The sequence below is a fragment of the Eurosta solidaginis genome, chromosome 4 (genome assembly GCF_040869045.1).
Source record: "Eurosta solidaginis isolate ZX-2024a chromosome 4, ASM4086904v1, whole genome shotgun sequence".
Classification (NCBI taxonomy): Eukaryota; Metazoa; Arthropoda; class Insecta; order Diptera; family Tephritidae; genus Eurosta; species Eurosta solidaginis.
The window spans coordinates 26,019,077-26,091,165 of NC_090322.1; the positions used below are offsets into that span (position 1 = coordinate 26,019,077).

The window sequence follows — 72,089 nt, forward strand, 5'->3', positions numbered from 1 at the left end:
AGACAAAAAAAAAAATTTAAAAAAAAAAAGTTTTATACTATCGAAATACAAAATTAAATTTAAATCTTACAAAAAAAAAAATCTATGAAAATAAAGATTTTACAAAAGAAATAATAGAACAAAACGAAAAGCGGAACGAAGAGAAATACTAATATTAACATATTAAGTGAACGAAAGAGGAACATAGAGAAATACTAATATTAATATATTAAGTGAACGAAAAGCGGAACTGAGAGAAATACTAATATTAACAATGGTATAAAAAGAAAAGGAACTAAATGCGAACGGAAATGTCAAAGAAACATAAAAATATTCAGTAAACAGTCGTGAGCGGAACAAAACGAAATTGGAAAGTGAAAATTAGTGGAAGAATTTTGGAAAAAGGAAGCTACTGAAATCAATAATGTCCCTCAACTAAACTGCAACAGGGTAGTCAACTATTGAATGGAACAAGTCAGCACTGAATATTAGCAATAATGAAACAATATATTACGAGCGGAAATCATACACTACTATAACAACAACAGCGGAACTAATAATGATTGCAGAATTGGGTATGGCGCACAGTGTACGAAACATGTAGTTTAGCAAATATAAAATAAATTTTTTTCTTGAACTAAAATTTTCTTAATTTATATTATTTACACTTTTGCACATTTATTATAGTACCACCACACACATGTACTCATTACATATTTACATACAAACTATTACTAATATAATTTATCTAAATATTTAACAATAAAAAAAATTAAAAAAAAAAGAAATAAAATTTAAATAATAATAATAATAATTAACATTTTACTAAACTTTATTTTAAATATATTAAAATATATTAACATATGTATGTACAAGTGTACGTGTTAATGACAGTGGGCTGGTGTTGATGAAAATTTTAAAATATTTCTTTTTGTTTTTATTTGTTTTTGAAGACAAAATTAAAACAAAATAATTGAAATAACTAATTGAATTCAAATTATTTAATTTTTCTTTTTGAAAATTTACTTTTGCCCTACTGTCCTATATTCACATGTGGTAAAATTTACTTTAATTTAATACAAGCTTTTTATATAAGGCAGTGTGTGCGTAAAATGAATATGTTACTTTTGAAATAAAGCGATACAATTTTCAAAGATGTGGCTTGAAAGCGATGCGTCAGTAATATAAAAAATTTATTTATATATAGTATTAAAATTTTAATGTCTCCGAAACAATGTTTTTTTTTCCCCAAATTTTGTAAGCTCAGCGGAAATTTCATTTTATTACGATAAATTACACGGGAATTCTTTTACTATTACATATTCAATATTCAATTTAGTTTGCTTTTGTTTTGTTTTTCTTTTACATGTGCGATTCTAATAGTCCACATACATTTTCAAATGCTAGAATAGAATTTAGTGCAGATATAGATTCTTTATTTGAAGACTTTTTAGGGTTTGATAACACAAATCATTCTACGCAAACTTCATCTTCTAGTTCGATTTCTAATTTTGACCTAACTTCAAATTCTAATTCTTATTTTACTTCTGATACTATTTCAAATTTTAACGATTTAAACATGGCTACTCTTGAGCAAAAGAGGTCATTCATTAGTACTTGTGCCTCGATTATTCGAGAAAACTATAGCGGTGATCCGTTATCACTTGCCTCGTTTATAGATAAAATTGATTTAATAGAAGATTTAACTGATGTATCTTTAACTACTACATTTATATCATTTTTAAAGTCGAAACTCGAAGGCAAAGCTCGCGAAGCTCTACCAACGCAAATAGATTCTATTAGTCAGATTAAAGATGCTTTACGTAGCAGAATTAGGCCAGATAACTCGAAGGTTGTTGCGGGTAAAATTGCGGCCTTAAGGGTAAACAATAATAATTTTACTGATTTTTCAAAACAAGTAGAAGATCTTTCTGATTCGCTAGAACGCTCTTTGATCATCGAAGGTATGACACAGGCAAAAGCTCATGAGATGGCGGTTGAGCAAACTGTTACTGTTTGTAGGTTGAACAGTCGTTCAGATATGGTGAAGTCTATCCTTGCATCAACAACTTTTAAGGATTCAAAGGATGTTGTTGCTAAAATGATTATTGAGCGTGAACAGGAGGTAAAAGAGCGGCAGGTGTTAGCGTATCGCTCACGTCCGATAAGATCTAATAGTTTTCGCGGGAATTTTAGAGGTAATAATAATTTCGGATACAATAACAATTTTAGATTCAATGGTAATGCAACTAGACCTAACAATAATTTACATTTTCGAAATACTAATTACAATGGAGGTAACAATAGGTATAATAATTACAACAACAATTACAATAGAAATAACAATCGGTCTGTAAATAACAGTAATTCAAATAATCAACGTTTAAATAACAGGAATTCAGTCAATGTTCGTTCTTTAAATGCCGAAGCCCCTCAGGAGCGAACACTGAGGGAGCAGGTGCTATTGGGTTAAATTCTTTTAAATCAATATATTGTCTAAATTTAAATTATTCTGACTTCATCGAAGTCAACTGTAGTGATTCTTATAAAATATGTTCTTTTCTTGTAGATTCTCAGGCAGATATTTCACTTATAAAAATTTCTAGTTTAGCAAGTGACGTAATAGTAGATAACAGTAATTTAATAAATATAACAGGTGTAACAACAGACACAGTAACAACTTTAGGCACAGTTAGTACGAACATAGTAGTTTCAAATATATTATTTCCTCTGACTATTCATGTTGTTGATGACAACTTTAATATTCCTTCGGATGGTATAATAGGAAAAGACTTTTTAAAAGCAAACAAATGTATAATCAAATATTCGAATGATACAATAACGATAGGACTAGGGAGAGAAAGAGTTAATATTTCAATTTTGCCTAGCACTTCAACAGATACTCTTGTAATTCCACCAAGATGTGAAGTTTTTCGTGTTTTTAGTTTGAATAAATCGGAAAATCCAGTTTTTGTCGATTCTCATGAACTTTTTAGTGGTGTTTTTACCGCAAAATGTGTCATTGATACGGAACATCCTATTTTAAAAATTATTAATACTACTGATGAAGTGAAGTATGTTAAAAACTTCAATATTCAAACTGAGGACATAGAAAATTTTGATATCTATCGCATAAATGAAACATCTGTTGATTCAAAACGCATAGAAGAGCTTAAGTCAGTTTTAGAAAAACAAATACCTTCGTATGCAAAAGATAAATTACTTGACTTATGTTTGAAATATTCAGATATTTTTGCTCTAAAAACAGACTTAATGACGATTAATAATTGTTGAAATTCTATTTCATTTGGCAACTCTGTTTTTCATTTGCAACTTGTAATCGCATTTTTTTGTCTTTGCGAATTCTTTCTTTGTATTCGCCATTTTAACTTACGAATAATTTCTTTTCTCTGTGTGTATCTAACCGACGTTGAAGTAAGTCGAAATAAACATTCTTTATTGTTCAGAAGAGCGGCTGTTTTTATTTTAAATTAGAGGACCTCCAACAGGTTATGGGCCCAGCCCCTACATAAAGTGCTAAGAAAAATGAACAATTCCTCGTTTTTTAATGTTGAGAAGTTGGATGAGTCCAACTATGACGCATGGTGCGTTCAAGTAAAAAGTATACTTGTATACAAGGAGCTCTGGGATGTGGTGTCAGGTGCACTTATGCAGCCAGCTACAGAAGCCGAAGACGCTGAACAAAAAGCATGGAAATCGAGTGATGAGAAGGCCATGGCAACAATTGTGTTAAGCCTAACGCCAATACAAATTGCCTATGTGAAAAAATGCAAAACAGCAAAAGAAGCATGGAGTGTGTTGCAGGATATACATCGACCAAAAGGCCCTGCGCGAAAGGTGTCTTTATTTAAGCAGCTACTTGATATGCGCATGGCAGAAAGTGATAAGGTACAACAATATCTAAGCAATTTTTCGAGTATAGTTGAGAAGCTAGCAGAAATTGGTATAGATCTGCAGGAGGAGTTATTTGTAATAATGCTCCTAGCTAGTCTTCCGAAGTCTTTCGAAAATTTAGTTGTCGCGTTAGAGTCACGCGATGAGCTTCCAAAGCTGAGTTTGTTAAAAATTAAATTGCTTGAGGAAGAGCAACGTCGAAAAATGAGTGTGTCGCCTATTGCAGAAAGTAGCGTGCAGTTTTTCATGGCACATGAAAAGGGTAAAAGCAGTGGCAGCAAGTCGTCGCAGCGAAGTAAATGTTCTAGAAATCGATCGAACTTAAAATGTTTTAGTTGTGGACGCACGGGTCATTTTGCTGCACAATGCAACAAAAGCAACAGAAACCAGGAACAGACAGATAAAACAAACGAGAAACCAAAAGCATTTACTCTGTTCTCAGCGTTTGAGTCAAACAACTTGCAGTCGAACGTATGGTGTATCGATAGCGGAGCCACGTCGCATATGTGTTGTGACAGAAACATGTTCGATGAGTTGAATGAATACAATGAAAACATTTTGTTAGCTGATAACAAATGTATAGAAGCAATGGGAAAGGGAACAGTTCGACTAAAAGCAGAAGGGAAAGAAATCCAGCTGATTGATGTACTTTATGTTCCTGTATTGCAATGCAATTTTATTTCAGTATCGAAAGCAGTGAAAAATAACCTTTGTGTTAAATTTGCAAAAGATTTTGTCACGGTATATGAAAACAACGGCAGCGTAATATTGCGTGGAAACAAAGTTGGTGGTATATTTTTGTTCACAGAAAATAAGAAAATGTTATTCTTTGCAGGCCAGCAGAATGAAGCAATGAAGTGGCATGCACGGTATGGTCATTTGAACTATGACAGCATGCGTATGCTTGTAAACAAAAATTTAGTGAACGGGCTTCAAGTAAATGTGCCAAAATCTATTCAGTGTGTTGTATGTATGCAGAGTAAATGTGTAACAAAACCATTTACATCAAGTTCAAATCGAGCAAGCGAATTACTTGAACTAGTACATACAGATGTATTTGGGCCAGTAAAAACATCGGCTGGTGGTTCGAAATACGTATTGACATTTGTAGATGACAAATCAAGATATGGTTTTGTTTATTTAATGAAGCACAAAAGCGAAGTTTTCAGTAAATTTAAAGAATTCAAGGTTTTCGCTGAACGTCAAACTGGGTGTCTAATTAAAGCCATTAGAAGTGACAATGGCACTGAATACACAAATAATTTGTTTCAGGAGTATGTAAAAGATTGTGGCATTTTGCATCAGTTCACGGTACCCTACACCCCGCAGCAGAATGGTGTAGCTGAACGCTATAACCGGACATTGGTAGAGATGGCACGGAGCATGCTAATTGGTGCGAACTTGAGTGATACATTATGGGCAGAAGCTGTAAATACTGCAGCCTACTTGCGAAATAGGTCACCAACAAAAGCAGTCGATGAAATGACGCCTTATGAGGCATGGTATAAAAGAAAACCAGTTGTGTCACATCTAAGAACATTTGGATCAGTGGCTTACGCCTTAGATAAAAAACCTAAAAGTAAATTTAATGCTAAGGGAAAAGCGTATGTAATGGTTGGTTACGGTAGTGCTACCAAGGGCTATCGCTTGTATGATTCTGCCACAAGAGGAATTATTTTAAGACGTGATGTATCATTTATAGAACCAACTATTCCGAAAGAAAATCTAAACGTTGATTTATATATTTTAAAGTCAAATCAAGATAAGCCAGAAGGTGAATGTGTAAGCACTGAAGACAAGCTAAAGAGTGAGTGGGTTAGCACTGAAGACAAGCTAGATAATGAACGTGTTAGTGCTGAAGACGACCCAGAGAGTGATTATAAATCTGCAAAAGAAGAAAGTGATGAAGAGCCTGCTACTAAACAAGTAGGACCTGGTCGGCCTAAGTTGGTGCGGTCAGGGAAACCAGGAAGGCCAAAGAAAGAATACCATTATGCAAATTTTCTCAATGATGTTGATATTCCGAATACAGTGGGTGAAGCCATGTCTAGTGACCATGCAAGTGAGTGGCGTAAAGCAATGTGTGCTGAATATCAAGCTCTTTTAGACAACGATACATGGGAGCTAGTAGATTTACCAAAAAATCAGAAAGTCATAAAGTGCAAATGGGTATTTTCGATCAAGAAAAACAAGAACGGTGAAATTGATCGATTTAAGGCAAGGCTAGTAGCCAAAGGGTGCAGCCAAGTATATGGGGTGAACTATACCGATACGTTTTCACCTGTGGTGCGGTATTCTACGATCCGTACAATTTTCGCGTTAGCTGCAGAGTACCAGCTATACCTACACCATGTTGACGTTTCATCTGCGTTTTTAAATGGTATCATAGATGACGAAATATATATGGTGCAGCCTGAAACATTTACAAACAGCGAGTATCCCAATAAAGTCTTAAAGTTAAAGAAAGCTTTATATGGTTTGAAACAGGCAGGACGTCAATGGAATATGAGGTTGCATGACATTTTAATTAATATTGGTTTTAAACAATGTGTAACAGAGCCTTGCGTATATACGAAGCATCACGACGGGCACATCAATTTGTTAGCAGTGTATGTAGATGATTTGCTAATAGCCAGCTCAAACAAGAAAGAGATGAGCTCTATTAAACACGAAATTTCGAAAAGACTGCAAGTGGTAGATAAGGGTCCTGTTCAATTATTTCTTAGTATGGAAGTCGAAAGAGAAGGTGAAAGGGGCGCAATAGCTATACGACAAAAAGGGCAAATCAAAGAATTGCTGCAACAACATGAAATGTTAGACTGTCGTCCTATAGCAACACCACTCGATCCTAAGCAACAAATATTATGCGCTGATTCTAGTTGCAAGCGCGTTGGCAAACAAGAGTACCAGTCGCTGATAGGCTCGTTGTTGTATCTGGCGTTGTGCACAAGGCCAGATATTATACATACAGTGTGCAAGCTTGCGCAGCATAATAATGAGCCACATAGCGAACACTTGGCAGCGGCAAAAAGGGTGTTAAGATATTTATGTTCTACGATTGATTTATCGCTCACGTACAGTAAGAAGGGAACGCCGATACAATGCTATGCTGATGCTGATTGGGGTGGAGAGTCACTCGAGCGCAAATCGTTCACTGGCTATGTATTTCTTTTAGCCGGTGGTGCGGTGTCTTGGGAGTCGAAGAAGCAATCAACAGTGGCCTTGAGCAGCACCGAAGCGGAATACATATCGTTGTCAACTGCCGCAAAAGAGGTTATGTTCATAAAACAATTTTTGGACGAAATAAATGTACATAGGCCTGACAAAATTGTTGTAAATGGTGATAATTTAAGCTCATTACATCTTATCAAAAATGCTGTATACCATACAAGATGTAAGCACATAGAAATTAAATATCATCATATAAGAGATATGTATCAGAAAAATTTAATTGAATTACAATATTGTTCAAGCTCAGATAATATTGCAGATGTATTTACGAAAAATCTAAGCAAGTTAAATCATAACAAGTTTGTAAAATTGTTAGGTTTAATCTAGTACATGTAAAATAACTTCAAAGTTTTTTTTGAGTTAAATTATTAATTTGTGACTGCAAATGAATACCAGATTTGAGGAGGAGTGTTGAAATTCTATTTCATGTGGCAACTCTGTTTTTCATTTGCAACTTGTAATCGCATTTTTTTGCTTTGCGAATTCTTTCTTTGTATTCGCCATTTTAACTTACGAATAATTTCTTTTCTCTGTGTGTATCTAACCGACGTTGAAGTAAGTCGAAATAAACATTCTTTATTGTTCAGAAGAGCGGCTGTTTTTATTTTAAATTAGAGGACCTCCAACAATAATTTTTACGAACAAAAATTAAGACTAACGGACAAGACACCAGTGTACATAAAAAATTATAGATTGCCATATTCACAGCGTGCTGAAATAAATAAACAGGTTGATAATTTGTTAGAAAATGATTTAATTGAAGGAAGTTGTTCAAATTATAACAGCCCATTGATTTTAGTACCGAAAAACGACCCAACTGGACAAAAAGCATATCGAATGTGTGTAGACTTTAGAGCAGTCAATAAAAAACTTGTTGCAGATAAATTTCCTTTGGCACGTGTTGATGATATTTTGGATAACCTTGGTCGAGCTAAATATTTTTCGACTTTGGATCTTTTTTCGGGTTTCCATCAAATTCCATTACATAAAGATTCGAGAGATATAACATCATTTAGTACAGATCGTGGATCTTTTCGTTGGAAAGTTTTACCATTTGGACTAAATGTTGCTCCTAACTCATTTTCAAGAATGATGTCAATTTCCGGTATTGCACCTAATCAAGCCTTTATGTATATAGACGATATTATAGTCATTGGATGTAGTGAGACCCATCATTTAAAAAATTTGGAGAAAGTTTTTGAGACATGCAGGAAGTTTAATTTGCGGCTTAATCCTAATAAATGTAATTTTCTTAGATCTGAGGTAACATTTTTGGGGCATAAATGTTCAGCAAAGGGTTTGTTACCTGATGATTCAAAAATAGAGGCAATTAAAAAGTATCCTAAGCCGCGTGACAAAGACGCAGTTAGAAGATTTGTTGCATTTGCAAACTATTATAGGAGATTTATACCTAATTTTGCTTGTTTAGCGGCACCTTTGAATCTTTTGAGTCGGAAAAATGTTGAATTTAATTGGGATACCTCGTGCGAGCTGGCATTTGAGAAACTAAGAAAAAGTTTAATGTCTCCAAAACTTTTGCAATATCCAGATTTCACCAAAGAATTTCTAATAACAGTTGATGCTTCGAAAATTGGGTGTGGTGCGATATTGAGTCAAGATCATAATGGTAACGATTTACCAATTTGTTTCGCTTCAAAAGCATTTAGCAAGTCTGAACAAAATAAAGCAATTATCGAATTAGAACTTTTGGCAATATATTTTGCAGTTAAGCAGTTTCGGCCATACGTTTATGGTACACACTTTATAGTGAGATCAGATCATCGGCCGTTAGTTTATTTATTTAATATGAAAGATCCTACGTCAAAACTGTCTAGAATACGTTTAGAGTTATCTGAGTATAATTTTACTATAGAGTATATAAAAGGTAAAGCGAATGTAGGTGCAGATGCTCTTTCTCGTATAACTATAGATGAGTTAAAAAATTCGACTAAACATATATTGGCAGTACAAACAAGGTCAATGACAAAGCAAAAAGAGGAAATACAGATACAAAACGATAACCGACAAATACAGACAGAAACATTACAAGTTTACGACAAATTTGCTTATAATTTTTCAAATAAAATCCCGAGAATAAAGTCGAATATAAATTATGATAAGAATGGTGATATTAGTAATATAGAAATATGTGCGCACTTACAACATAAAAAGCTCGAGCTACTTAATTTTGAGATTGTTAACAAAATAGTGAATTTAGATGAGCTACTTTTGAGGCTGGAACATAATGCCGGCAATCACAATATTAAGAATATTGAATGGCAGAAAGATGATAATATTTTTCATCATTTTACTATTGCAAATTTTAAAGAAACCGGGAATAAAATTTTAAAACATTTAATAATTATATTGACAGAGCCAGTAGAGACGGTAACTGATGAAGACACGAAATTAAAACTTATGACAGTTTATCATAATGATCCAATATCAGGTGGTCATTGTGGATATAAGAAGTTATACGCGAAAATACGTACAAAATATTTTTGGAAAAATATGACGCGCGATATTGCTAAATTTGTGAAAAATTGTGAAAAATGCCTGTTAAACAAAGTTAAGCCCAAAACAAAAGAAAATATGGTGCCAATACCTTGCAAGCCTTTTGATATAGTAGTTATAGACACGATAGGACCTTTGCCTGAGTCGAATAATGGGAATAAGTTCGCAGTTACCATTATGTGCGATTTGAGCAAATATTTAGTTACAATAGCTATTCCAGATAAGAGTGCAAAAACAGTTGCATCTGCAATTTTTGAAAGTTTTATTTTAATCTATGGAATAATGAAATCTATTAAATCAGATTTAGGTACATAATTTAAAAATGAAATTTTTGCGGAATTGACTAAACTTTTGAAAATTGAGCATAATTTTTCAACACCTTATCATCATGAAACTGTTGGTACTATTGAAAGGAATCATCGTGTATTTTACGAATATTTAAGAGCTTACCTTGACGATTCATTTCCCGAATGGGACGTTTATTTAAAATATTTTACATTTTTGCATAATACAACAACAAGTACTGTTTTTGATAATCTATTTACACCTTTTGAATTAGTATTTGGTAGAAAAGTTACTTTGCCAAATGAGTTAAAGAAGGAAAATATAGATCCAATTTATAATGTTGAAAATTATGCAAAAGAGGTAAAATATCGTATGCAAAAGTCACATCTACTTGCAAAAGAATTAATTAATAAACATAAAATTAGAAATAAAAATGTTTACGATAAAACAACAAAACCTTTGACTATTAATATAAATGATCGAGTTCTAATAAAAAAAGAACCTAGAGATAAACATGCAAACATATATCAGGGCCCCTACACTATAACAAAAATTGATGGAGTTAATGTAACAATTTTTGATAACAAAATTAAAAAGAAAAAATTAGTACATAAAAATAGAATACATACGATAAAATAAATATTCTTATATTTTAGTTTTAGCATAGACTAAAATTTAGTTGTTGGATTAATAAAAATTAAAAAACTAAAAAAAAAAAAAATAAATAAATTGTTTACTAATACAAATTGAATTTAATATTTGAATTATTAACATAATGTTTAGAATATAAGTTAGTAATTATTTGTAAATTGCTTAATGTAGTATTAACCTAATATAGTATTAACATAGTAGTAATAATAATAATTAATAAATAAGTTAGTCTGGTTGTTTTTTTTTTTTGTTTTAATACAAATTGTTCTGAATGATCGAATTTTAGGAAGGGAAGGTACCCCTAAATAATGCATATTCGTTCATTCAAAACAATTAATCTTGCAGCTGAATAAGCAAGAAGGACGTGACAAAACTGATCATTTTGTCACATCCTTCTTTTCGAAAGGAGGGTGATATAATACACTTCCACCTTGCGCACTTGTGTGTATTGAGCTTAGTATGCAATTGAAAATATTTGGATTTTTCAAATGCATAGTAGGCGAGGTGAAAAAATAATTTGTGGGGAGTTTTGGAATTTGAATTTGATGTGATCGAATGTAAAGAATCGTGTTCATCTGATATGTAAATTAATAACCAAATTTTAAAAACATATTTTAATTATTAAATAAAATATTAATATAAAAAGTTACTAAATATACGTGTATGTGTGTGTGATTCAATTAAAGCGTATGCGTGTGTATTGGTGCATAAATGCACGTAAGAAGACATTCCTTTTATGGAGTCTTTATAACTCGATAATTTTTTTCCATCTGTTCATCCCACCATGCCTTTGGGGTGTGTTTGAAATTGTTCAGATGGATTGTAGCCTTTTTGATTGCGTTTTTAATAGAGTTTTCTATATTTGAAGAACAGTTGGCATTAGATATTTTTGTTAGTTCAGCACTAAGTTTGTTTTTGGCAATAAAGTGAATAGGCTGTTTTCTTATATCTTCAACTTCAACTATAATAGGGTGATGGCGACTTCCTCCTATGAAGGATTGGCTGCAAGTCCAAAGAACATTTTGTCTGAGATTAGAGAAACTCAAGTCCAAGACTGAGCCAGTGTTTAAGTCAATATTGTGTGTTATAGTGCCATCATTATGACACATAAAATTGTATAATTGAACCGTGCTTTCCAAAATTTTTCCTTTCATCGTTGTTATTGTATCATCCCATGTCAGACATCTAGCATTAAAATCACCCAGGATAACTACATTAGAGTGTGTGGATAATTTGTCAAAAAGCTTGGTTACTTCCTGTTGAAAAATGTTACAGTTTAAATTTGGTGGGAAATATGCTGTGCATACAGTTAAATTGGTTTGTAGACTAGTGGTTTTCATCATAAGGATGTCATACGATGTAGAATATTTAATTTTTTTAAAAAGAATATTTTTCCTGCAGCCTATGGCTACCCCTCCGTAACCATCAGGCCGAGTTTTTTTAATAAGATTAAAATCAATTAGTTTGTGATTATTAGTGTTAATGTCATGTGAAAATATTTCTTGTAGTGCTACTATATCAATGTTATATTTTTGGATGAAAAAGTCAATGTAATTTTTATTGGATTTCAAGCTTTGACAGTTATATTGCAGAATACGCATTATCATTTAGTATGTAATTTTCTGTGCTGATTGACGCTAGTCTCTCATTTGCATTTTTTTTGTACAGATTATTTAACAATTTTACAATAGGTTCTTCAGAGTTTATTTGAAATTTTTGACACAAGAGTGTCACTAGTTTTTCAATTTCTGATACTTTAAACCATTCGTTTGAGGCAAATGATGGATTGTGTTTCAGAGCATCTTTTGCAACCATATTTCTTTCCCTTGCTCTGTTATTATTTTCTGGCATTTCTACCACCTTGCTATATTTAATTTTCGTAAATTTCCTGTTTATTATATTGTCTCTGTTGACAGTTTTAGGTTTCTGTGTTGGAAGATTTGGGAATTGTTCTTCATCAAGCAAATCGAAACGATTTGTATAGTTATTCAGTTGCTTGTACGTGTCATAGGCCTCCCTTCTGGAGAGTTTTTTTATAGCCATAATTTCTGTAATGTTTTTTTCCTGAATCCACTTTTGGCATTTGTCTTGATTCAGTGAAACATGTCCATTTTGACCACACAGAATACATTTGTTGTTCCCTGTTACACATTTTGATTCACAACCTGTTTCATTTCCACAAAGTATACATCTGTTTTTTGATTTGCATGTTTTTTTGGAGTGTCCAAGTCTTCCACAGTTGTAGCATTGTCTTACTTTGGGTATGAAGTGGTGGACTTTCATGTCTACAAAGAAAATCTTCACTGACTCAGGTATTTCTACTCCTGCAAAACTTATTTTGACTGTGAATGTTGGTATGAAATTGTCTTTGTTGTCTATGTCTCTTCTAAGAATTCGTGTTACAGACGTAACTTTTATTTCTGAAATTATGTTTTCCATAATTTCTTTGTCGGAGAAGTCTTGAGGAACTTGTTTTATAACACCATAGGTTTCCACCATGCTTTTTGGTATGAAAACTCTGATATTATTGTCTTTTAGTTGTTTATTGTCAATTGTGTTATTGGCATCTATACGTGTATTAAAGAAGACTTTGTATAAGGAACGTCCAATTGCTCTTACTGTCTTGATTCCTGGTATGTTAAATTTTCTTATTTTGTCTATTAGGAAAAGGCCATTCTTGATGGACATGTTGTTGAAATTTTCACTTTGACTCGTATCAAAAAATACACAAAATTCACCGTTGTGGTTTTTGTCATATTTTATTACTTCAATGTCAGTTAAATTGTTAGTTTTTTCGTCACATTTGGGTAGTATTTCTGAAGATTCATTGGTAATGTCCTTTGCAGGCTGTATCATTAACGTTTTGTTGCTGATATCAGTACTCATCCTTTCAGGTACAGTTTGATCAGGTTTATTTTTGTCAGATAACTGATTGTGTTGTGTCTCTTTTTGCACATCACTTTTAGAGTGGCGCATGTCTTTTATTTCAATCTTTTCTAAAAATTTTTTATACGTACCTCTAGGTACAAGCATACCCTGCATGGGAATCTGCAGCGCAGCCATGTTTGGGGTATCTTTTTGTAAATTTTTTTGATTTTTCGAATTGTTCTCTTTATATGGATGCATTTCATGGGCCGCAGAATTATTTTTTTTCTTTTTCTTAGAACCGCTATGTGTCCCTACATCTTCACTATCGGCGTGCATATACGCCGAAGCGTCCGCCATTTTGTTTCTATTTTTGAACGCACTAAGCTTTAATTGTAACTTACCGCCTTGTGTTATAAAGACATTTTTTGGCAAAGCTTTATTTATATAAAATGATTTTCTTCTCTTTCTTGTTGTGTTTTATTCACTTATATTCACTTATATCTACTCTATTTTCTTTAATAAAGACAATTTAAATATTAATTGTTGAAACTTAGATTTTTTAAATAAATTTATCCACTCCTGTATGAATTCGCAGGTTTCACTTCGGCGGTTGTATTATCAAAAAAAAGTTTAAGCCTTCTTAAACAGCCAGGTTGTCATGCGATTATTTGTGTTGTTGCCAGATCATTTTATATTATTGTTATCTTTTTCCCGTTTGTTTTTTTTTTTTTTTTTTTTTTTTTAAAGAGAATTTAGTGTTTCAACTTGTTTAGAAATACCTCAAACGAGGAATTATTGAGAAAAACTTTAAATCATTAAATCAAAAAGTGTAAAAACTTCATTGAGACTAAGTCAATTTACCTTTAACCGGATTTATAATTCTAATTCGATGTATTTTACCTTGCTTAATTTTTTTACATTTTTATTGTGGAGAATAGCTGCATCACAAGTTTTCTATGAGGAGAGTTTCATCTAGAAACCCAATAAGTTCCTCATATTCTGACAAACTCTTTATTTTTAGTAAGTCTTTTAGTTCACCATATTTACTGAATATTTTGTAGCTGACTCTTTTCTGGCTGTATTTTGGGCAGTGAAATATAATATGGTCCTCAGTCTCACTTTCATTGCATTGTGAGCAAACACCTGAAATTCCTACATTAAATTTACTTAGATAATAAGGACAGTATGTGTGACCTAACAAAAGCCGATTTAGAATTTTAATTTCTCTGCATCCTAAGTTACATTTTTTGTTTTTGAACCACGGAACCCTCACTACTTCATCCATAATTTCTGCAAGATATTTACCTTTCGTCTGGCTTATTCCTTTATATTCTAAAATCCACTTATTCCATATCGATCTTTTAATCCTATTTTCAGCCTCATAAGTCATCAGATCTGCATTAATTATTTTTCCAATCGTTGCAGCCGTTTTAGCTGCAATGTCTGCTTTCTCATTTAATGTAATTCCAATATGACTTGGAACCCATATTGCTTTAATCCTTTCTATTGTTTCTTTATTTGTATATAATATATTATGAATGTCTGCAACAATATGATTATTTGTTACATTAGTGTCAAGTGCATTAAGTGCTGAAAGACTATCTGAAAAAATTGCAATTTTATTCATTTTGCCTTTTACTGCATATTTTACTGCTTCACAGATTGCAATTAGTTCACCAGTCATTGAAGTTAATTTTTCTTGTATCTTAAATAACAATGAAATATTCCTCTTTACATCATAAACCCCACAACCTACGCTGTGCTCAGTACACGACGCATCAGTTGCAATCAAGAAAAATTCATCATTTAACAATTCCTCTTTGACGGCATTGTATGTAGCTAAAAGTTGAACTTTTGAATAATTTTGTTTTGATCTGGTAAGGTCTGATTTTACAATTGTCATATTAGGATGTTTACAAAAACTTACATTTGTGTTGATTCTATCAAAAATAGTTTTATGTTTTTGATATGTTACATTGTAACTTGTATTTATATACGGTCCATTTTGAATTTTCAACTTTAAGGTAGAGTTCACAAACCATTGCTTCATCAGTTCCTTAGCAGTGAGCCACTCAGCCCTGAATAGGGGTGGCAGCTCACCAGCCAGAGCAAACATTGAGTGTACCGGTGCACTTGGAGGTACTCCTATACATCTTCTAATACTATTGTTTAAGCATACTTGGAGCTTATTATTATACCCGTATGGAGCATTTGACCACGTTGTGCATCCATATTCAGCCTTTGACCTTACAAAAGATTTGTATGTATTTAAAGCCACTTTTGGAGTAATTCCACCTTTAACCGTGGTAAGCCTTTTTATGAGATTAGAAGCTGGCACAATGTCTTTTTTGATTTTCAAAACCTGATCCTTTAATATGCCACTTGCATTAATAATCCTACCAAGAAACCGTAATTGACCGACTTGTTTTACTCTGTCTAGACCTATGTTAAATGAAAAGGAGTTTTTGCAACCCCTAGCCATGTACATTAAACTTGTCTTTTCAAAATTTATATTAAGGCACAGTTCAATACATTTTGCTTTAAAATCTGTTATTTTATTCTTTAGGTTATCAAGTGCCTTAGCAGCAGTTTTATCATTTCACACAATTAAAAAATCGTCAGCAAACTGAAAAATGTTAGTATGGCTGTCTTCCAACTCATGTAACTGAGCTGTATATACATTAAATAAAATTGGCGATAAAACGCTGCCCTGTGGCAAACCATTTTCTATAAGCACTCTACTCTCTCCTAACATTAACGTCCTTCTGTGTAGAAAGTTATAAATCCACATAAAAATATTAGGATGAACGTCCAACCCTTGAAGCATTTTGGTGAGACTTACAATTTCAACACAATTATATGCATTGGACAAATCCAAAGCACAAACAAATACCTTGTACTTATTGCTTTTCAATGTTTGTATGACATGTAAACTTTCTTTCAGACACATTGGAGCTGACTTATTTTTCCTATAGGCAAAGCTTCTTGCAGGTATCATTTCATTTGTTTCCAAATACGTAGTCAATGTGTCTTTTATACACATATTAATGCTTTTAACTAAAACTGAAATGAGTGATATTGGTCTAAAGTTCTCAAAATTTTCATTATTTCCACTTCTCTTGGGAATGGGCACCACTCTTATTCTGCGCCATTCATCTAAAATAATGTTAGACCTAAAATGTTGTTCCAGAATTTTCTCAAGATTTATAAATGTGTCAGAAGATAACATCTTCAACATTTTGTACGTAATGTTATCATCTCCCCCCGCTGTGTTTTGTTTTTTACAAATTAGTCCTTGTAATTTACTTTCTACTATTGCACAAGGAAATTGTGTAACTTCTGGATGTATTGATAGCTTAGTGCACATTTCTTCAAAAGAGGGTGAGTTAGGAATCATCACCTGCTGTTTCAGAAAATTCAAGTAGTCTGAATTGTCCTCTGCATACCATTGAGTCTCACTGACCGTTTGAAAGTTTTTCATGTTATTTATGAAACACCACGCTTTTTTTTGTATTTGGAGCTTGATTTAAATTTTCTATGGCTAAATTGAAATTTTCCCTTTTAGCTTTTTTTACAGCTTCCTTCCATTCATCTTGAAGTACACAGGCACTTTCAAGATCCTCAATTTTATTAGTTTTCTTTGATTTTGCTCTAGCAGCATTCAAAAGTCTATATTTCCTTTCAAGATCTTTACTCCACCACGCTTTTGGGGTATGTTGCAAGTCATTTAAGTCCATTGTGGCCTTCTTCTTTGCATTTTTAAAAGCATCTACCAGATCTTTCACATTACTAATATTTGGAATTTCTCCAATGTTTTTAGCTAGAGCTTTCTTGGATATGAACTTGATTGGCTTTTTTGAAATTTCTTTCACATCTATTACTATTGGACAGTGATGACTATGTCCGACGAATGAATTTTTGCACTGCCATGTTACTTCACTCCTAAAACCAATAAATGACAGGTCTAAAACACTGGCCTGGCTAGTACCCATTACGTCCGAGTTCCTAAAAAAAGTTTTTGTACCATCATTTATACAACTAAGATTTGAATTATTGATAAGAGAAAGTAGAGCCCTTCCTTTGGGTGTGTCAATCGTGTCACCCCAAATACTCATTCTGGCATTGAAATCACCGAGCAAAATTACATTGGTTTGACCATTTAAAAAAGAAATCAACCTGGCCATTTCATTATTAAATGTTTCCAAATTCATGGATGGCTGCAAGTAAACCGAGCAAATTGTTAAGTTTTTATTTAAATTTCTGGTTTTTGCAATAACAATATCAAATGGAGTCCTATACTTTATTTTGCTAAATAAGATATTTTTCTTAAAGCCTATCGCTACTCCTCCATACCCATCTGATCTGGTTTTTTTGATCATCTTAAAATTTGTTAATTTATGGTTAACATTCTCCCCATCATGGGAGAAAATCTCTTGCAAACATATAATATCTATTAAATTTTGTTGATTAAATATATCAATATTGAATTTGTTTGTATTTAAACTTTGACAATTATATTGTGCTAATCTTACCATTAGGATTACGAAATCTTTCCACCCTCTCTTCCAACAACTCCCCCATTGCATTTTTTTCACACATGTTGTATAATACTGAGACTAGTGGATCATCTCTTGTTATTGAAAACCTACTTTGTAACTGATCTATTACTCTTTCTAACTCCGAAACCCTTGTCCATCCTGGCCTGTCATAGCAAGGTATGACTTCAGCCCGACTCCTTTTTTCCCTCATTGGGTTTACTTTCTTTTCAGTAGTGTTGGCTTTACGAGCCACTAAATTATATGACTTTGTCACAAATCTTTTATTTGTTTCTAGATTTGCATTTATTGTTCTTGCGCTGTTTGAATTTAGCAGCGGAAACTCTTCTTCGTATTCTGTTAGCAAACTGAATCTATTTTGTCGCTCTGGACTGTGCAATTGCGAGTATGTATCATAGCCTCTTTTTTGCTAATTTTTTTAATTGTCATAACTTCAAATACTTGTTTCTCCTTTTGCCATGCTGGGCATACATTTCGATTTAGAGACACGTGATTTTTATCACCACACAGGATACATTTTTTGTTTTTGCAATCCTCACCACATTTACCCTCATATCCACATAGAATGCATCTGGTCTTTGCTCTACAGCTGGCCTTCGTATGACCCAACCTTCCACAATTATAACATTGCTTGGCAGGGGGGAAGTAATGCCTTACCTTACAATTTGTAAACCATAGTTGTACCTTTTCTGGCAGTTCTCCACCAGCAAATGCAATCTTTACTGTCTGTGTGTTTATGAATTTTAGTTTGTCTTCTTTGTCCCTACGTTTAATCCTAGACACAGCCGTCACTTTAACCTCAGATACCAAGTTATTGAAAATTTCCTCTTCTGAAAATTCTTCAGGTACATACTTTATTACCCCATACGTCTCTACAAAAGATCTCGGAATAAATGGCTTTACCTCCATTTCTAAAAGTTTTTTATTTATTACGCACATGTTCGCAGTTACCGCAGTCTCAAAAAAAATTTTATATAGTGATTTTCCTAGAGCCTTTACCTCTTTGATTCCTTCTATTTGTAGGTTTCTAATTTTGGACCATAAGACAAGCCCACTCTTCATAGTCAGATTTTCAAAGTGTTTTGACTTGGATGTGTCAACTAAAACAGCATACACTCCTTTGTATCCTTTATCAAAAAAAATTGTTTCCCTGTCCTTATTTTCCTTTTTGTTTTCCTGCAACTTTCCATTATTCTCCTCACTTACTCCAGACATGTTGCCACCAATGGCCTGATTTTCTTCACTTTCCTCCTCCATACTATCTGTTTGCACATTTTTATTGCCTTCCAGTGAATTTGTATTGTCAATACTGTCTGCCTTCGGGATCGCCCCTAATGTCTTACCATTAGCATCTACCTTTGCTTTGACTGTACCTTTTTTCACTAATATTCCTTGCATCGGAGGCATTTCCTTTGCAGGTTTGTTTGGATGAGCTAACATAGATTTGTTTGCTTCCCTATGCCTGTTACCTTTTAACCTACGTATTTTCGGTTCCCAATCTTCTCTTATTTCTCCTAATTCCAATAAGGAATCCTTCACAATGCCCTCAATTACATCCATAGCGTTCCCAGTATCGCCCGACGCCGAAGCGTCCGCCATTTTGTAGAAGTTCCGAGAAACTTCTACAGATTATTCCTCAAAAACCACACAAAAAAGAGTCAGCTACCTTACCCAGTATAATATAAATACTTACAGTACTCGTATCCAACAATTCTCCACTTCTGTTTAATTATTTCAATGTTTAATAATTTTAATGAAATTCACAAAATAAATACAATTTTATTTGGTACAAAACCAGTCTCAAAATAGAAAGAACAACTTTCAAAATGGCCGCCAAGAAGAATCACAAAAACCAACAAGTATCGCACGTCTTTTCTCTTGTAATTCTCAAAACGAAGTGCAGCTGTGTGAATAAAGGGCCATGAAAACGACTAAAAAATTCCACAAAAAGTCTTCAGACTACTGTGTCAGAAATTGCCCTGGGGTGGCTTTCCGTAATTCGATATCGAACAAAAACGAGTATCAAATAATCGTTTTTGCGTTCCGTAACACAAAATCTCGTCGCGTCGTATCGAACGTTCGATATAATCTGTTCGATAGCACCTTAGGTGTCGAATTGCTTTTCGTAAGCTAGAGTTTTTAATGCTTTAGCGATTATTTGACGAATAATTTTAAGCTAAGGAGTCAGCAAACAAACGCTTTTCCCTATTGAAATTATTTTGATGATTCCAATATAATATCGAAACACTTTTTGATACACGAGAAAAATGTACTCAAATTGAAATACGTAAAACAAAACTGTGTCGTCGAGCGTTCGATATCGAATTAAAGTATCGATCTAACGAGTGTCGACTATCGAATTATGGAAAGCCACCCCTGAACTTGCAGTTGAGGAAATACAACTTCCCCAGGGAGGCGTACGTCACTATAGCTCAACATAAGTAATTCTCAAAAATTCACCACAATCGGTGTCAAAATTTGAGTTCGTTAAGTCAAATTTTCAATTTTTGGCGCATTTAGCACACGTCGTTATACAAAAATCACCAAGGAATATTTATTAGCTCGATATATGGCCGCACCTTTGTTTCGCTTCACAAAGTTTTGGGAATTTAAAGCGACGCAAAAAGTTGAGATATTGTTAACTTAAGGCACTGTCAAAGCGAAGCATCGCGACATAGAACTTGCATTAGATTATGCCAATTTCAATTTATAGCGTAAAGGGCTAACTCGATTTCCGATTTGTTTCTGCGATACATTTCGATTTGACGTTGTTGTTGTTGTAGCGATAAGTTTACTCCCGAAGGTTTTGGGGAGAGTTATCGATGTAATGGTCTTTTGCCGGATACCGATCCGGTACGCTCCAGTAACACAGCACCTTTAAGGTGCTGGCCCGACAATCTCGGGAACGATTTATATGGCCACATTAAGCCTTCAGGCCATCCCTCCCTCCCCACCCTCAAGTTCCATGAGGAGCTACACAACCCCTTGAATCCCTTCGATTTGAAGTCACCACACACGTTGTATATTATCGCAAACCATGCTTATTTCGGTTAGCACGTTTAAGTGTTAAGGCCATGGTTCAATTATGTACAGGTTGGCTCATCTCATCAGCTGATTTTATTTATGTCATTGCATGGTCGAAGGGATTGTCAAAAGGAGATGGCAAACTCAAAATGAAACCAACACATTGGCATCATTTTACTTACACAAACAAAAACTGCTAAGTTTTATGTTTCCATTCCATACCATTCGCACCAACACCAATACACAGATTTTGACAATTTGAACAGACATATTTTGTTGCTTTACAGATGAGCCAACCTGTATATAGTTGAACCATGGTTAAGGCGGAGAAACGCGGTAAAAGAATATACGTCTTTTGGTCTTTAATCCGGAACTACTTATAGAAATCACTAAAAGGTGTTTTCCAATCGCTGTGATTAAATCACCGTTAGTGAAATATCTCTCATCACTAATTTCAAGTGTTCACAAATACAGTTCTCGGAATGGTGAAATATTTTATAAAATTAAAATGTAATAAGTATATTTTGTGTTACGTATTTATTAACTAAAAGAAAGTGTTTGGGTGTATTAAGTTACTTATTTATTCACCCCTGTATTTATAAAAAATTAAATTTCTTTATCAAGCTCTCGTAATTGGAAATTCGTATGGAAATGTCATTTTAAAACGCTTTATAAACCTTTTGTATTTTTTATGAATAAGGGGGTAAGTTTATATGTGTGTTGTATCTGTACATGGCATACAAACTATTCTTATCAGCAAACATGATCGTGCGAGCATTAGCTGTTATTTCTGTTTAGGAATGTATAAGAAACAAGGGAGTCTAAGCTCTAACCGGACATTGTATACTCAGCTGTAAGTTTGTGTCGTACAACTCAGTTGGTTTGTTTTTTGACACTCAGTTATTTTAAAGGGAGCTGGCCATAAAGCTTATCCGCCGAATAAATGACGTAAGCAGTAAAGGGTGAATTAATGGTGACTTATAACCATAAAGCCATAACCAGATAAATCAGCTGATCGAACCTACCTTATGAAAAGGAATGTAATCGATTAATGGTGCCATACCATAACGCTAACGCCATAGCCAATCAATTGGTTTTTGATTTCTCGCCATATCCATAACCTAAAAATATTCGAGTTGGTGAATTTAATCTTTTTTTAGATTTTCTTCAGTGTTTTGGATACGTTATGACTAAGATACTTATTTTTTGTGGAATCTGTTTGTAATTTTTTGCATTTTCATCATTTTTATGAAATTTTCACGTTTTTTAGGTTAAGGCACCATTAATTGATCACACTGAGATGGTTATGGATATGGGTATGGTTACGACTATGGCGTTAGGGTTAAGGAAGTTTAATTTGGCTTTAAAGCAGCCATGTGGAAACTTAAGCAAAAAATATGTAAACATCTGTGTATACCAACAAAACACACCTAATAAACTGCTATCTATAACCTAATGTGGCATTCCGTTCTTGTCTTTTCGTCTGAGTGAATATGCAGTGGACCGGCCGAAGGCCGCCAACTAGGAAAAGTGTTCTGCGCAAAAATACTATGGATCCCACCCCCGGCTTCGGATGGGCTACTTTTCGCTTTTTCGTTAATATCTTTTGAACGTGTTTTAATACTGATTTCAAGACGCGTCGTTTGATACCTCTCCCGTCATTTTTGGACGCTTATTAGCAGTCGACCCCTGTTCTAGATTATTACCCGAAAGGATATAACTTGAATAAGTGGTGCGTTCTCTGCGTGTTATATATTTGGCCCAGAAAGTGTGGAATATTTAGTGTTACATCAAAAGCGAAACAGTATTGATCTGTATTAAGAAGTTTTTTGTAAAATATTGCCTATTATGTTGATCTACGATCCTTTTTAAATTCTTCAGTATACAAGTGAGATTTCTCACGATTCGTTTATGGCCAAAGTACTGTTAGGCGAATACAAGTATTTAATATACTCTGTGCGATATGCACAGCTGGGTATAAAATTATAAGTATTGCAAAATTAAAGGGCCAATTAATGGTGACTTATAACCATAACCAGATATAACTGCTGATCGATCCCACCTTATGGAAATCAATGTAATCGATGGGTATGGGTATGGTTACGACTATGGCGTTAGGGTTAAGGAAGTTTAATTGGCCCGAGTTAAGGCCGGAGTCATTGGTGCCGTATGTCGTATCGCTGTATCCGTATCCCTAACGTTATCAGCTGTTTATCGTAACGACGGTAAACCAAAACCCAATTTGTTGGCTACGATACGGTTACGACCTTAGCGGCACCAATAATCGATTGCAATGATTCTCATAAGGTTGGTCGAATCAGCTGTTAAAAGGTTACCGATACGGTTACCGATAAAGCACCAATGTCTCCAGCTTAAAGTGTACATAGTCATAACCATATTTTTACTTATCCATATCAAATTGACATCAGTTATTGGTGCCTTAACCTAAAAATCGTGAAAATTTCATAAAAAGTTATGGTTAAGTCACCATTAACTGGCCCTTAAGAACAAAACAGGGACAAGTGGTACGTCTATCTTTTATCACTGTTAAGCGCCAAATACACGACACGAACATTTTCGCGAACATTCTCGTTATGTTTCTGCGACCTTTTCTGTCGTGAAGAAGATTCTTTAGCTGTAAAGAGGTGCGAAAGCAGTGGGGTGCTGGATAGAGCTGTTGAGGATCGTCATGAAAAAACTTCTGTGAGGACATAGCACCTCCAGCGAAACGGCGAGTAAACAGTATTAGGGTTGATGACAAACGCCAAACTTGAATGGGCGATACAACTTTTGTCACATTTAAACCCCACGGGGGATATTCCCTGTTATGTTACAGATGGCAGGTGGAGCGATTGACAATTGCCTTCGCATTTATCATTGACATTAACGCAAGTATCCGAGAGGAAAGCAGCAAAAATTCTGGAGGAAGTGTTTAAACTGCAGTCGCTTTAATCACACAGCACTTCCTTCAGATAAGCACAAGAGGATAGAAGGTAACGAATAGGCCGATGGGCGTACTAACAGGGCACTGCTTTCTGGTCTCGAGGAAACAACAGATGTAGGAAGTACGGGTTGCAGAAAGAAACGGTTAAGAACGTGCGCTAGCGAGGTCAAGGCTCCGGCGGCAAGGGTCAGAAGAGTTGTCAGATCCCGAGACAGCAATTGAGCGAAGGACTAGAAAACTGTAAGTATCTGTGCAAGCTCCTAATTGACCGACCATTTTATCCAAACCTAACACTACGGATTCATGCAGTCTATATGAGGTAATCATGGGCCGGCCAGTTCAACCTAACCTACCGAGCTACTCTTTCAAGTTCTAGTTTGCTGCCAATTAATTTTTTCGGCGAATTGGCGGATCTACATGTTTTAAACCGTCTCCCAGCGGAATAGCAGAAATACACTCGCAAGGCTTGCCAAAACCTTCGTTCTGGTTATATATTTAACGATTTTATTCCTGGCTTTATGTATGTACATCTATATCTATTCTAATCGAAGTCCGGTTCTTTGGGTCACAAATCTCGAAAACAGGTGAACCGATTAAATTAAAATTTTGATTAAAGCTGTCGACATATTGAGAGTTTTGGAGATATTAACCAAAGTGGTGACGAAGGTGGCCCTTAAATGTGTTTTAACGATAAACATACATACATAGATATTAGGATCGGCTTTTCAGTGCAGGCTTAAACTACAGTTAAACTTGACTAAAATCTAAGTTTTCGAAGGGGCACTTAAAGCGGCAATAGATGATTGGCGCAAGGGTGGCAAAATTGCGGACGAGGCGGTACATATGTACACTGATGGTCCCAAAGTAGTGGAAGGAGTAGGGTATGCGGTATACTGTGCTGATTCGGAAATAAGCAGATGCTGCAAGTTGCCAGATCACTGTAGCGTTTTTCACGCGGAAGTATTAACCGTAACTAAAGCAGTAGAAACACTGGAAGAAAATAGCTTAAACTGCAGCAGTGTAAACTTTTATATTGACAGGCAAGCAACAATTAAGGCAATAATCTTGCATAGCACAGCATCTAAAAGTGTGTAATCAATCCCTGGAAAGAATCGGGACAGGAAGAAGCATACATCTATATTGAGTCCCAGGGCATATGGGAATAAATGGGAATGAAAAAGCGGATGAACTCGCTAAAAAGGGCGCATCCCTTGAAGCGAAGGCGAGAGGTGCACACGATCGACCAAGCGGGAAAGGCGTGTGGGATTATGTGTGGGTCTTACAACCTTAGACTAATAAATTTGGTCCTATCATTAAAAAGAGAGGACTGTAGACTCATGAGGGGTGTTCTGACTAGACACTGCATTCTGGCGTGCCATGCCTTTAAATTAGGCTTGGACAGTAAGAGCAGATGTAGTGTGCGTTATGTGGGGGACAACATTCGCCAGACAGTTTTAGATGCCCACAACGGGAAGGAAGCAACCAAATTGCCCTATGAGATAGTGGCAACTCAATTTAAACCACTGTGAAGCGGCCCAAGACCTCTTATCCCAAACAATGTTTTAAGGAGGATATGACATAGCGATACTCTCTTTGGCAGTGATAAACTCTAGTCAACTTTAAATGAAGTTTAAACTCGCACTGAAAAACCCAAGAAATATATTTCTAGTGGCAGAGTCAAACATGTTTTTATTTCAATATCTTCATTGGTTTCGGATACATTTGCTTACGAGCACTCTAATATATTTTACTTCCGTTTCACCGCAAAGCCTCATTCAAGTGCACTTCATCATGTGATAGCTTCATAAAGGTTCGGAGCATTTTTGAGAAATCTGATATTACTAAGTAAGTATGTATATTAGACTGAGTCGACTTATTAACCGATATCGCGCCATCGATTTTTCGATAGGATTTGGGCTCAGGAAAAAAAAGTTGCACTACGCATACCCAAAAAAATAATTTTCGAGCCTGCAAAATTTCATTTTTTACTTTTTTCGACTTTGATTTTTAAGGCTCGACCCAAAAATGTCCGCTAAAAACGTGTTTTTTTTTTTTTTTTTCAAAAAACTTATCGCCAACGTTTTTAAGAGGACATTTTTAGGTCGGACGGGTATACATATCAACATTTTTTAAGTAGGTCGTGAAAAAAACCTTAAAAATCAAAGTCGAAAAAAAGTCAAAAAATAAATTAAATGTCGCAGGCTCGAAAATTATTTTTTTTTTGGTATGCGTAGTGGAACTTTTTTCCTGAGCCCAAATCCTATCGAAAATTCGATGGCGCGATATCGGTTAACTATCGTCCATACAAATCGACCCACCCTAATAGATATGGGCAAATCCAGAATAACTTAAAGTGGAATAAACCAAATTCTCTTGCCCATTCCTTGGCGTTTTGTAAGAAATTTTTTTAATATATCAGGAAGAAGACAAAATCCTTAGAACTGAAATGTTTTTCGCAAATATGCAAGATCTGCTTAAAGCTGGAGACATTGGTGCTTTATCGGTAACCGTATCGGTAACCTTATAACAGCTGATTCGACCAACCTTATGAGAATCAATACAATCGATTATTGTTGCCGCTAAAGTCGTAACCGTATCGTAGCCAACCAATTGGGTTTTGGTTTACCGTCGTAACGATAAACAGCTGATTACGTTAGGGATACGGATACAGCGATACGACATACGGCACCAATGACTCCGGCTTAACGCCCGTCCACAGCTCTTTGCCCATAGCTGTTGCCTGTTTGTTCAGATCAGAGACTGGTCGTTCTGTTGGCGCTTCTCTATAGTTCTCTGGTTCAGATTGTCAAAATCCGCGTGTTGGTGTTTGGCAAATGAAATGGAGAGAACACATCAAACTTAGCAACTCTTGTGTGTTATGGAAGTGCAAAAATTATGCGCTCAATTAGATGGCCTTTCTTAAAAATTACTTAAAGTTATGTGAAACTACTTTTTACTAAAAAATTGACCACCGCAGAAAATAATTGTCAATGTGTTGGTTACATTCAGAGAACGTATAACTATAGAGAACCGCCAACAGAACGAATAGTGGGAAACAGTAAACCATCGAATCTCGGGGACCATCATTGGGGCATGAATTTCGTCATATCCAACGCTAGAAAACCTTTATTTTGATTTAATAATCACAATTTAACTATTTTTATACTCAGCGTGCTTTGCACACAGAGTATATTAACTTTGATGGATATCGGTTGGTTGTACAGGTATAAAGGAATCGAGATAGATATAGACTTCCATATATAAAAATCACCAGTATCGGAAAAAATTTTATTGAGCCATGTCCGTCCGTCCGTCTGTCCGTTAACACGATAACTTGAGTAAATATTGAGGTATCTTCACCAAATTTGGTACACGAGCTTATCTGGACCCAGTATTGAAAATGAGCGAAATCAAATGATAACTACGCCCACTTTTTATATATATATAACATTTTGGAAAACACAAAAAACCTGATTATTTAGTAAATAATACACCTAGAATGTTGAAATTTGACATGTGGACTGATATTGAGACTCTGGATAAAAAATTGAAAACAATTTTAAAATGGGCGTGGCGCCGCCCACATGTGATAAAATCAATTTTACAAATATTATTAATCATAAATCAAAAATCTTTAAACCTATCGTAACAAAATTCTGCAGAGAGGTTGCCTTTACTATAAGGAATGCTTTGAGAAAAAATTAACGAAATCGGTTAAGGAACACGCCCACTTTTATATAAAATATTTTTAAAAGGGTCGTAGACGAATAAAATAACCTTTATCTTTGCAAAAAAGAGCTTTATATCAATAGTATTTCATTTCCCAAGTGGATTTATAACAATAAACAGGAAAAACTTCCAATTAAAAAAAATGGTCGTGTCACCGCCCCTTTTATGACTAAGCAATTTTCTATGTTTCGGCAGCCATAACTCGAAGAAAAATTAACGGATGAAATTGTGTACACATATTTTCCTTATAGCAGAAAATATTTCTATTAAAAATGGACGGGATCGGTTAAAGACCACGGCAACTTAGATATAAAACAAGTTTAAAAGGGTCGTTGACTAAAATAATAAGCTATAACTTAGCAAAAAATAGTTTTGAATCAATGATATTTCACTTATCAAGTTTTATTGTAAGAGGAAATGCAGAGACATTTTTTTTAAACGGGCGGTGCCACGTGTTATGTAGAAAAGTAATTTATCTGAAATGAAATGTACAATTGAAGCTCACGCTGAGTATATAATGTTCGGTTACACCCGAACTTAGACACCTTTACTTGTTTTTGGTTTCTGTTTGTGCCGCCGCTGTGCCTGACTCATTCAAATCTCCACCAGCAAGTTAATATTCGTTTTTTTGACAGCCCTTTACTCGGATTGGCCCACACGCACTCACCACATATATATGTGAGTGTGTGTATTTGTGGAGCACTAAGTAGCCACAAGACGGAGTAAAATAGAGAGGAACTACTAAATGATACAAATCAGTTGGTCGGTTAAAATAGCCAAGTTTGTTACTCATTCGTGATTTGTTGCTCGCGCGTATTGGATGAATAACCCATAATAATACTATCTCGTATGTAAATAAAAAAAATCTTTCGTTTTTAAACGGTTTTTTTTTTTTTGGTTTTAAAACAGCTGTAAAATTGCAATTGATTAGAATTGTTTAAAAAATATAGGAAATCCGCAAAAAATTACGCCTCGAGAGTATAATAACTGTAGGCCATAAGAAATTTCAATAATAACTCAGAGTAATGTGGTAAAACGAATTGCTAATAATAAGAGCTTGCTAGTTAATAAAAATAAAAAAAATTTATAAAAAGTTAATAACTGAAGCTGGCGCACAAACCTGTCTACAGTCACTGAGAGGCGTCGCATGTCTCATAAATACTCGCATGTGTGAATGTGCGTTTGCGTCCTAGGAACAAAGAATTTCTTTGTTTTTACTGAGAAAAATATGACCACTAAAAAACTTATCAACATTATACCTACACATTACTGAAAAGAAAAATTACACAGTGTTACAAAAAAGACAAAAAAATTGAAAGTAAGGATCAAAGAATGGGTGTGTTCGAGCCGCCAAATAATAGCAGCATTTTTGTTAAAGTGCTGCTTAATTGATGGAATGTTGCTGATACTCCAACCGATAATGTGCTGCAATAACAGTAAATTTTTTTGTGTTGTTTCATTTGCTAGTGGTAATCAATAGGCAGCCAAGATTTAATTCAGCGAACGCGCGACGTTGGCACCGCTGCTCAAACTTTGCCGATGAACGTTAAGCTGCAGACATGGGTGCTTTATCGGTAACCTTATAACAGCTGATTCGACCAAGCTTATGAGAATCAATGCAATCGGTTATTGGTGCCGCTAAGGTCGTATCTGTGTCGTAGCCAACCAATTGGGTTTTGGTTTACCGTCGTAACGATAAACAGCTGATTACGTTAGGGATACGACATACGGCACCAATGACTCCCGGTTGAAGCTCGAACACACTCAATGACTGCATACAATATTTTCCCTAGTGTGTAGCAATTTAAAGAAGAAAAGTTTTGTCTCTCCAAACCTCGTAAACATTTAAAATCGGTTGAGAACTACATATGTTACAGTCTAATATCTGCAAGGGTGATTCTAAAGTAGTGCTGGCTCTTCCAAAACCAATTTGGTGGTAAATTAAAAGAAATCGATGGTAGATCTGTAAAAAAGCGTGGTAGAACTTTCAAACGAAGATTTTGTTCGTCGAGAGAAGGCTTTACTTCTCAATTTCTTACTCAGTCCAAAGTAGCACTTGTTGGCAAGAGTTATTCTCTGTTTGATAACTAAGCTGTCATTGTTTTTGCTGTTAATTCTGGCTAGCAAATAGCGAAATCCATCACAGTCTCGAATTTATATACGTCAACAGTGACGGGGCTGCCAAGCTCGGTTACCATAAATACAAGGACCCGAACAGCTCAGAAGCTACTTAATGCCACTGCTATATAAAAAGCGTGGTAATTATTACGGTCGTCATTATGGATACTAAGTAGAGAAAAGTCAAAAAATCCTTACTGGCTGGATGACAATCAGACAGCGAACGGAAGTGTAGTGCTGCATTAAGTGGCTCGGCTATGAGCGTTGAAAGGCTCCCGAAAATAGTTCCGCTTGAAGCTTCATTGAATATGAAGCGATCTAGGTCAACTGCTTCATTGCCGATTAAACTATTCACTCAACTAATCATCAGGGAACCTGACACCTCGCAGTGGACGACAACGATAATATAAAAAAAACCGAATTGTCGTATTTGGCTATACCCGTGTAATTGTAGTATACACCACACATAGGAGTTGCTACCTGCAGCCAAATAATGCAATTAGAAAACTCACAGAGATTCTAGAACTACATGTAGACAATCTGCTGACCATAAGTAGACCTGACCGTCGCAACAATAAGGAATGAGGTAGTCTAACAAGTACGAGTAAATTAGATCTAGAGAAGACACCTGGGGTGAATGTAGTCATACGCGCCATTGTTGGACTTCGACATATCGACGAATGGACTATGGTCAGATATGTTAATATGCAGAAACACTGGATGAAATGGTTTATGTAATCAGACTAACTGCAATCAGCTGCCCAGGGCTATTATTGCGTATGTATGAAAAATGCTCGGCAGAAAGAATTAAACCCCTCTACAAGAAAGGATAATTCGTATCTTTTTTATTTCATAGGGTAAAATCGATCCCAGATCGCGGCCGCCGTGGTGTGATGGTAGCGTGCTCCCCCTACCACACCGAAGGTGCTGGGTTCACGCCCCGGAAAAAGCAACATCAAAAAGTTTAGAAACAAATTTTTTTAATTAGAAGAAAGTTTTTCTAAGCGGGGTCGCCCCTCGGCAGTGTTTGGCAAGCACTCCGAGTGTATTTCTGCCATGAAAAGCTCTCAGTGAAAACTCATCTGCCTTGCAGATGCCGTTCGGAGTCGGCATTAAACAAGTAGGCCCCATCCCGCCAATTTGTAGGAAAAAATAAGAGCACGACGCAAATTGGAAGAGAAGCTCGGCCTTAGATCTCTTCGGAGGTTTTTGCACCTTACATTTTTTTTAAATAGATCTCAACGCCCCGTTGTATATGTGGATAAACAATATAGATAGGGAGTGAAATTTCGATACGGATAGGGAGAGATAGGTAGAGTGAAGAAGGAGAGAGAAAGGAAGGGAGTAAGGAGAGACAGAACAATGTTCGTTGTTGTTGTTGTAGCGATTAGGTTACTCCCCGAAGGTTTTGGGGAGTGTTATCGATGTGATGGTCCTTTGTCGGATACAGATCCGATACGCTCCGGTAACAGCACCATTAAGGTGCTGGCCCGAGCATCTCGGGGACGATTTATATGGCCACATTAAACCTTCAGGCCAATGAGACAACACACTCCAACACGCAAATGCCTTGTAAACATCGACTACACGTAAATAAAAAGATTTTCCAAAAGTGTGCAAATTTTGTACGTTTTTCGAGGCATTTGCTAGTTTTCATGATTTGCTCTTTTTGTCTAGCGATATTGCTACTATTAAGTATTCCGCTCAATATATGTAAATCTCCATATTCTTCTCTCCAAAAAATCAACCGCAATCCAATCGAACGCCTTTCATAAGCTTGGCATTCCATCACAAAAAAATTGCGTCTACACACAGGAATTTAATATCGCGGCGTTGTTCCAACATTCTTTCATCCCACGGTTTAGTACGGCGACAATATAAAGAGCAACAACTTCAGTGGCATTGTTTCGATTTAACATTTTTCTTAAATTGCTATAGAAAAAAACTCAACAATACGATATTCGGCCAGCTGTACTCGAATCAACTTCACAACAGTCCGCACCTTAGCTCAGCACCACAAAAACAAGGAAGGTCAGTTAGTTGATTAGCCTTGGTGTTTAAAATGGCATATGTATGTGCAATTGTTATAATCACCACCATTCAACAGGTTTTACCAAACATCAACACTGCAACAACAGCAAAAAGTACTTAAAAGTAATTTGTTGGGGTGGAAAAAATCAGTATTTGGCATAATGGGTGGTGCTAATTGTAAAGAATATTCAACAACTTCTAAAAAGAAGGGCAAGGCAGGAGATACGGAGCAAAGTGGTGAGTAAAGATTTAATATTTTTTTTTGCATGGCGTAAAGTTGAGAGTCCGTGCATGGACACTCCAGTCAGATTTATTTTGCTTGACTTGACAGGCCGGCCGGCACGTATTTTGTAATTGAAATTTAAGTAACTTCCCGATAAGCTACAAGCTTGAAACTTGGAATATAGTTCAGTACCCGATGACAATGCAAAAATAAGAAAAAAAACTCCGATAGGTGGCGCATGGATCAAAATATTTCAAAAAATCGTATTTGTGGTCCGATTTGGTTCATATTTGGAACACATAATACTACATGAACAGATAGCGACCTATGAAAAAAAAATAGCCGCTAGGTGGCGCAAAGATCGAGATATTCAAAAAAATCGTATTTGTGGTCCGATTAGGCTCATATTTGGAACACATAATACATACAAAAATAGAAAGAGACCTATGAAAAAAATTGCCGCTAGGTGGCGCATGGATCGAGATATTCAAAAAATCGTATTTGTGGTCTGATTAGGCTCATATTTGGACCACATAATACATATATGAATAAAAAGCGGCCTGTGAAAAAAATAGCCGCTAGGTGGTACAATGATCGAGATATTAAGAAAAAATTGTATTTGTGGTCCGATTTGGCTCATATTTGGAACACAAAATACATACAAGAAAAGAAAGAGACCTATGAAAAAAAATTGCCGCTAGGTGGCGCAAGCATCGAGATATTCAAAAAATAATATTTGGAACACATAATACATACATGAATAAAAAGCGACCTGTGAAAAAATAGCCGTTAGGTGACACAAGGATCGAGATGTTAAAAAAAATCGTATTTGTGGTCCGATTTGGTCCATATTTAGAACACATAACACATACATGAATAGAGAGCGACCTATGATGTCCGATTTGGCTCATATTCGGAACAAATATTACATGCAGTCCGGTAGAAGAGACATCAAAATATTTTGGAGTTGGAGGAGGGACAAGCATACGTGGCGCAGATTCGACTAAAGTCTTTGGAAGGACTATGTATTGAGGACTTAGATTGTAACAAATTGTCAGGAAAGAGTCTTTGTAATAATGAGTCACTAAATGAACTAAATAGAATGAGAAATAATAGGCAATAGAATAGAATGAAAATAGACTAAAAACTTGAAAATAAAAAAATTTTAGTTAAACGGTTTTATTGAAAACAATACTTACATGAAGTAATAATAATACTAAAAGCTAAAAAATAATTAGGTAGGTCCTAGGTACTAGTCATCACACTCCTCATCAATATAGGGCGTTGATCAGACAATTAATTAAAAGCGTTGGACGTGTCAAATTTCTATTGATAGTCAGAAGACCAACTGAACATTAATAAGGTTATGCTACGCCTCACATTTTTAGAAATTTCACGCGCCCAACGCTTTTATTTAATTGTCTGATCAACGCCCTATATTGATGAGGAGTATGATAACTAGTACCTAGGACCTACCTAATTATTTTCTAGCTTTTAGTATTATTATTACTTCATGTAAGTATTGTTTTCAATAAAACCGTTTAACTTAACAATTCTTTGTTATACTCAGCGTGCTTTGCACACAGAGTATATTAACTTTGATTGGATAACGGTTGGTTGTACGGGTATAAAGGAATCGAGATATATATAGACTTCCACATATATAAAATCATCAATATCGAAAAAAACTTTGATTAAGCCATGTCCGTCCGTCCGTCTGTCCGTTAACAAGATAACTTGAGTAAATATTGAGATATCTTCACCAAATTTGGTACACTAGCTTATCTGAACCGAGAATAGATTGGTATTAAAAATGAGCGAAATCGGATAATAACCACGCCCACTTTTTATATATATAAAATTTTGAAAAACACAAAAAACCTGATAATTTAGTAAATAATACACCTAGAATGTTGAAATTCGACATGTGGACTGATATTGAGACTCTTGATAAAAATTTGGAAACATTTTTTTTAAATTGGCGTGGCACCGCCCACTTGTGATAAAATCAATTTTACAAATATTATTAATCATAAATCAAAAATCGTTAAACCAAAATTCGGCAAAGAGGTTGTCTTTAGTGTAAGGAATGCTTTGAAGAAAAATTAACGAAATCGCCCACTTTTATATAAAAGATTTTTAAAAGGCTCGTGGACGAATAAAATTGGCTATATCTTTGCAAAAAAGAGCTTTATATCAATGTTATTTCATTTCCCAAGTGGATTTATAACAATAAATAGGAAAAACTTCAAATTTTTAAAAACGGGCGTGATGACTAAGCAATTTTCTATGTTTCGGGAGCCATAACTCGAAGAAAATTAACGGAGCGCAATAAAATTGGGTACACAAATTTTCCCTATAGCAGGAAATATTTCTAGAAAATGGGCAAGATCGATTAAAGACCACACCCACTTTTATATAAAAGATTTTTAAAAGGGTCGTAGACGAAAATAATAAGCTATATCTTAGCGAAAAATAGTTTTGAATCAATGATATTTCACTTACTAAGTTTTATTATAAGAGGAAATGGGGAGACATTTCTTTTAAACGGGCGGTGCTACGTGTTATGTAGAAAACTAATTTATCTGAAATGAAATGTACATTTGAAGCTCACGCTGAGTATATAATGTTCGGTTACACCCGAACTTAACCTTCCTTACTTGTTCTTATTGCATACATCCACCGCAAACATACATTATTGTTTCTTTTCCTCCATATGGTCTTAAGCTAGTAAAGGCAGCTTGTTACTGGTGCAGAGGCTTTACCCTACTAGTCATGGTCAGAATGAAGCGGGGCGAAACAAATAAACTTCTACCACTACTTGATTAATCAGATATAATGGAAATAAGTTGAGTAGGCTGAACAATATTAACACCTTGAAACAGCTAAAGCGAGTTATTGCGTACTTCCAAAGGTGTGACATGAGTCCAATGTGTTTTGCAGTCTGAGAATTTGCCGAACCTGTTGCACAATCACACCACTAATATATCGACAGCGGATTGAAAGGAACTTCGCATAGGTCCGTCCTCCTAATAAGCGAAGACGTGGAGTATATGTTGTACCCTGAGCAAAACGAAAGACGTGGTCGCAATGCCCAAAATGTAAAAGAGAAAATGTAAAGTAGAGGTAAAATAAACTGCATAGGAATTAAGATATCGATCCCGAGAGCCCCGATCCCGAATCCCAGGCCTCCCGAGCCATTTTGCTATCCCGAAATCGCGGGGCTACAATTTAAAAAATTATAAATTAAGTATAGTCTTCCTTAGATCTTTTAAATGTCAATGATCCGATTTCAAAGGAAACAGACATTTTTCTAATAAATGTTTTTGTTAAAATATTCATATTTGTATACGTTACATAACTATTTTTGAACCAAAATTCAAAAATAACAGTCTCGGAACGATTCCAAAAAATACCGAGGTTGTCATTTTCAAATGCCGAAATGCCGGGATCGCAAAAGATAGTCGGGATTCGATGCCTTAGTAGCAATGGTTTGCAGGGGGCTTCCCCTTTTAAGAGGTAAGAGTTTAAGAAGCACTACTCTCCTGAAAGGAGTATATACATAGATTTTGCTTTATTTTCTGAATGCGACATACTTTTAGCATGGAACATTGATAGTCGAATAAAAATAACCCACAAAAGATGTAATATTTCTAAAACATAATTTTGTTGAGGTGGCAATGCTTTTTCAGAATTTTACAAATTTTATTTCTGACAACTAATATAGGTTATGTCAAATACGTCAAAATGGAAATACCGTGTTTTCTTTTATCATAGCATAAGACCACGTTTACACATACCTTAATCGACAATAAATCGTCAAAAGATAATCTGCGTGTTTACGTATGTTCCATTCCTGGGATCCAGATTATTTTCTGTTTAATGTTCACGTTTCTCTTTTATTTTGTGCTTCCAATCAGGGATTACACTCTAGGGGTGGAACATTTTCTATGAAAAAAAAATCCGCATCTCTAAAATTTGATCATAATTACCGACTATCGAAGGGTACAATCTCGTTTTATGTAAACTAGGTCGAAACTAAATAGCAACTTGCCCCAGATTTTCAAATAAAAAAAATCCTAACTTCAAATATAGAGGAGTGTTTACTTATGGAATTTGATAGCAATACTGTAAATCGATAATCAACATTCTTTACACAGTTTTAGACAAAAAGCTACTACTTTTCATTAAGGTGAATAACGAACATACATACAAACTATCTTATCAGAAAATTTCGATCGATTAAACTTCTGTCCCAAATAATGTGACTTATTAATTTTATCAGGGCACGTATATGCCTATCAAAAACAAAAAAAAAACGGTCATTTGTTTATCAAAAAAAAAATAGAAGCCTTTTTAGCATTGTGAATTCATACAAGTGGCGAATGTTTGATAAAAACGTTCACAATAGTAACAGCCTCGATCACCTGATCAATCGCTGTTCGATTACTTAAATCATTTGCTCAATAGTGTTTTTCAAACATTTTTGTAGACGACTTGTATATTGTATTATTTACATATTTAAAAATGTTTGCATAACTGACTGCTCAAATTTAACATATTAACTTGATTTTAAAAATGAATATTAATATGTAGTCTGATTTTCTGTATACATATTTGATGGAAAAGCTGATTTGAAACACAAATGTGCCATTCATGGCACTTCAATGTAATAACTGCGAGCAAAAAACAAACCTTTCTTCCATTCTCTGGCCATTCGCGACAGCCGTTCTCCCTGTCAGCTATTATTTGACAGGTAGGTATGGCAATGGAGGAATAGAAAGATTTTTCACTTGTATGAATTAGAGATATACGCCGTCGATAAACGCCGCCGCCGACGCCAATTAGGGTCGTTTTTCGCACGCCGCCGCCTAATGTCAAAAATATCGGCGCGGCGGCGGCGACGGCGGCATCCGGCGCGTTACTATATTTTCTACTCGTTTAAAAATACTGTTTAGGCCTTTTATTATTCATGTCGAAAATTGGTCGGATATGGTCGAAAGTGGTATCAACGGATGCGCATCGCTGTTACAAGAAACTAATTGCGAAATTTAACTCTTTCTAACTGTTCAAAAGTTATTTAAAAAAAAACAGACATTTTCGATGTCAGCTTAATACGGACTTTGCATCACCCATTTCACCAAGTTATTAAAACAAAACACTAAAAGAAAAGTTATATAATAAATTTATATGCTTACTTTGCATATTTTTTCCAAAAAATATTGAACAACTAATTCAAATAAAATTACCCAAGGCGTTTCAAATTGTTTTCAAATTGTCCTCAAGTTGTTAAAAAAAAAAGCAAAAGAGGTACAGATTTTTTTTAAATTTTATATTGCGATTGGCTGAAAGAATAAGCCAAATCAGTGATGCAAAATCTTTTAGTAGGTTCCAGGGGCATAAACACTCCTTTGAAATGATTCTTACCTCATACTTAAGTTGAGGATATATGTACGTATGGGAAGGTTTTGAAAAATCATTTGGGCTTACATTTAAAAATCTGTTTAGTTATTTGCGAAACTATACAATAGCGTCTGAATTGTTAATTTTAATTTTCACACTTCATCCTTCAACACCCAAGTCTCCGGGTTTGACATAAAATTGGCGGCCCTATCCAAAACTAGTCCCTTGGAGTGAATCACATTGATTATAGCCTATCAACGAAGTTTAAATATCACCTACACGTTACGGCTCCTTTTACAAATGTGAATACGTAGGCACATATATGTATGTATTTACCAGGTGAGGCTTTGTCCTTAGCAAGAACACTCAAAGTGGTGAAGTAAAAGCTTTCCCAAGACAGTAAAAATAATGACCGTGTGTGCTACTACCCTAACGTAGTGGACAGTCGAACTAGTCTGAAAACTGAAGCTACGCGGTCATCCATAATGAGCTCTTATATCATAAGGCCGGAAAACAGCAGTTAACACCTTTCAACTTAAAATCGGTCGACTTTCATTCTAAAATATCGTTTTGATTTCACGAAGACTATTGAAATCAATGTTGTGAACACAAACGTCTGCAAACTTTGGTCTACAATTTAAAAACTTTATCCAGGGTCCTTGTAAAATTTTAATTATGTAGATGCGCCGAGGATTATACGATTTTCAACCATGTGTTACGCAATGACATCCACTTAGACTGCTTATGATTTCGAGGGCGGCATCCTTGACCGAATAGTCACTCCCTAACGTTTCATGATGTTACTCTGGTGTAGCTCGGCAGCATAGCGCGACAAAAACATCCGTTAGAAAGTGTTCGGAGCTACACCCAGAGCTTCTAGGAAAGTGACGTCGATGTGGTCAGAATTGCTACGTTTGCACATCGGGAATTGTAGCTCTTAAAAACAGCCGAAAAAACTGGAGGCGCCCTGTGCCACGAGAGTCATGAGTATTAATAGACCATTAAGAGTGTTGTATTCATGTACAATTTTAATATTTGTGTTGTTTGCATGGCTCCAATATATATTTTTATTAAACCATACCACATATGGGGAGGGAATAAAAGGCCTTGTAAAATGCCTAAGTACAAAAAAAAACGACCTTAACGAACTTAACTACCACAACAGCGCAATTCTCTCGTGTTTAAGTTTTGTTCCTAGCTCAGGTAGAATACCAGTCAAATGTACTTAAATACCATAGAGTCATTGCAAACTTTGTTAAGGTTAAACCTTTAGGAGAGACAACGCCCACTTCGTCTTTAACCGATTTTGATTATCTTCACTCAATCTATATAATTTGGCAAGGATAGTGTCTCTGCCAAATTTCAATGTAATATCTTTAACGGCTTTGGATTTACGGCTTGTTAAACCACCAAATTTTCTTCTTAATGTTCCATAATCCACAATTTTTCGGAATTTAGGTTTTGCGTCATAAAACCAATCCACCTTCCAAATTTCATTAGCTTAGTGGTATTCGTTTTTGAATTATCTAATTTTTAAAATTTTTCTGAATTTTTGATATCAAAAAAGTGGGCGTGGTTATCATCCTATTTCGCTCATTTTCAATACCAATCTATTCTGGGTCCAGATAAGCCCGTATACCGAATATGGTGAAGATATCTCAATATTTGGTCAAGTTATTGTGTTAACGGACATGGCTTAATCAATAATTTTTTTTCGATACTGATGATTTTGATATATGGAAGTCTATATCTATCTCGATTCTTTTATACCTCTACAAGTACACGAACATAAACATATTTTGCTGAAATTTTTGTCATTTTCCTTTATATAAACAAATAAGTGAAAATTTAACTTACATAAAGAAGGGATAAATCTAGCGGAACATCTAGAAGGGCAACACTGATCCAACTCCTGCTAAAAATTTGGTTTCATAGGCTTTGTACCGCGAGAGCGCTTAAAATTGCTCCCTTATCGTCTTATCTTCCACTACTTCCTTTTTAATAGCAATAAAACACTGCAAAACTGTATTTTTAACAAACAAAATCAAATCGCCTTTGAATTTATTTCTTTTCTATTTTTGAAAGTAAAATTTTTAAACATTTTCTAATAACGTAAAAAACTAAAACCCAGCGAAAAAATAGCGCAAAGTAAGTTCTTAGTTCTACGTGGGTCATAAACTAAATTATCGGATAACAAACGGTGAATTGCGTCCATAAAAAAGTAAAAAACACAAACTTCGGTAAACATAATTCATGATTATTATAAAATATTTTAAGTGTAATAAAAGCAAGCAAACTAACCATTATCTCGGGTGTAGATCTTCACAATTGCATGGCAACATAAATGAGCATTAAAAAAGGAAGAACGCAAACTCGAACTGGAAAAATTTATGTCAAAATTTTCTTGTCTGTCAGTTGTGGCGTTTTTCTTGAAGTCTACTTGTCATTGAGCTACGCAGAATAAGTTCGATATTTTTACAATTATCTTAACTATTAATTCAAGCAAGGTATGTAATTAGCGTTTTTTGTATTGCGAAATAAATTAATTCAAATCAATAGAGCAAAAAGAAATACAAATTGACATAAGCGATGTTTTGCTACGCGCGTTAAAAAAAGATATGAAACAATTGTAGAATGTTTGGATGTAGCAGTCGAATTTGAGGTATCCCTTGCTTATACGCGTACCTAATTAATTGTTGCTTTTCTATTTTTTTTTATTGTTTCGTTTATTACTTTTGCTTTTATTGCCAACAAAAATCGTCCAAGGCTATTTAAACATGAATTGTTTGTTAGTCGTTTTACAAGCGAAATTAGCCGGCTTGCATGCGATGAGCCGGTAGGGGCGTATGAGTTACGTATCATGTCGTCATATTTGCAGTCTTTGTTATGATGAAATAAAATTTGTACAGAGGCACAAAATGCAAGAGCAATTGAAGGGGGCACATGGCCACATTTTCAAATTGTTTAGCAGGACCAAAAACGGACATGAAATTAACCGATTTCAAAGTGAAACGCAAAATTCCATCTCCTATAAAATCGTATAGGGTAAACGTGGATATGTGGCGTTACTACAATAAATACATGTGTTGATAAGAAGCACAGTTACATTGATTTTATAACATGATTTTTGCCCAAAAGTGTATAATAAATGATTTAATTTAATTTGAAGTATTAAAAAGAAAAAACTTAAAATAAGTTAAAAGAATTAAAGACAGGTATCAAAGTTTGTTCCCCCCACACTTTTGGACGTGACAGCAGAACTTTGACACTCCTGAGTTCAAAAATCAAGGAAGTGCGCTAATCCGGAAATAAGCAGACGCTACAAGCTGCTAGATTACAAAGTATGCGGAAGTAGTAGCCGTGACTAAAGCAGCAGAAACACTGAAGGAAAATAGCATACCACAGCATCTAAAATTGTGTTAGAGTGTAAGCAATCCCTGGAAAGAATCGGGATAGAGTGAAGTTACATCTATGCATATTGGGTCCTTGGCTATATGGTAATAGATGGAAATGAAAAAGCGGATGAGGTAGCTAAAACGAGCGCATACCTCGAAGACTGTACCGTAAGCGCCCTAATCAGATTGAGCGAGACTAAAAGAATAAGAGAATTGCGCATCCTCGACCAAGAAGGAAAGCAGGGACTGCAAAGTATCGAAGATTATGGGCAGGTCTTACAACCTTAGACTAAACAAAGTTACTCTTATCATAGAAAAGAGCGAACTGTTCTGACTGGACACTGCCCGTTAGTGTCACATCATTTAAAATTAAGCCTAGTAAGTGATAGCAGATATAAGAATTGTGGGTTGGAGGAGGAAACGATTGTACTCGTGACCTGCTCTCACCAGGCTAAGACTCCAGCTATTAGGAGTGGCACAGCTACCACATCAAGAAGCAGTAAGTAGCATATGTATGTCTTAGAAAGCGTCTAATATTTGACAAGAGGATGGAGTTATTTAATAACATTGGTCCTGGATTCGAATAGGGTTTTTCAGTTTGGTCGTTAAGCAAGCTTCTGGTAACACTATGGACTCATTCAGTCTGTGAGACCAGCCAGTTTAACCTAACCTACCGAACTGAATATTTCCTGAATTTTTTACTTTAAATAAAGGCGTCTCGTCTCTCCACCGTTCGCACTAAAGACATTTGGATTTAGGCGTTCAGTCAAGATGCAAGGAGGTGAGCGATTACTAAGCCATGTTTGCAGTTGGTTTTTCAATTCAAATACGTACAGTTTTACGTAGTTAGACGTTACTACCAATTTTGTTGGTAACGTTATTGCCCCTAATCAGAGTACGAAAAGTGATCGTGTCATTTTCTTAACCGGTTAAAAGAAAGTTGTTACCAGGCTAGAATAACGTCGTAAGCCGTCAATATTTGTACATGAAGGTTAATTTAAGCACGGTAAATACATTTACTAAGCCTGGGTATTATGGCATTGTTTGTGGTGTTGACACCATGACACCAACGCCTAAGCCGGTGTCAACTTGCTGAGTTAGCGCAATGAGAACAAACGAATTTTGTACGCTGCTCAGTAGTAAGTTGGTGGCGTTGCTTGCGCTATTGATTCGAAATATATTTTAGTCATATTTGTGGTTTGGTGTTGTTGGCGCTACTAGCGGCACCAAGTTGATGGAGGTAGTGCTGGTAATTCGCTAGTGCACCAGAAAAAGCTGTTAATAGATGGCGCTATCTTTTTCAAAGCTTTTAGCAGGCGTAAGTGAAGTAAGTTGAAGTGTTGCCAGCTCAATGAGAGCTTGCGCGAGTCTGATGTTACTCATGTCATATTGCGCCACGGATTCAAGCAAAGATGACTTGATACGAAACTCTCATTTTTACGCTCTAACGAGGGATTTATCTCAAATTTGAGCTGGCAACAATCACAGCTAAATCCCTCGCGACAGCTGAAGCGGGTGCCAGAACAAAAAATGTGCCAGCTAAAATGAAAAACGGGCCAAAAATTTCGGTCAACTTTAGTTTGACCTACAACTGTAGAAATGCGTTCAAAAATTATGGGAAAAAGGATAAAAATAATTGTTTTAGTGTAAAAATTATTAGTTCGAAGGCGGAGGGTAAATATTATTTCATATTCAAAAGTTATCACTAAAAACAGGTTTTGTAAATATGAAGTCCCGATGCAACCAGTCCATTTTGATCACAGAACCTGGAACGTCAGACATGTAGGATAAGCCCTATCCATTAAATGATGTTAGCTATTATATCATAAGCCCGATTTACTGAAATTTCAAAAGAATATATGGTTTTCACTGTGAGTTAAATGCGTTACAATATTTGACTAATTAATTTAATCAAAATGTAAATTTTATTTAGATTTGCTTATATTTGACTCTAACTAGTCGTATTATTGTAAAATAAGTTTAAGGAAATGAATATTTTACGACTATCGTTTTATTAAATGATTGAAAATATAATCGCCGAAATGTATGTCCAAAATCCCCATATTCAGATCTATTAATTTTTGTTTGGAGTGGCATCATTGACAAATGTTATAAAAAATGTGCATTTTGACAGCGCTCTCTCGGAACAAAGAGTTGCAAATCCATTCATCTATGGATTCAAGCAAAGTGTGTCAGCGCTCCACTCCCTGAGCTAACTCGTATAACTCAACATTGCAAAGAGTTACACAGCCTTATATTGTAGCTCTTGCTACTTTAAATTACATTTTATCTTTGATACATGAGAAAACAAGTTCAATTTATTTTATTTAGAACAATTATTTAGTTTGGTAAGGTACGGACACAATTTCGAGTATTATCATTGCCAACCGGTTCGCTCCGCATATGCTCACAGATTTAGCTGGCATAAAATCCACATGTTAGGCCCGGTTTTTCAGTAGCTGGTTAAGCTAACCTTAAACTAAGTTTGCTTAAACTCTAGTCAAATTGAAACTCCGGTTAAACTACTGAGCAGTTTTTCAGTCACAGTTTAAGGCCGCCTTTGGGGTAGGCTTTCTTTTGCGGCAACATTAGCCATCATCCGGTGGCAAAGAGCCTGAGGCAGATAAATAATTTTGCATGTAAATGCAACAACAACGATCTGAGCCAGATAAATCCAGATAGAAGTCTGGTTCATTTGTGAGCCAGATAATTTGTTTATTACTTGTCTTTAGTTTGGCAATGCTGCCTTAAATAAACCTACTTTTTCAAAAATAGATGTCGCTGCTTAGCGTTTCGCCGTATGAGTTAAATGAAAAACAGCGGCGACATCTGCCTATCACATTTGACGTGTGCGAAAATATCACGACATCTGCGTCTCTCAATAGCATCCGGTGGCCAAATCCTGAGCCAGATAAATAATTTTGCATGTAAATGCAACAACAATGATTTGAGCCAGATAAATCCGGATAGAAGTCTGGTTCAATTTGTGAGCCATATAATTTGTTAATTACCTACTTATTTTTAGTTTGGCAACGCTGCCTTTAATAAACCTACTTTTTCTTACTTAGCCTTTCGCCGTATGAGTTAAATGAAAAACAGCGGCGACATCTGCCCATCACATTTCACGTGTGCGAAAATTTCACATCTGCTTCTCAAGTATCTAAATGATCCAGAGCATTCCCGTGATAATTGAGCGTGAGCCGGAGCTGTAAAACTCATTGGAAGACGGCAAATGAGCCAGAGTATTCCCGTGAGAATTGAGCGTGAGCCGGAGCTGTAAAACTCACTGGATGACGGCAATTGGTTTTTTATTGTCTAGATAATTTGTAGATACAACAACAGATGGATTTTTTTTACTCAACAAACATAGAAAAAATGTCTCCAGTGAAATATATTTAGTTCTTGAGGTGATATCCAACATCATTATTTACTCATTCTTAAATCAGATAGTTGATATCCAACTTCATTCTCCAATCACTATCCAACCTTTAAAAAATTTTGTAAAATGTATAGTTCTCGAATCTCCATCGTCGAAAACTTCCTAAAGACGTCATTCTTCAATTGTTTTCAGACGTTTGAGATATTTTGAGAAATATACAGTTCTCGAATGAATATTCAACACATTTCTCCAGTTGATATCCTACATTGGATATCGAGTTGTGGTTCAGTTAAAAACAAAATCTCCAATCAGGTACCACCAAAACCAACAGCTGTTTATTGTTTGAAATAAACACCTGGTTGATAGCAGTAATTTAGCGTAATTAATCAAAAATTAATTATATATATTTTATTTAATTTCGTAAAAATACTGTGGTATGGAATCTTACATTCGATTTTTTCAACTTAAATATTAGCATTTTTTGTTTTATAAAAAATTCCCTCTTGCGGAGTACGCCATGGTTGTCGAGTTGAGCCACTGTTTCGAAACAACTCTTGAGATTTTAGAAGTATGCCTATTTATCAACATATCTAATGGTACTCAAGCCCAAATGCTTGTTGGGTATATTCAACGCCATTTCGAACGAACGGAAATCACCGATAGGTTAACTACAGTTTAACCCTGCCAGAACGGCCGCTTAAGCTCAGCTTAAACTGCAGTTAAAGTATACTGAAAAACTGCAGAATAAGGTTAAGCGTAGTTTAACTGACAAACTGAGTTGAACTTGTACTGAAAAACATGCCCTTAATATTTCTACTACATCAAGCTCAAGACTCGCCATACGCAAAACTGCCGCTAACGAAAATATATGTAACGCTAAATTTTATTTATCTTGCTAAATAATTAAAAAGAGGGAATATGGTTGTTGTTGTGTATAAAATAAGTGAGAATCACGAACGATAGCTTGGAGAATGGATATAAATATTAGTACAAATTTGCAAATATTTCTTGACTTAAAACTCACATATTTAAGCCATTTTATTTAGTTAGTCGTTCAAGGCAGCAAATATTGAGAAGTTGTGCCGTTAAAAGTAGTTTACATTACTGTGAAAATAATCAATTATTGACATATTTTTATACAATTGATGATAAAGAAATAATTTTAAAACAGCAGTAAAGCTTTTATATAAAATAAAAGAAATAATGTCGGGTAAATATGTAAATATGTCGTAGCAGGTAGCGTGCTCCGCCTACCACACCGCCCACCCTGGGTTCAAGCCCAGGGCAAAGCAACCTCAAAAATTTTGAATCAAGTTCGCGCACAAGTTCGCCCTCCGGCAGTGATTTGGCAAACATTCCGAGTGTATTTCTGAAGAAACTGAAAAACTTCTCAGTGAAAATTCATCTCCCTTGCAGATGCCGTTCGGAGTCGGCATAAAACACGTAGGTCCCGTTCCGCCAATTTGTAGGAAAATTAAAGAGGAGCTCGACGCTAATTGGAAGAGAAGCTCGGCCTAAAATCTTTTCGGAGGTTATCGCGCCTTGCATTTTATTTGCATGAAGTATGCAAATGAATATAAATTTAAGTACATACATATAACTTTTAAGAGCATAAATAAGTAAATTGATTTTTCAACATTAATTGTTAACGGATACGCCTTTCACTTTTCCGTTTAGAAACCCTTAAAACAATCGCACACGAATTAAAAGCAATTATATGTATGTACTTTCACGCTACAAACTGTTAATAGATTACGAATAGTAGTACCTTCAAAGCGAAAGGTTTTGGATACAAAACAGGGTGCCTCATTAATATTGGGAAGAGCGGGTAGTGTTTCTTACAAAATGTTAGAACTTCTATTCTCAGGTCAGGTAGGATAGGTTACGTTTAACTAGCCATTCCATGAAGACCTCACATAAACTGAAAGAGTCCATAGTGTTACCAGAAGTTCGCTCAACGACCAAACTGAAAAACCCTATTAGAAACCAGGGCCTATGTTACAAAATAAATCCGTCCTCTTGGCTTTCTAGGACCTATGCCACTTGCTGCTTCTATATCTAATAGCTGTGCCTCTACTTAATAGCTGCAGTCTTAGCCTTCCGAGCACAGGGCACAAGCACAAAACGAAAGATGCAAAATAATAAAATTGTGAAGTGTTGAAGTGAAATAAAATATTTGAAATTAACTAATAATTACAATCGATTATAATTCATGACAGAATACCATACAAAATTAAAAATCGGTGGCTCCACAGTTGTATTATGCCGTCCCCCAAAAGTCTTTTCTATTGCTCTACATACACTTTATGATCCCCGTTAAGTCGAATGACCTTTTAAGATTTGCTAATTTATCAGACTAATGTTCCTTGTCTTTCTGTATTTTAGGTACCTATCAATCTGAAGGCGAAATGTCAGAATATACCGGTCCTGTTGAAGTCTGTCACATTGACGATTTACAGGAAAATGAAATGAAACAATTCCAGTTTGATGTGGACACAAAAGTCTTGGTGGCAAAACAAGGAGGTCAAATATTTGCTATTGGAAATAAATGTCCACATTACGGTGCACCACTGAATACCGGCGCCTTGGGCCAGGGACGTGTACGTTGTCCATGGCATGGTGCTGCTTTTGATTTACGCACCGGTGATATTGAAGATTTTCCAGGTGTTGACTCGCTACCCTGTTTTATGGTGCGTGTCGAAAACGACGGCAAAGTTAAATTGCGAGCGAAGCGTACGGATTTGGAAAATAATAAACGAGTAAAGGATATGGTAAAACGCGATAAGGCGAATAATACTTGTATGGTTGTTATTGGTGGTGGACCCGCTGGTGGTATTTGTGTAGAAACACTACGTCAAGAGGGTTTTACCGGTCGTATTGTTATGCTGTGTCGTGAAAAATGTCTACCCTATGATCGTGTCAAACTAACAAAAACCATAGATGTACCACTAGAAAAGTTGGAGTTTCGCAAATCGGATTTCTATGCACAATACGATATTGAAGTTATGCTTGGTGTGGCAGCGACAAAAGTGGATACAGCTTCTAAGACAGTCATTTGTTCGAATAACGAAGAGATCTCATATGATAAACTTTTTATTTGTACTGGTTTGAATGCACGCAAGCCACCAGTGCAAGGAACATCTTTGAAAAATGTTTTCACTGTACGCGAATATGACGATGCTAGAGCAATATTAGCAGCGATAACACCCGAAACGAGACTAGTGTGTGTAGGTGGCAGCTTTATTTCAATGGAAATGGCGTCGACGCTGCACAGCAAAGTTAAATCGGTAGGTAGTCGAATTAAGGAAACAAAGACTTGATTACAAGCTGTAATAAACGTCAATCAGAGCTTAACTTCAGATTGTGGGAGCAGTATAAAAAATCGCATATTCATTCCGCAATGCTCCAATCGCTCTACGTCCACTTAGTTCTCTCTTACATGTACTACATTGGATCCAATGAGTTTCTCTCAAGAGATTTACCAACATGAACATGCCAGAAAATGAGAGGATGTGGAAAAAGAATAATAGCTTTATAAATTTGTTTGCCGATATTTTTGCAACCAATCAATTTTAGATTATGATGCCTCGCTTAGCTACGGGCGGTTAAAGAAGAAGTCCAAGTGGTTCTACCCATTTCTTAGATAAAACAATTGATTTAGGAAATAGCCTATAATGCATCACATTAAGCTAATGGCTAAGGCATAGACTGCAAAATAATTATCTGCTTTAGACAATTTTTTTAAGTACTACCTTGGGTACATCCTGTGTATCTCTATTATGCGTCTCATTCTATTTCTTGATATTTTAAACTGTCAGTCATGTTTGACAGATAATAAAATAAGATATTTTGCGATGATATCCTCTAAATGTTTTTGTCAACCGAAAGCACAGCCCGAAAAAAATTTAAAAAACGTCCAGCCCCAGAAATGAGCCAATACTTTTGGAAAGGTCTTGGGTTCGCTAAATCTGAACATCGGGTCAGATTTTTCACTTTAGTTCTAGGTAATTTCGCCTCGAAAAGTTAAGAACTTTCAGAATTGGCCTACACTGTTAGTTAAGCGAATGCTCCCTCCCTGAAATTCATTGAGACTATTCTCAGCAAACTTTACTGTCTTTGGGTGCGTGCTATTTGAATTTTGGTTAGGTAATGTAGATCTTTCGAAATAAAATATTAGGAAAATGCGTTACTTTTACTTAAATTATATACGCCGTCTTCTTTTTCATTAATTATAGGTAACCATAGTATATTCAAGCCAATATCCATTTAGCATTTTCGGCGAGCCAGTGGGCGAACTATTCTATCGATTATATCGTGAAAAAGGTATTATTATGAAAAATCATAGTGTATTGTTGGAGTTGAATGGAAACGCCGATGGTGTTGTTACCGAAGTCGAACTTGTCGATGGTAGCAAATATCCTTGCGATGTTGTTGTATTGGGTACCGGTTCAACTTTTAACACCGATTTCCTGCGCGATTCAGGTATTAAAGTTAATTCCGATGGATCTATCGATACCGATATGCATCTGATGACCAATGTAATCGATGTTTATGTTGGCGGTGATATAGCCAAAGCACCCGTATTCGCCCATGCCAATCAACGTAGCGCAATTGGTCACATACAATTGGCACAATATCATGGCCGTGTTGCTGCATTAAATATGACTGGTACAATTGAAGATTTAAAAACGGTGCCATTCTTCTTTTCAAATGTATTCGGCAAAGGTATACGCTACGCCGGTTATGGACGTTTTACTGAGGTGATAATTAAAGGTGATTTGGAAAATTGGAAATTTGTTGCATATTACTTGGATTCGGATGGAAAGGTGTTGGCCGTTTTAACAGTTGGTCACGATCCGGTAGCATCACAATTTGGCGAATTTCTGTATCAGGGTAAACATTTGCATCGTTCACAAATTGAAGAGGCCGAAAATCATTTGGATTGGACGAATATGTTAAAGGAGAAGAATGCGCGACCAAAATGTGATTGTTGAGAGAGAGTTATTGCTTTCGTATGAAAATAATGTACAATAATTTATTGGTAACTCATGTTTATTTATGTTTTGGATAAAACTACATATTACATATTCCTTATATCGAATTCGCTTGTGAAGTAACTAAACACTTTAAAATAAAAATCATAAGAGCATACAAAACATAACCCAGCCAGCATTTTCTGAAAATTTTGATCAAAAAATATTTAAATATCATACCCCAAGATGATTAAAAACGTTCAAATTTAAAAGCATTTTCTGTTCGAAAATTAACGTATCGTCGGGAGAAAAATGTACCATAAATGTGATTATTCTTGAATAATCATTTATGATTCCTATTTCGAAACGCTTTTTATTCATATTTGATATCATTGTAAAATTGAGCTTTAATTGTTTTAGAGTAATATTTGAATGCTTTTCACAGTCATTTTCTAATCATATGCGTGAACATATTTCAATCGTTTTGGTTGAGATTTTTGAATAATTTTTAAATGCGATTACGATGCATTTATTCTTCATATCTCATTCAAAATAAGATACTACATAATAATCTTATTTCATCAGGGGAAGAAAGAATACGGAAGTGAGCTATTCGAACCACAGTTCACTCGCAAACAAACTTGACCGATATACACCTCGACTACAACATCCAGCATCAACTATGATCGTCAACATCTTGAAATACGATATGGTACGGGATGTTGAAGCCATATCCAGGTACATACATATGTAAAGGGAGTTTCACTTACCTGAGGTTCACAACCTTTGTATTGTCTAATTTGTATTTTCTGGGAAGCCGAAGGTGGAGAAATGGTTGGGGACATCTTTTCTTAGGAGCAGTATTTACATTATTTCTTGTCTTGAAGAATAAAGTTTTAATATATTTTTTCTGAACTTCATGATTGAAAAAATGTGAGTATGAGAAAAAAATAAGATCTTTAATGAAAAGTAAAATTTCAACAAGTATAAAATCCATTATTCAGCCAACCAATATAGTCAGAAAAGATTCAGAAAGCTGAATGAAAAATGATTCAAAATTTTTGATCACCTAAAGTAAACACATTTGATTCAAATATGATTCCAAAATGTGATTAAAGAGCTATATTGAGTTTTTGATCATCAAAAGTATTCATATTTGATTATTTCTTTTGTTCAGTTGTATGATAACTCATTATTTAGTCAGAAAGAGTAATCAAATTGTATTGATATGTAGGGAAATTCAAAACCTAATCACCTAAATGCTGAGTGGGAAATGTACACTTTACATGCTATATGTTAAGGGCCAGTTAAACTTCTTTAAACCTAACGCCATAGTCGTAACCATACCCATATCCATAACCATCTCCATTGTGATCGATTAATGGTGCCATAACCTTAAACATCTGACATTTTCATAAAAATGAGGAAAACGCAAAAATTTACAAACATATTCCACAAACAATAAGTCTCTTAGTCAAAACGTATCCAAAACAATAAATAAAATTTACAAAACTCAAATATTTTTAGGTTATGGATATGGCGAAAAACCAAAAACCAATTGGTTCGCTATGACATGGTTATGGCTTTAGCGTTATGGTATGACACCATTAATCGATTACATTGATTTCCATAAGGTTGCTTTGATCAGCTGTTTTATCTAGTTATGGATAAGTCACCATTAATTGGCCCTTTATATATAAGTACATATCGCACACTTAGATCAACACGGAGCTAACTCAAAAATCTTAAATTTCGAAGCTATGAGTATCTCCGGACTTTCCAATTCAATACTTACCGAACTGTATACATACTCGATTTATTAATACCTCCTTTAATCAACGATAAATTGTAAAAATGTAAAATTTCATTGCCGCATATGGGTGAGTCAGTCAGTACTTGCGTTTTCTGAATATTTTTTGAGTTGATCGCTGTTTTGATCTAGGTGTGCGATATATCTTCTATATAAGTATGTGCCTATATATGTATATACAAAATACTGAAGATATTGCAGAAATAAACTTGGAGTGGAAAGAAGACTTGAAACGCATTTACGTTGGAGCAGTTGTTATCAAATATCGGCCTCACTCACATCACTGACTACTCCTAGCTCTAATGAGCCATATTACTAGTGGCAACTTGGACTCCCGAGCCATTTTTCCCCCGGCTTTAAAAAATACTTGGCGCAATGTACCTCCGAAGAGATTAAGTCCGAGCTTCTCTTCCTAAATGCCTGTTGTTGTTGTTGTAGCGATAAGGTTTCTCCCCGAAGGCTTTGGGGATAGTTATCGCTGTGATGGTCCTTTGCCGGATACAGATCCGGTACGCTCCGGTAACACAGCACCATTAAGGTGCTAGCCCGATCATCTCGGGAACGATTTATATGGCCACATTAAACCTTCAGGCCATCCCTCCCTCCCAGAGGGAGCCTCGTCTGTAAGTGAAACAGGATTCGCCGCGGATAGGTGAGGTTGACAATTGGGTTTGGAGAAGCTATATATTGCGCTGGCAACCTGAAACGGTTGCGCTACACAGCTTCTTGAATCTGATATTTTAGTCGCCTCTTACGACAGGCATACCTACCGCGAGTATATTCTGACCCCCTAACCCGCTGGGGGTTTCCAATTTGCCTCGTGCTCCTTTTTAATTTTTCCTACTGAGAGGACGGGCCCTACATGTTTTATACCGACTCCGAACGGCAGCTACAAGGTAGATCCAGGCCCGACGGGAGGGGGAGATTCCCCCGGGTTCGGGGTTTCTCAGGCCGGCCCGCGATTTAGAGGTACTAAGAAATTTTTTTTTTATTTCAGGAGAGTCTTTAGTTGTTCCATGTGCAACCTTTAAGCCGAATTTCAAAAGCAACGAATATTTATAATGATTTTTTGTCTGGGCCTGAGGAGACAATAAAAACATCAACCAAAAATGTGTTTCTCAGGGGGCCCGCGATTTAGAGGTACTAAGACAAGTTTTTTAATTCAGGAGAGTCTAGTTGTTCCATGTGCAAATTTTAAGCCGAATTTCAAAAGCAACGAATATATATAATGATTTTTTGTCTGGGCCTGAGGAGGCAATAAAAACATCAAACAAAAATGTGTTTCTCAGGGGGCCCGCGATTTAGAGGTACTAAGACATTTTTTTTTTAATTCAGGAGAGTCTTTAGTTGTTCCATATGCACATTTTAAGCCGAATTTCAAAAGCAACGAATTATTGATAATAATTTTTTACTTGGGGCCTGAGGAGACAATGAAAACATTAAACAAAAATGTGTTTCCCACGGGGCCCGCGATTTAGAGGTACTAAGACATTTTTTTTAATTCAGGAGAGTATTTAATTGTTCCATATGCAAATTTTAAGCCGAATTTCAAAAGCAACGCATATTGATAATGATTTTTTGCTTGGGCTTGAGGAGACAATAAAAACATCAAACAAAAATGTATGTTTATGTGAGTCCGAAATAGTAAAGTTTTCGTGGTGACACTGATGAAGGTTCATCTTCAAAAAGTTTTCCAGCAATACCACCAACTCTGTAACAAAGTCCAGATTAGTTAAGCGACTTCGATATCGGTACCGTGAATAATGAGTTTCTGCGATCTGAAGAAGTAAACGAAATAATTCGTCGAGGTCATCAAAAGTGCCCTGTTATTTTTCCATGTGATTGTCGTGACGAGGCATTTTCTACCTCGTTGTTAAACAGAATCCTGCCAAATGGAGAGAAAGTGGAGCGTGACTGGTTAGTGTGGAGTGCCAGTAGCAATGCTTTTTATTGCCTACCATGTCGTCTATTAAGCACCAATACTTTAAATCGACCTAAAATTTGTTCTGCGGATATTCGAAATTCCAAGTATGGAAGATAACTAACGATAAACTGCCATCACACGAAAATACTCAAGATCACATTAAATGTTATATTCATTAGCGATCTTTATAATTCAAAAGGAGGCTACAATTGATACACTTATCAATGACCAGCTAATCACTGAAACTCGAAAGTGGAAAGAAATTTTATATAGAATTTGGGACACTATTTTATTTTTGGGTGAAAGTGGTCTAGCTTTCAAAGGCGAAAGTATATATCTTGGTGAATGAAACGATGGACATTTTTTGGGCATCTAAGAACTCATAAGCCAATATGATCCGAAACTTAGAGATCATTTGGAGAAAGTTAGGCTTTCACAACAGCAACACAAACGTTTACAAGTTCATTATCCTTCCCCAGACATTCAGAACGAGTTTATAGAAATTTGTGCAAATCACGTGAGGGAAACTACATATATTAGATCAAGGCAAGAAAGCCAAATATTTTGCTATTATCGTTGATGCTATGTCTGATGCTAATCACGTTGACTACGTTCATTTTGCGCTAACTCCATTTCAATTCGAAAGCAACAAATTTTACAATTCAAGAACGGTTTTGGCTTTCGTGAATTGTAACCAAAAAACTGGCCAGAAAATCGATGATATAATTTACCATACTTGATTGAAGATTGTCGTGCACAAGGGTTCGATAACAGCGCCAATGTGAAAGGAGCTTTCAACGGAGCACTACGTCACATCCTCCAAGCCAAGAGACGCCGCCATAGATGTTGAGGTCCGACATCTCGATGCCTTATTAGCTGATTTGAAGTTAATCAGGAACCAATGGGAAACAATTTTAAACGAATGCAAAACATCAGTTGCTATTCAACTGAACATCTCGCTAAAGTTTCCGGACATGCGAAAGAGAAAACCCAAAAGATGTTCTGAAGATAATTTAAATGAGATGACTACGAATGATTCAGAGTCTGATTTTAAAAACAATACATTCCTGGTGATCGTTGATTCGGTAATCACTGGCATTACTGAACGATTTGCAGCTATGAGAAATTTGAGAGAGGCGTTTTCCTTTTTGTGGCAAGTTGAAGGCATGGATGAAACTACGGTTCGGGCCAGCGCAGCAAAATTTGTCGAAAAATACAAGTCGGACGTTTCTCAAAGCTTAGAATGCGAAATAATTCACTTGAAACACCAGTGCCATTGGAATTGCTAAAAGCCATCTACATATGTATGTTCAAAAGATGTATACGATTTTCCCCAACATTTGTGTTGCTTTACGTATCTTTTGCACTATACCTGTCACTGTAGCTAATGCAGAACGTTTATTCAGCGTCCTTTCAAGAATCAAAAACTCTCATAGATCGTGTTCATCTCAAGAGCGAGCTTCAGGACTTGTCACGCTTTGTGTTGAATCCGTTTTGGCAAGTCAGTTAAATTTTGATATTGTCACGGATATTAGCATCACTAAGCTATACCATCACTAAGGCGATGCTAAAGCGCCAAATACACGACACGAACATTTCCGCGAACATTCCGCAATCTTGTTCGCAGCTTTGGCCATACACCATACGAACTTTTGGCCGAACATTAGTTCTCTATCAGACAGCGATGAATACGGACAACAATTGTGCTGCAGCAATATTACTCGCTGTGGCAATTAAGCGTAAAAAAAGAGAGAAGATCGCAAAAAAAGAATTTGGTGCAAAGAATGGTTTAAAAAACGAGCAGTTCTTGGACAAAGTGAGCTTATTAAAGAACTGGAATTCACGTCACAAAATGATTTTAAAAATTACATTCGTATGAGCAAGGCAACATTTGACCAACTTTTACAAAAAATTTTGCCACTCATAACGAAACGGGATACAATAATGAGAAGCGATGTTAACCTGTTGCTACTTGCATAACTTTTTACGGAGGCAAAATGAGGAGACGTATTTTGAAGGTGGATTCGATGTTGAAAAAACAGATCCCGGAGCGATAGAATACGCCGATTGGCATAATGACCATAGACTTTCAGCTCTTCAAGTTTCAAGTGCAAAGAATGCATCCAATTTAGCAAAAACTACTCGAGAAAAATATTGTAATTATTTTAATACAGTGGGAGCAGTTCCGTGGCAGAACAATATATTAAATATAAGAAAGTGAATCATTTACGGAATAAAAACAAAATGAATGTTTGTGTTCACAAAAAAAAGAAGCAATAAAATTTTGACTTTTTTTCTTACCTCAAATGTGTTTGTATTTTCATCCTGCATTGTGGTAACGCCTGCCAAAGGTTCTTCTTGATCTTTCAAAAAGCATAGCAAATCATAGCACCAAAGAGTAGGAACATATTCATCCTCAGCACCAGCACCAGACTTCAAACTATCTCTCTTTTTTTTTTTTGATTCACGCCGGTATTGCGCCCGCAAACTACTTATTTTTTTTATAACTGTATCCTTTGTGGCATCAGGATCTACTTCTTTTAATTTTTCGATTAAAGTCGCATAATCATTATTCTTTTTAATTCTATTACAATAATCTTTGCTTTTTACTTGTCACAATGATGGCAAAGATTTATACATTTCAATAAATTCACTCAGAAATTTTTTATTGTCCATTTTACTTTTCCGCGCACGTCTGTTCCGTTCAGAAATTACTACGATTATGAGCTATTTCGCCATTCACGCACGAACAGTTCGCGCAAATGTTCGCCAAAAATTAAAATATTTTGATTTTTGGCGAACATTTGCGCGAACTGGCAAACACCACCATACACGACAGAAAAGGTCGCAGAAACATGACATGACGGGAATGTTCGCGGAAATGTTCGTGTCGTGTATTTGGCCCTTAAGGCCATGCTGAGCGGTATTTACGTCAATAATCAAATCATGTATACACATATATAAGGCAACCGAGAGATGTCACACACAGATGCATTTACTTAAGCGCCAAATACACGACACGAACATTTCCGCGAACATTCCGCAATCTTGTTCGCAGCTTTGGCCATACACCATACGAACTTTTGGCCGAACATTTGTTCTCTTTCAGACAGCGATGAATACGGAGAACAATTGTGCTGCAGCAATATTGCTCGCTGTGGCAGTTAAGCGTAAAAAAAGAGAGAAGATCACAAAAAAAGAATTTGGTGCAAAGAATGGTTTAATGTTCGTATGAGCAAGGCAACATTTGACCAACTTTTACAAAAAATTTTGCCATAATCATTATTCTTTTTAATTCTATTACAATAATCTTTGCTTTTTACTTGCCACAATGATGGCAACGATTTATACATTTCAATAAATGCACTCAGAAATTTTTTATTGTCCATTTTACTTTTCCGCGCACGTCTGTTCCGTTCAGAAATTACTACGATTATGAGCTATTTCGCCATACACGCACGAACAGTTCGCGCAAACGTTCGCCAAAAATTAAAATATTTTGATTTTTGGCGAACATTTGCGCGAACTGGCAAACACCACCATACACGACAGAAAAGGTCGCAGAAACGACATAACGGGAATGTTCGCGGAAATGTTCGTGTCGTGTATTTGGCGCTTTATACGCATATGTGTGTGCGAGAGACTGTAAACTACAAACTCACATACATCTGAGAGACGCTGAAAAGTAGACAATTGTAAACAAGTAGAAACTATATGAGAACTATAAACACGAAATAGTTGGTAAGTTGTGGAAATAGAAGAGCCTAGATGTATGCAGCGTAAACTATAAAAGCGGCGCAAGCGAGTAAGAAGGAATTCAGTTTGATTTGAGTTGTCAAGCAGTTTCGATTAAGACGATATCTAGCGAGGAATAGCAGTATTATTTTGAAAGTCAGTTTCATTTAAGCTATCAGTTTGGTTATTAAGTCAGCTAGTTGCAAAGTATATGTAAGTGTTATTGTGAGGTGCTTTAATAAAGGCCATTTTTCCATTATTCAATATTGGAGTTATTTATTCAACAGTTTAGCGATACGAACTTAGCAAAAAGGCAAATAAGAGGATTTGCAAGCAAATTCGTTACAATTGGTGTCAGAAGAGGAATTGTTGAATAAATTCCAGAGGACAACAAGGACATGGCAAAGTTCAGTGAATTGAAGATCCAGCAACTGAAGAAGAAGTTGGAGAGCCGTGGATTGAATACAAGCGGCGTTAAACTCGAACTTCAGGCACGGCTACGAGAAGCAATTGAAGCAGAAGGAATTGATGTGGATGAGTATGTCTTTTATCCTGATGGGGACGAGACAACAACAAATATTGAAGAGAAAAACGAAACATCGCAGACAGTTACGAGCACAGACTTGAACATGATTTTGGCTGCAATATCTGCTCAAACATCGGCAATGTCATCACAGATGGAATCCCAAGAGACACGAATAACATCGAAGATTGAAGCACAAGAAACGCGTATGTCAGAAATGTCGACACAGATAACATCCAAGATGGAAACACATCTCGAAGAACAGAAGACATATATGGCATCCCAACTGGAAGAGAAGAAGACATATATGGCATCCCAACTGGAATCACAGGAGGCACGTATTTCAGAAATGACGTCGCAAGTGTCATCTCAACTGGAAGACGAAAAGACATATATGGCATCTCAATTGGAAGCGCAAGAGGCACGTATATCTGAAATGTCGGCAGAAATTTTGGAACAGGTGTCATCAAAACTGGAAGCGCAGGATGCAAAAATGGCTCAATTTCAGGCAGAAGTAGATGATTTAAAAGGTCGTATGGAGCAGTTACAACTAAATCGCCCAGCTGTTTCAGCAAGCAATCCAAAGGTGAAAACATCATCCTTTGACGGTTCTGTTCCTTTCCAGGTGTTTAAGATTCAGTTTGAAAAGACCGCAGCAGTGAACAACTGGAGTGCTAAAGATAAAGTTGCTGCACTATTCGTGGTATTGAAAGGATCTGCTGCTGAAATCCTACAGACTATTCCCGAGCGAGAGCGGAACAACTACGAAACATTGATGAGCGCTCTAGAGAGACGATACGGAACTGAGCATAGGAGACAAATGGAGTTGCTGAACCGCTTCCAGAGGCCTTGTGAAATATTGCAAGAGTTTGCGTCGGATATTGAAAGGCTAGCACATTTAGTGAATGCGGACGTACCCGTGGAATACACTGAAAGGGTAAAGATTCAGAGCTTTATAAATGGCATACGGGACGTCGAAACAAAGCGAGCTACATACGCAAACCCAAAGCCAACATTCGCAGAAACGGTGTCACAAGCTCTGATTCAGGAAACAGCGTCGCTTCTGTGTAAGCCAGTTTTCAAAGCACGCCGTGTGGAGGTAGAAAGGCCAGAGTGGATAGACGCAATATTGGAGGCGCTGAAAGGATCGCAAAAGCGGAGTGAAAAAGTTACCAAATGCTTCAAATGCGGGAAGTCCGGTCACATTGCACGTCATTGCGATCTTGGTCCTAATAGTTCCAACAATGTGGGTGGCCGTAAACGCAAAGCTGGAGGAGATGAGCAAGAGCGAGTAAGAGGTAGAGATCGAGAGCTAGATCCAGCTATTGAATGCCCTGTGATATATGTGTTGCAAATTGGAAGGAAATCAAGCAGTCTTACCATCAGAGGGAATGTGGATGGCAAGGAGCGTGTACTGACTGTAGATACGGGCGCATCTCATTCCTTGATCTGATCTGACTTGGTCAACAGGAGAGTAAAACCGTTACCTGGAGCGAGGTTGCGTACGGTCACTGGCGAGTATAACCAAGTCCGGGGAGAAGTGATCTGTGAAGTCTTAATTGGGAAGGTCATGGTTTTACACAAATTCGTTGTGGCGGAGATTGTTGATGGTTATATTGGGAGTGGATTTCTTGATTGACCATGACATCAAGATCGATATGCAGAGAAGGGTGATGCGTTATGAGAACCAAGATGTGCCACTTAACTTCAGTTTGGAAAAAGGGTTCAGCAGTAAGCGAGTGCTGGTGGAAGAGATTCGACAGAGACCACGAAAGTCAAGGAAAGTAGACCGAGCAAAGGTTGATGGATCGAATGGGCCAAATGAAGCGAAATCAAAAGTACCTGCGAGAAAAACACTGGCATTGACAAACCCTAATGGACGCACTAAAATGACTGAAAGAATTTTCCAGAAAGAATGCAAGGGTGGTTTCAAGCCAGCGCACAGTGGCCAATTTGGCTTCGCTAGCGGCATTTAATTAAAATTTTCAAATTTGAAAAACCGTTAATTTTTTTTTAACAATCGATAACAAATACATTCACTAGATTTGTATCGATTTTTAAAAGCTCAGCTTACAGCTGATGAACAGCTGTGAGCTGTCAAAGTCAGCACATGTTTCTGCAAGTGTTGTGCAAAATATTTCCGCCTTTTTGATCATCGTTTTCGTATTCGTGTTAAACTTGCAAATTTTATTATTTTCATTAAAAGTTTTGTTATATACTAACGCCAAGGTATGTATTATATAAAAAAAAACTGTGGTTGTGATCTGTGTATACTTATGTTATTTATAAAACGTAATCGTGTTTAAGTGTATTAGCAACTCGCCCATTGTAACATACACCTGTTTTTCGTGGAGTAGAACTTTCAAAATTCACCTAGATTCAGTGTAATTTTAAATTTTCCTATATGTGTAAACCATTGTGTGTCCAAAATGTCCAAAATGAACTGCGAGTACCTGCGAGCCTTCAATTTATTGTACTTTTTAGGCAAAATGTCTGTGTCAAAACGCACCCTTTTTTTAATATGGCATGAAGAAGCGATCCCCACCAAGAAGTTTCTCGCCGTAGAAAATTATGTTTTTGGTACCGTTTTGAGTAAAATTACCTATACTCAGAAGGAGCAGTGCAAAAATGGAAAGAAACTGCGCAATTTTGTTAGTAGGCTTATCCAAAAGTGGAAGGCCTGTGGCAGAAGTAAGGTGTTTTCCGAAAAAATTAACCAAGAATGGCTAGATACACCATTGGTATTGTTGGGAAAAAAAGCAAATGAAAATATTGGACGGCCGGGAAAAGAGCTTTCCAAGTGCTGCAGAAAAACGCAAGTCAATAAGATGTCAGGGCTTACAGAGGAAGTGTCATGTGAAGGATTGTTGGTAGCTGCAAGCTGCAGTTTATATAAAGCTGGAAAGCGCAGTGATTCCAAAGTTGTAGAAATGGTAAATGGCGATGAGGAGTTTAGCGGAAAGGTAATACAAAATATAAACAAACCAAAGCCCCTTCCATCCAAATTTTCGGACGATAAAGCGCTTGCGCTATTTGTAGATCTTTAACATACCAGATACACTTGGAACTTGAATAAGAAAGCAGCAAAAAACCAAAACGCCGATATATATCCATGCTACGAAAAATTACGCTTCGCCAAAAAAAAGTGCTATCCTAGTGACATTACAGTCACTGATTATTATGCTGAAGTGCCACTACAAAGTCTTGTGGACCATACAATAAACAGGATCATGCAAGCACACTCTGAAAGTTTTGAAATCCCATCTAGAAGTAATAATAACACCCATTTAACTGCTGTCTACAAATGGGGTTGTGATGGCAACAGCAGCCATTCCACATATAGGCAAAAATTTAACGACTGCGAAGGAAACATGAGAGACCAATATTTATTTTCAATTTGTATTGTGCCACTGCAAGTGCAGAACGGACCGACAGTTTTATGGAAAAACAATCGACCTTCTTCTACACGATACTGTCGACCAACCAAAATACTTTGCGACAAGGAAACGGCGGACCCGAGTCGCAGGGAAATTGAAAATATTAAGAGCCAAATATTAAATATTGTACCAACATATGTAAACTCATTGATTATTGATCACCAATTTCACATGACCATGCTTGATGGTAAAACTTTCAGCGTCATTTCAGAATCTTCTTCGCAAATATGCGGAATCTGCAAGGCAACACCGAAAAATATGAATGACTTAAATTTGGTGAAGAGCTTTCCAATTAAAGTGAACCTCTTTCAATATGGGCTATCCAGTCTCCACGCCTGGATAAGGTTTTTTGAATGTATTTTGCACATATCCTATAGAATACCAATAAAAAAGTGGCAAACTCGTGGTGCTGACAAGGATATTGTTGGACAAAATAAAACAAATATACAGCAGAAGCTACGAGAAGAAATGCATTTGTTGGTCGACATACCAATGGCTGTTACTGGAAATACCAACAACGGAAATACGGCAAGAAGGTTCTTTCAACAACCAGATTTAGCCGCACGTATAACTGGGGTGAACGAAAACTTAATATATCGATTCAGCGTCGTCTTACGAGCACTTGCATGTGGATACGATATAAACACGGAGGCATTCAGACTACGCAATGGAAACTGCCGAAATTTGTGTTACTTTATACCCTTGATTTTACATGCCCTCGTCTGTTCACAAAATTTTAATTCATGGAGCAGACATAATCAATCATTTTTCGCTTCCAATTGGTATGATGTCCGAGGAAGCGCTTGAAGCCAGAAATAAAGATTATCGGAACATCCGTGAAAATAATACCAGAAAAAATTGCAGAAAAAATACAATGGAAGATATAATTAACGCTCTTTTTGTTTCTTCCGATCCGTTAATATCTTCATTGTCCAACGGCTCATCAATTTCCTATTTCAGAAATATTAGTTTCGATAGGGAAGTTAAAAGCTTGCTTATAATGCATAATTTTGAAGATGATTTCTCTGAATCTGATACTGAAGAATCTGATTAATATTTCTTTTATAATATGGTTTCTCTTTGAGTTGACAATTTTTTTCTTATTTTATATACGGCCACCGTGGTGTGATGGTAGCGTGCTCCGCCTATCACACCGTATGCCCTGGGTTCAACTCCCGGGCAAAGCAACATCAAAATTTTAGAAATAAGATTTTTCAATTAGAAGAAATTTTTCTAAGCGGGGTCGCCCCTCGGCAGTGTCTGGCAAGCGCTCCGATTGTATTTCTGCCATGAAAAGCTCTCAGTGAAAACTCATCTGCCTTGCAGATGCCGTTCGGAGTCGGCATAAAACATGTAGGTCCCGTCCGGCCAATTTGTAGGGAAAAATCAAGAGGAGCACGACGCAAATTGGAAGAGAAGCTCGGCCTTAGATCTCTTCGGAGGTTATCGCGCCTTACATTTATTTTTTATTTATTTTATATATGAATATATGGTGGAAAATGTTTATTGAATTAAAAACAAATTAAAAAATTAAAAAAAAATTTAAAATTAAAAATAAAAAATTAAAAAAAAATTTAAAATTAAAAATAAAAAATTAAAAAAAAAAAATTTAATTTTTTTCCAAAAATTGTTTGATTTTTTTCTGAATTGAGAAAAAAAAATTTTGAAGATAACTTCTTTACTTTGGAAGCTATGAATAAATGCCGCTAGCGAAGCCAAATTGGCCACTGTGCAGCGCGTACTACTGTTGTGAAACGTCAAGACGATACTGATGATGCAAAGTCAATCCATCAAGATCAAGCTCTGCGAAGTAGTTCTTCATTGGCCAAGCAACAGAGTGCGAGGGAACGATCCAGGATAATTAGTAGTAAGATAAAATACAGGTACGACAACAAGAATAATTCGGAAGGTTTCTTGGAGGGAGATTTGGTACTGTTGTACAACCCTCACCGGCGGAAAGGTGTTCCTTCCAAATTTTGGTGCAGTTGGGAAGGCCCGTACAAAGTTGTAAAAAGGATCAGTGATGCCATCTACCGCATACAAACAATTGGGAAACCACGAAATAGAAGGGTGGTTCATTTGGAGAGGCTAGTAGCGGTTAGATCGAGAGATTCGTCTGATCGAGACGATCAGACTTAGGTGGAGGGCAGTGTCACGGATATTAGCATCACTAAGCTATACTATCACTAAGGCGATGCTAAGGCCATGCTGAGCGGTATTTACGTCAATAATCAAATCATGTATACACATATATAAGGCAGCCGAGAGATGTCACACACAAATGCATTTACTTATACGTGTGTGCGAGAGACTGTAAACTACAAACTCACATACATCTGAGAGACGCTGAAAAGTAGACAATTGTAAACAAGTAGAAACTATATGACATTGTGAATGATGACTAAGTGTGATATCTTCTGCATAAACGTCAAAATCCCAAAGTGATTGGATCACCTGATTTGTAAATGACTATCGCTGTCTCATTCTGTATCTCTTTCTATCACCCGCTGAAGATAGGCGCCGCCATATTGAACAGCCTGTCAAAACGCAGGCAGTTGACAGATAAGATAACACACTTAGTCATCATTCACAATGCTATATGAGAACTATAAACACACGAAATAGTTGGTAAGTTCTGGAAATAGAAGAGCCTAGATGTATGCAGCGTAAACTATAAAAGCGGCGCAAGCGAGTAATGCGGCAGTTACTCACGAACGTACGTATCAAAAACGTGTCAGCTGACACGACCTATCTTATGAGTGTGCAATGTAAACGAAAACTCACCGACGTGCAACGCCCGTACGTACGTAGCCCGGAACGTAGAAATCAAAACAATTTTGATTTTTTCCGTAAGAACGTGTCAGCTGATCGCTCTCTCACTAGACAGAGTTGCCTAGTAAACTTTTGTGCGCTAATTTTTGACCGTTTGCAATTTTATGCAAAAACACCTAATTAAAGTTTGAAAAATTGTGAAAATAATTCGAAATAATTATGTAAAACTGCTGATTATAAATATGTAATCTATTTATACTTATTTAATAAGTATTCCGGCCTTTTAAAATATCAAAAATTAAATTGGAAAAAGTTGATGTTTCCATAAGCATACATGCAAAATGGTCAATGGCAACAGTGCTTATCTGTAAACAATACACACACAAATATGTTATGTACATGTACACAGACGCACACATTGATTCCTACGGGCTTGAGAGTTCGGTCAAACGTGCTTCGTACGACAAACGTCCTTACGTACGGCACACGTAGGTGGGTAACTGCCGCATAAGAAGGAATTCAGTTTGATTTGAGTTGTCAAGCAGTTTCGATTAAGACGATATCTAGCGAGCAATAGCAGTATTATTTTGAAAGTCAGTTTCATTTAAGCTATCAGTTTGGTTATTAAGTCAGCTAGTTGCAAAGTATAAGTGTTATTGTGAGGTGCTTTAATAAAGGCCATTTTTCCATTATTAAATATTGGAGTTATTTATTCAACAGTTTAGCGATACGAACTTAGCAAAAAGGTAAATAAGAGGATTTTCAAGCAAATTCGTTACAATATTATAAAAATTTTGCAGCGAATAAAGCAAGTAAAGCCACTCTTTGATATCCGAACTTTCTATATTGAATAATTAAAATTTATAATCATCATTAAATTTATCAGAAATTTATTAAAATGTTACCAAATAACTAGAAAAGATTATTTGAAATAATATGTGGCTGTTAAAAGAGAATTTTACTTCTACGTTACAATAAAATAGTATAAATAGTAAATATTCTGTGTTAATTTTAGTTGATATGGCTAAAATTGTTTTAATGTAATCCATCAATAAAACCGCGTTACACACATTCTGTCCTATGAACCAAATATACTTTTTTGGAAAGGGGAGAAAAAATAAAAATACACATGTATCGGCAATTTTCATGTACACGTCAGAATTTTTTTATGTATAAACTATAAAGTATAAAGCTCTTAGTGTCCGTCTGTCCGCCTGTGTGAAAGGCGTCGGTCGATTTTTAACCCTTTTTCCGCGATCCAATCGAGCTGAATTTTTGTAGGCAGACTCGTGGAAATGTCTGTATCACGTCAAATTTTTTATTATTTAAAAAATAGATTTTTATCAATTCTCAGATTTTCCTGATTTTTTTTTTTTAACAAATTTTTGTTTTCACTTTTTTCGGCATAACTTGAAGGGACTCCAAATTTTTAAACTACTAAAGCGTTCCGGAAAAAAATTGTTTTTCGACCCATCCTACTCCATATATTTGTAGTTTATCAATAGTAACTTTCTAACACTAAACTGTTTATGGCGGACAGACGGACGGACACTACGAGCTTTATACTTTATACATAAAAAAAAATTCTGACGTGTACATGAAAATCGCCGATACACGTGTATTTTTATTTTTTCTCCCCTTTCCGAAAAAGTATATTTGGTTCATAGGACAGAACTAAAGCTCCTTTTTGTAACGAAGTGTAATTATTCATGAATGAGACGTCACTAATTCAAGTTAATGAAATGTATTAGTGGATTTTTTATAGGGGGCCCGTAAATTGTTTAGTCCCGGGCCCGGATTTTCTCTCTACGGCCCTGGGTAGATCAATTTTGACTGAAAAACTTTGAATGGCAGAAATACACTCGGAGTGCTCGCCAAATCACTGCCGAGGGACGGCCCCGCTAAAAACTTTTCTTATCTGCCCTCTATCTTCGTCTCACTCTATCTCTTTATTAGTCTCTTCCCCTTACCTATTTTCTCTACTTCTTTTTATTCTTCTTCATCCCTTATTCCCAGTCGCGGTCCCAGTTATAGTCGCAGTCGGTCCCTAGTCCGTTTACCGGAAAGAAAAGTGTCGTATGTACTAATCTAGGCAAAGGGCTACCTATATACTAAATTTCAGGCAAATCGAACCATGAATAGAACTTTTTCGAATAGATCAGTCCCTGGTCCACTTCCCGCGAAAAGTATCTAAATACCTATCTAGGCAAAAGGCTCTTATCTCTAGTTTTTGTTCTTCTCCATCCCTTATTCCCAGTCCCAGTCCCTGGCATATTTCCCGGAAAAAGTGTCAAAAATACTACTCTACCAAATTTCAGCCAATTCGAGACATGAAAAGAATTTGTGCGAATATATTGGTTTCCGGTCCATTTCCTGAAAAAGTGGTGTAAATACTAATCTAGGCTAAGGGCTACCTAGTATATACCAAATTTCAGGCCAATCGAGCTGTAAATCGAATTTGTTCCGACAGATAAGTCCCGGCTCCACTTCCCGGAAAGCATACAGGAACACTCGCGAGTTGCTGTGAAGCTATACTGCAAATTTGAATAAAATCGGCGTAGTGGTTTCAAAGTCCATAAGCTGCATACAAACATCCATCCTTAATGTATATATTTCTGATCGGAAAAAGTTCTACTACCCTAACTTTGTATTTCCGTTATTTTAGTTTGAGTTCACGTCGGCCGCCGTGGTATTGTGGTAGCGTGCAAAATCAAAAATTCATTGTATTTCTGCAATGAAAAGCTTCTCAGTGAAAACTCATCTGCCTTGCAGATGCCGTTTGGAGTCGGCGTAAAACATGAAGGTCCCGTCCCGCCAATTTGTAAGAAAAATTATAAGGGGCACATCGGAAAGTGGAAGAGAAGTTCGGCCCAAAATCGCTTCGGAAGTTATCGAGCCTTGCATTTATTTATTTTTATTCACGTTTTTCCATGAATTTTGCTAGATGACGCTGGGATCGCGATAATTAAAAAAAACGTCCGAATTTGAACATTTTGCTTTCGAGTTTTAAGGTACCTGCCGATAACACAGGCACATAAAAGTTTGAACAGGACTTCGTGCTCTATTGGGTTGTAATATTTAGGACAAACGAGTTTTCTATATGGGATAGAGGTCGAGAAAACCCATTCAAAACATGCGGAATTTTGCGATCGATTTTGGGTACTTCCAACGGGGCAAGATTCATGAAATTTGGAACATACTTTAGAAACCGATGACAAATCAACATGAGGGAACAAATTTTCACTAGTTGGCGCAGGGATCGTGAAAATCAAAATATCGTCGGCTTTTTGGAAAATTTTCGAGTTTTAAGAAACTGAAACTTTGAATATAGCTTAGGGCCCTATTGGGTTCATATATTTAGGATAAACAAATTTTTTGATGGGATATCGAGATATTTAAAGATATTTAGAACATTTGGAAGCTCTTCATCGGTTTTTGATCAACTTCTCATTGAGATAGAACTTGTAGCCTTACACTTATGTAGATCTGGGCACCGGGACAAAACAATGTGCTATGTGCGGGTGAGTGGAGATAGTAAAAAAGATCAAACGTCCTAGAAAAATGGATGCTTAAATTTTTTCACGAATTTCTGAGTCCAAAGGTAGAAAAATACCTTTTACAAAAAGTTCCCCTAGGGAGCTTACGGATGGAGGTACTTAAAAAAAATCGTACGGAAGGGGGAATTTAGCGATCAGTTTTTAAGATACTTGCTATTGAGCTAAAAACTTGTAACTGCACATATAGTTAAGAGCATCGAAACCATTCTACAAAAGGACAAAATAAAAAGAGGATGAAGAAATTTTCAAATACTTCTTTTATATTAATGGTTCAAAACGCAGTGAAAAACGTTTTTTAAACACAAACGTAATGTTTATGAATTTTAATTTGGAAATTTTAACAATAGCGAGTGAGGCATCGAGTCCGGGATTCAAGATCCATTTTTTCATTCCGAAATCACCGGGAACATATTTACTAAAATCTCGGGGTTCCGGGATTTTTTTGGGATCTCATCTTGCCAATTCGAAAAACGTTTACTCATGAATGATGTTTTATTTTTTTTTATTTATTTTTTTTAATTTTAAATCAAAGGAAACCCTCTTTTTCGGGTAAAGTACAGCCTTCTTTAGATGTTACAATACTCAGTGATCTGATTTCAAAGGAAATATACATACATGTTTCCATCCGGTGGATCTCGCGTTGTACATATAAATTTGGTGTATAACATGCTACCAAGAATTTCCCATGCTAGTGTGGAGTCTGAAGATGTGGTGGAGGTGTGGTGGTAGCATGCTCCTATTACACCGAAGATACTGGGTACAAGCCCCGGGCAAAGCAACAGCGAAAATTTGGAAAAAAGTGGTTTCAATGAGAAAAACGTTTTTCTAACCGGGGTCGCCCTCGGCAGGGATTTGGCAAACATTCCCAGTGTATTTCTGCCATGAAAAGGTTCTCAGTGAAAATTCCTCTGCAGATGCCGGTCGGAATCTGTATAAAACATGTGGGTGCTGTCCCGCTAATTTGTAGGAAAAATTGAAAGGGCCACGACGAAGTATTTTTAAAACATTGGACTGAATAATTATTTATGTTTATGCCTTACCTTACATCATTTTTTTTTATAAAAATTCAAAAATAACAGTCTCTGGATACAAATCCCGAAATAGCGGGTTTGCAAATAAATTTCGGGATTTGATGCCTTAATAGTGAGACAAAAAGTTATATATTGTTAAGTTAGAGTTCAGCACGAATCTTAAAAGGTAGGTGATTTGTGAAAGTTCAGTGTATGTATATCCGGGATTAAAGGCGGAGTTGCTTTGCTTTGACGATTCAGGTACTAATGAAATGCATTTGCGCTTTTGAAGCGACCAAAGCGTTTATGTAAGTCCGCCTTAACAGAAGTTGAAATTGTGTGATTCCCTACAGCCCAAATTCCCGTCATCATGTTAGGGGCTTTAAGCAAACACAACTTTTATTAATACGAAGCAAACATGTTTATGCGCGGGAAATAATTTTGATCCCCAAACAAGTGTTGGACCACCATCGCGTTGTTTTTCTAAATGCAGGCAAAGGTCGCTAATAAAATCCTCAGTAAAATTTTTTAAGAGCATCGGGAACTTTTGTGACCATTCCATACATACAGGGCAAATATACACAAACTATAGGACTGGACTGTACTGTTCGTACAACTTTTTTTGTAAACAAGCTGAGATTTTTTGTTGTTGGCCGACATTTTCCGTCACTAAATTTTTGTTGGGTAACTAAAAAAAAATTAAAAATAACTACCATGGCTCAATGTTTTGCATTTCGGATTTGCGATCCTGCGACCAAAGCACGTCTGTTCACACCCCTCCCAGAAATTCTATACGACAGCATGACACTCTTAATACACGTCCAAAAATATCAAGAGGGGTGTCAAAAGACGTGTATTGACCTCGACAACAATAATCCGAAGGCGGAAAATAAAAATTTTCGCTCGTTCAAAAGATATTCACGAAAAACCGAAAAATTACCCCTGGTCCCTCAGAAACCGGGGGTGTGATTCATAATATTTTTGCGTATAACACATTTCTGCGTTGGCGGCCTTGTTTTTGTAGCGATAAGGAAAGTCCCCGAAGGTCTCGGGGAGTGTTATCGATGTTGATGGTCCTTTGCTAGATGCAGATCCGGTACGTTCCGGTACCAAGCCCGGCCATCTCGGTAACGATTTGTCATGACCACATGCGACCTCCTAGGCAATACCGCCCTCCCACCCCCTAGATCCATAAGGATAGGTGAGGTTGACAATTGGGTTTGGAGATGCTATATATTGCACTGGCAAGCTGAAAGCGTTGCGCTACACAACCCCTTGAATCTATTTGGTATTTTAGTCGCCTCTTACGACATGCATACCTACCGCGGGTATATTCTAACCCCCTAACCCGCATTCACGAGTTCAAAATTGCTTCGTTCTGCCATCTACGTCATAGTTGACTCTTGAGCGAATAAAAAAAAGAGCGAGAAAAAAAGCTAAAGGAAGAGTCAATTCATACGTCATTAAAAAAACAGCTGATCTAATGTTTACATGCGCAATGCGCAATCTTCTTGTGTAATTTATGGTTGGCGGCCTTCGGCCGCCCTTATTAAAATCACCCGGTTTGGACACCAAAATTATATCCGCGCAAAACACTTTTACCCACAGTTTTTCTTGTGGGCACTACAAAATCATCAAAATTACAACATGTTATGGTAACGCATCTACAGTGGAATCAGTAAGGAAGGCGGTCGGCATGATATGTTGGTGCACAGTGGCTAGTCATTGTCGGCTGGGGCGGGTCCTTGCCAACCTTACTGTTCCTGCGCCATAAACAGAAAAATGTTCCTATCATGCCTATCAAAACGAGCAGCTGTCAAATTCAAAACAAACCCGACAGAAGCGCAGAGACCGACTCAAAACGCTTAAAATTCAAAATTAAAACGACATCCGGTCGAACCGGATGCCACGGACAAACCGTTGACTTTCCAACATTTAAAAAAAAAAATTCAAATTCAAAAAAAAACTGTCAAAAAAAAGAAACTAACGATCAAAAAAACTAACCGAACCGGAAACGACCGGTTACTAAATCTGAAAAATGAAATAAAAAAAGCTGAAATACAAAGACAAATAAACAAAAGGGAAATACACAAAAAGGGCCGAATATACAGAGGGGCGCCGCGGGTGGTGTTGCGACGCCCGGTGCTTTAACCCACCCTCAAATAACCATGGCCACCGACGCACCTATAATTTCGGTGGCCCCTTACCTGTCTTACCTTATGCCTTCTAAATAATTGGCGACGCCAGCATTCCCATTTCAATTACAAATTTATTTATAATTCATTTTCATTACGGCTTATTACTTAGGATTATGATTTAATTTATATAAGTTTACAGCTAGGTACATTAAAGTGAGCGAAATGATGCCGTACAAAAAGGAGGTTCACTAGGAGTGATTAGTAAGAAAAAAAAGTATGTACATATATTCATTCCTTTTGATATAAACTTGATTTAGATCCAGGTCATATTTACTTTGGTACTGAATTCAAAAAAAAGTAGACCATCCCAATTGGAGGGTAGGCAGGGGTATACATGGAAGCTTCCTTATACCTGCTCACTTTGTTGTGGGCATATGTCGAATAGCATTGTTTTAAATGAATATGCTTAAATATACGTAAGGACAGACCTATTTGTTCTTACAAATCTCTCGTTTTAAACCACGAACTTTCTTCAAAATACCCTGAAACATATGCAGGTTAGAATTGACCAATAAACGTTTAGCGTTTGACGCAATACTTCAACGTCTGTACTTAAGATTTACATTTTTATTTAGGTGTACGGTGTAAATTAGGCTTTTATTTAAAATTTAAAATATATAAAAAATAAATAAATACTAGGCGCGCTATACCATCGGGGAAATACAGACCGACTTTCCTAAATTAATCATCTAAAACATGTTTACTTGCGAAGTTGAAAAATACAGAAAACTCCAATATACATATGTATGTATGAATACACTAATTTTCAATAAGAACAAATAAAAATAATCTGACACCTTTTAAATATTATATTTAACTTTTACATTTCAAGTATGTGTATATAACATACAAATTGGCATGTCTAGTCCTTTAAGGCTAAATATACATACATAGTCAAGGTATTTATCATCATGCATATGCATCTGATATCAAATCTTTAATTGTATTTATCTTGATTTTAAATTTAATAATCCGAAATTTCCAAATTGGGTATGCCTTCTTGGTTGTCTTTCGTTAATGCAAACCTTACCTAATCTTAGTCAGAAAATTCTATACGAAATTGGCATAGCCAGGACATATGCGAAATTTTATTTAGGGTTACCACAAAGCATAGCATTAGTTTTGCGTATTTAACGCAAAGGTACAATAGTGGTGGAATTCAAACGTAATACAACGGCTGGCATTCTCCAGCTGACTAAACTTAGGCAAGTATTTCATAAGGGGGGTTGCATACATATGTGCAACCTAAGTGGTCATATGCTTATATGTACATATACCCCTACTCACTACGCACCTTGGTACATTTTCTAGGTGGCTGCACTCGACGCGCACTCTAATGGGGCATATGTCTATATATGCATATAACTATACCCAATTTAGGTAGCTAATCATACGTGTAAATGGGTGGCGATTAGATGTAAATAGTGTTAGTGTCGTATATCATGTTTCGTGTGCCCACCCTTATGTACGTGTACCTAGGAGTGTATGTAAGCTCCACTCAAGGGGCTTTGGAACGGACTCACCCCTTTATGTGGTTATTGCGGTAGTTGTTCTGGTTGAGGTGGCCGGCTCTGGGTGTGCCCGGCTTATTTCGTTGGGCCTATAGGTAGCGGCCTTTGCTGCTGCGGTTGAACTTGCTGTTGTTGATGTTGCTGATACTGCCGATTCAATTCATTGGCTGTTGTTGTTGAATCTTACCATTTGTTATTTGTGCCAATACGTTCATGTTGCCAAAGACCGTTTTACGTATTCAATACAAAATCGATTTTATAAAGTTGCAATTAATTCAAAAAAAATTTCCCCGGTTTGTTGTTGTTGCCGGTTCAACGGGCCCATGAGCATATAAGGTGTTTGCCACAGGTGGTTGTAATTCTACTGCATCCACATTCATGTACACATAACCGC

General features: G+C 36.1%; 1 protein-coding gene across 19 annotated transcripts; it reads left to right on the forward strand.

Annotated features, from left to right (window-relative positions):
- The first annotated feature begins 21,464 nt into the window (after positions 1 to 21,464).
- Positions 21,465 to 51,254, forward strand: LOC137249402 (apoptosis-inducing factor 3-like). Of its 19 annotated transcripts, none has more exons than XM_067780848.1 (5): positions 21,486 to 21,533; positions 31,753 to 31,845; positions 31,922 to 32,082; positions 46,631 to 47,532; positions 48,481 to 51,254. In XM_067780848.1, exons 3-5 carry the CDS (start codon positions 32,007 to 32,009, stop codon positions 49,237 to 49,239), a joined length of 1,737 nt encoding a protein of 578 aa, XP_067636949.1. In that variant the 5' UTR covers positions 21,486 to 21,533; positions 31,753 to 31,845; positions 31,922 to 32,006; the 3' UTR covers positions 49,240 to 51,254. The 19 variants fall into 19 exon arrangements, with proteins under 19 accessions (XP_067636939.1, XP_067636949.1, XP_067636930.1 ...); XM_067780829.1 differs by having other exon boundaries at positions 21,490 to 21,533; positions 31,630 to 31,845; XM_067780830.1 differs by having other exon boundaries at positions 21,506 to 21,533; positions 31,680 to 31,845.
- Positions 51,255 to 72,089: the final 20,835 nt, after the last annotated feature.

Coding starts and splice junctions, on each gene's coding strand:
- LOC137249402 (XM_067780828.1), top strand. Junction 32,083..46,630: donor AGGAGATACGGAGCAAAGTG/GTGAGTAAAGAT, acceptor TCTGTATTTTAG/GTACCTATCAATCTGAAGGC. Junction 47,533..48,480: donor TGCACAGCAAAGTTAAATCG/GTAGGTAGTCGA, acceptor CATTAATTATAG/GTAACCATAGTATATTCAAG.